Below are 72,089 nucleotides of genomic sequence, written 5' to 3' on the forward strand. Positions count from 1 at the left end.
TCACAAAGTTTCTGGCTTTCAAAATTGGCACAAAGACTTTATTTACCTCTTAATCTTTTGCCTTGGTTGTGTCATCTGTAGAAAGAAATGACTGAATGCAGAGGGAAAATCTGCAAATAGTACACACACACCCCGAAACAGTTGGTTAACCTCTAGTCAGCCACAATTTCATTTAAGGAGCACGAGTCACTGATCACATCTTCTTGCTTACAGTACTATGGCATTGTCCTCAGCCCACAATTCAAAGTGAAAAGATAAATGAAAACAGACAGGCAAACACAGCCCAGCCCATGGTTAGCACTTCTTCTGGTAACCACTCCCTTGCCAAAATACACTATAGCTCTAACAAAGGGAGGTGCAACAGTTTGTGGTGTTTTGAACTTTGCCTAATATGAACCTAACTTCTGGTCCCCTCTATAAGGAATAGCTCCGTCCCCAGTATGGACTTGGGCTCCAAACCACACAGCCTGAATTTCACCAGAACTATGGCATATATAGTACAAGAACTTAGAGGATGGGAATTGTAGGCCAAAAGATCTGGAGGGCCACAAGTTGCCCACTTCTGCTCTAGAAGCATGAGGGAGAGTACTCTGTCCCCAGCCTTCAGTCACTCAGCCAGAACAGGCATCATTCTGCTGAGCTGATGGTCCTGTGGGCCTCCAAGTAATGTGAAACAGAGGGGGATTCTCTAAGCCTGATGTGCTCATCTCCACAGGCCAGGGACTGATTTGGGGATCTTATGTAGAGAAAGCATACTCTAACATTGAGCTATGGCAATTCTCCTAATTTATTTTACTTGCGGAATATACAGTGATGGCTGGCAGATAGCCCTTCACTTTTGAATAATTAATTTAACTAGTGCAAGGCAGTCTTGGTCCCAATTCCAGGTCAGCAACCAGATTAAAAAGGATCCAGATAATCAATATTGTCCAAGAATTCCTGTAGTTGAGATACAACCACATGCCCTGACTTTTTCTCTGCTCCGAAGTAAATCAGCCGATGCTCAAGTATAGCTGCCTGGGACATCATGGGTAAAATCCAACATAAATCCTACTTAGAGTAGACCTATTGAAATCAGTGAGACAAGTTAGTCATGACTAACTTAAGTTCCATGCACTTCAATGGGTCTACTCTAAGTAGGACTTACAGTGGATTTTACCTCACGCTTAATGAGTGGTTAAGACTATTGTGCCTGTCCCTGGTCTGAAGGAAGGGTGTCATTGGCTGCTTGTGGGCAAACTGCAGTTTGGGCTATACAGTCACAACTACAGCCGGAGGCAACTGTGTTTGGCAGGCTGCCTCCCCCTTTTCTCCCTCTGTATTTAACCTGCAGTGAAAGAGTAGATTTGACATTAAAGGTAAAGGTGTCCCCAACCAGTCGTGTCGGACTCTAGGGTGTGGTGCTCATCTCCATTTCTAAGCCGAAGAGCCAGCGCTGTCAGAAGACACTTCCGTGGTCATGTGGCCAGCATGACTGAACACCGAGGTGCACGGAATGCTGTTACCTTTCCCGCCGAAGCGGTACCTATTTATCTACTTGCAATTTCTTGCTTTCAGACTGATAGGTTGGCAGAAGCTGGGACTGAAGACAGGAGCTCACTCCGTCACGCAGCACTCGGGTCTCGAACTGCTGTCCTGCCGACCTTCCAGTCTGCAGTTCAGCATCTTAACCACTAAGCCACTGCGGCTACCCAGATTTGACATTAGGTGGTCTCAGGTTATGGTTGCTCTTTGTATTCTTTACATTTATAGTATTAATTGATTGGGCGTTTTTTTCCTCCTAGCTTCTGCTGGCTCCAGGGTGGATTTGTCTGTTTTGTTGGTATATCCAAATAATTGAATATATTGGGGTATAAGTGTGTATTTTTGGTTAAAATATGGGTTGTATTTTATTAACCCCCTTTTTAATAATATATTTATTAATTTTGTCTTTATTTGCTGACTTGGTGTTTAGGTCTTGAATTGAAAGTTTGTTGACAAGTATATTGTAGTATTGTTTTATTTTTAGATGGTTTTTCATATTGTTGTCTTGAAATTTTATCTGACAGCATTGTATTTGTTTCTGTATGATATTGTTAGCCACTTTGGCCTTCCTTTTGGAGGGAGAAGTGGGGTACAAATAGATGGTGATGATGATAACATGCTAGAACATAAGAACATAAGAAGATTCATTCTGGATCAGACCAAGGGTCCATCTAGTCCAGCATTCTGTTCACACAGTGGCCAGCCAGCTGTCAACCAGGAACCAACAAGCAGGGCATGAGCGCAACAGCACCCTCCCACCCATGTTCCCCAGCAACTGGTCTACATAGTCTCACTGCCTTTGGTAGTGGAGGTAGCACATAGCCATCAGGACTAGTACCCACTGACAGCCTTTTCCTCCAGGAATTTGTCCAACCCCTTTTAAAGCTCGCTACCCTGCGGAATCCCCCCCGGGACGGAGCTTACCTGGGGCAGCTCTGGCAGCGGCGGTGGCTCTGGCGGCTCTGGCTGGCTGCTGCTGGGCTGCTGCGGCCCCAAATGACGGCCGTCGTAGTGGCCACTGTTTGCGTGCTTGTAGGCAGCCATGATAGGCTACATAAGTATTTACGTAGCCTATCACGGCAAAGAGCAGGGATGCAAATGGCATAGCAGCAAGTGATAGGCTATGTAAATACTTACGTAGCCTATCACAGCAAAGAGCAGGGGCGCAAATGGTGTAGCAGCCGCCATTTGCGTGGCTGCCTTTACCATGATAGGCTACGTAAATACTTACATAGCCTATCACAGCAAAGAGCAGGGGTGCAAATGGTGTAGCAGCCGCCATTTGCATCCCTGCTTTAGCCGTGATAGGCTACGTAAATATTTACATAGCCTATCATGGGCCACCGTAGGGACGCAAATGACGTTGCCTATGCAGGACGCCATTTGTGTCCACACCAGCCTGGCAGCGGCTGGAGGCCCCGCTGCGGATTGGCGCGGCCGGTGGCTCCACGGCACAGCCACGGATTGAAGCCAGCCGGGCAGGATTCTGGGAGGAAGGACCGGATCACCTCCCACCCATCAAGAATTCCGGGGGGAGGAACGGATCACCTCACACATACCCCAGCGGATGCCCCGACCAGAACCAGGTAAGGGATTCGTACATTCCTAATCTCCCACCATTCAGCTTCATAGGATGACCCCAAGTTCTAGTATTTTGGGAGAGGGAGAAAAATATCTCCCTATCTACATTCTCCACACCATGCATAATTTTGTAGACCTCTGTCATGTCTCCCCTTACCCTCCCTTTTTCCAAGCTGAACAATCCCAGCTGTTGTAACTTTCTTCCATAGGGGAAGTGCTCCAGCCCCTTGATCATTTTAGTTGCCCTTTTCTGCACCTTTTCCAGCTCTACAATAGCGTTTCTTAGGTGTGTTGACCAGAACTGTACACAGTATTCCAAGTGTGGCTGCACCATAGATTTGTATAGGGGCAGTATGGTGTTGGCAGTTTTAGTCTCAATTCCTTTTCTGATTATGCCTAACATGGAGTCTGCCTTTTTTACAGCAGCCGCACACTGGGTTGACATCTTCATTGAACTGTCCACCACAACCCCAAGATCTCTTTCCTGGTCAGTCACCGCTAGCTCAGACCCCATCAGGCTATACTTGAAATTGGGATGTTTTGCCCCAACATGCCCCACTTTACACTTGCTTACATTGAACCACATTTGCCATTTAGATGCCCATTCTTCCAGTTGGAAGAGATCCTTTTGGAGCTCTTCACAATCTCTTTTTGTTTTAACCACTCTAAATAATCTGGTGGCAAACTTGGTCACTTCATTGCTCACTCCTAATTCCAGATTCTTTATGAACAGGTTGAAAAGCATTGGTCCTAATACAGATCCCTGTGGGACCCCACTACGTACTTCCGCTCGCTGGGGAATTTACCATTTATTCCTACTCTCTGCTTTCTGTTCTTTAACCAGTTACTGATCCATAAGAGGACCTGTCCTCTGATTCCATGACTGCTAAGTTTGCTCAGGAGTCTTTGGTGAGGGACTTTGTCAAAAGCCTTTTGGAAGTCCAAGTAAACAATGTCTACTGGATCACCCATGTCTACATGTTTATTGACACTCTCAAAGAACTCTAAAAGGTTAGTGAGACAGGATTTACTTTTGCAGAAACCGTGCTTATTCTTTTTCAGCAGATCTTGCCCTTCTATATGCTTACTAATTTTATCTTTAATAATGCCTTCAACCAATTTACCCAGAACAGACGTTCAGCTAACTGGCCTGTAATTTCCTGGATCCCCCTGGATCCCTTTTTGAAAATTGGTGTTACATTGGCCATCTTCCAGTCCTTTGGTATAGAGGATGATCTTAGGGGCATGTTGCATATTTTGCTTAGAAGATCAGCAATTTCATATCTGAGTTATATTTACAGAATGTTTTATTGTTGGACTTGATGTTGTTAGCGATATGCTTTTCTTCAAAATGCTTTTTTTGCATTTCCTATTGTCTGCTCGCATTGCCTTTGTGCGAGCTTGTGCTGCCTTTTGCTTTCCTCTCTTGGGCAAGACTTCCATTTTCTGAAGGGTACTCTCTTTTCTCTAATAGCTCCCTTAATTGTTAATAGATAAATAAATTATATTTGGAGGGAAGATATCAAGTGAAGAATTAACTTCTCAAAACACCATTTGTGAATTTTCCTTTGTTAACTTGGTACTTGGTTACATTCCTGCTCTGTGGGCTCTAAATAGGATGCAAGGGGTTGGATTTGTCATGGAGACTTGCTGGCAGGGGCATGCTGGGAGTTGTAGGACTTTTTTTCTGTCTGAACATTCATAGGATTGGACCCTTAGTTGCTATGTGACTGATTTTATGTGGAAATGGGGCAAGGATTTGGATGCTTCAAACTGAGAACACCTCAGACTGCGTTGGACTTCCTGGGCAATTTTCCACTGAAATATATATTAAATATGATAGCACTGTGATCACTGTTTCCAATTGGTTCAACAACATTCACATCTTGTACTAGGTCCTTGGCGACACCACGTAGGATTAAATCCAAGGTCACCTCCCCTCTGGTCAGTTCAATGACCAACTGTTCTGGGGCACAATCGTTTAGGGCATCGAGAAATTTAACCTCTTTGTCATAGCTGGAACATGCATTTATCCAATCAATGTGGGGGTAATTGAAGTTGCCCATTATTATAACACTTCCTAGTTTGGAGGCCTCCCTGATTTCGTTTTCCATCTCAACGTCACTTTAAACATTCTGGTCTGGGGGGGCGATAGCATGTTCCTAGCACTAAATTAGTTTTGAAGCCTGGTATTGTCACCCACGTTGGTAGATGGCTGAGCCTACCAAAATGCTCCAAAATTATCCCCAAGGATGGACTGTTGAAAACAAGTTGGTAGTTAGTCAAATCAGTGGCATTAAGAGAGGGCTTTTTCAACCAAGGACAACTTACTACTATGTTATAGAATTTCCTAATCCAAGATTATGCCTAAAAAGGAACCATAGCTCAGTGGGAGAGCATATGCTTTGCATGCACAAGGTCCCAGGATCAAGGACAATTTTTCCATTTGCAATGACATTCTCTGTCTTTTTAATAGACTGCTTGTCCCTCACTGCAGTGTCATAATGGGCTGGGGGAGCCCCATATATATAGACATTATATTAATCAGTCATAAACACTCTTTGAGGGTACTTCAACTCCAAGCCACCACCAGTGCCAAATAGCAGCAGTTAAGTTTTGGCATTGTTATGAGCCTGCAGTCTGGAAATGAGTCCAACCAAATTCTGAACACTCTTTCCAATGTGTGTGATTCAGAAATGGATTCAGAACCCATTTGTACAACATCTTATTGTGGTCAATATTCTTTGCAAAGTTAATTCGATACAGGAAGCACCCTTAAAATTAAAAAAAAAAATGGTATCTTTTGCAGAAGATATTAAACATTACAGCTAAGCAACAACAAAGTGAATAATACTTTCCTTCCAAATTACATCACACTTCAAACTAACACATTTGTACAACGTATGCATGTTTTTCATTTATGCTTTTCTGGTAAATAAGGTTAGTAGCAGCATGCCAAAACATATTTTCTAGTAAAAATAAGCAGAAGCAAAGAGCTTTAGGCAAATGTGTTTTCCCACCCCTTCCATTTTTCCCCACAGTTGACAGTGCTGCTCACCAACTGGAAGAGAGGAAAAGAGGCTGTATTGATGCTGTCTCCCCATCCTGCACACAAATGATGGGCACCATTAGAGCAATAGTGACCATAGGAAGCTGCTTTATACCAAGTCAGACCATTGGTCCATCTAGCCCAGTATTGTTGACCCTAACTGGCAGCAGCTCTCCAGGGTTTCAGGCAGAATTCCTTCCTGGCCCTACCTGGAGATGCTGGGGATTGAACCTGGAACCTTCTGCATGCAAAACAGGTGCTCTACCCACTGGGGTTCAGCCCTCCAAGCAATGGTCCCTCCCTAGTTATGGTCCCTCCCAAGCCCTAGGCATACACAGGGATGCAAGTACAGGTTCCAGTTGGCAAGGGGGCAAGATTTACAACAAAGTTCAAAGGCCTGCTCCAAGATATATTCAAGATATCTGTGGAACTCCCTCCCTAGGGAACTCCGTCATGCCCCCTCTTTAATGAGCTTCCGTCGTGCATTAAAAACGTTGTTGTTCAGGCAGGCATTTGGGGTGGGTTAGGGTATTTTAGAAAATGTTTTTATTGTAGAATTTTATTGTTTTAAACTGTTTTTACTGTATGTTGTACATCGCCCAGAGTGGCTGGGTGACCAGCCAGATGGGCGATTAATAAATTTAATAATAAATAAAAAAATAAAAGATTAAAGCTAGAAAAGAAATATTTTTAAAGGGTATTTACTATGGTTACTTCTACCTAGTAGTGAACACACACTAATTTCAGTTAGTCTGAAACAGTGTGCTTGGGGGGTGGGGGGGGTGGATCTGTCCCACAAACTGAAGGCTTTCCCTATGCAAAAACATTTAAGGCATGAGTACCCAGTCCAGATGGTTGATCTGCACAGACATTTCTTCTTGTGTGCTGATTGCCTTTGCAGATTGGGGCATATTATTTGACCTGTAACAGACTTTTGCCATCTACTTAGTTGATAATGATTAAAAGCCTTCTCAATGCAACAACTCTGTAACAATATTCAATATCCTAGGACACCCTTCCCTACCCTGGTGCCTTCAAGATGTTCTGGACTATAGGTCCCATGCTGGTGAGCATGATGGAAGCTGTAGTCCAACATGTCTGGAGGGCACCAGGTTGGGGAAGGCTGTTCTAGGAGTTTAAGCCTGCCAAACTTCGTTGGTTATTACATTATTATTCAAATGCTGAAGGAAGCATTTCTCCACACTATAAAGATGACACCTGAATTCCTTTGCACTTGTCTGTCTACACCTGTGTAATTACCACAGTCTCTTAATAAAATGGTTACTGTACTTCACTCTGCCTGCAGGGTAAATTAACTTTTCAATGTACTGTGGTACCTGATTCAAAAAGAAACAATGACCAAAGCAACAGTCATTGTGAATATATTAAGCAGTCTATTAAAAAGTAATTATTTTGAGACAGTTCCAAGTATTGCACACAAAAAGAACTATCATATCAGCCATTGATCCTTGCCATTGATCTTTGTCTGTTGAGCACTGTTATCCATCCTCTTCAGAAAGAATTTGGGAGAAAAGAAATTGGCCTCTCTGAACTTTCCCTCACTTGTTTTTTCTCTCTCTTACTTTTTGCTGAAAATCTCCATGTGGTGGATCCTGTGTCATAAATGCTGGCATAAAAAGATGCTGTAAAAGGCAGCTGGGTGACTTTGAGAAAAACATCTGGCAAGAAAACTGATGGCTTTTATTTATTTATTTTTACAAAAGGGGAGGACTGGGATTTTCTTTGGAATCTGTTGTGTTATAGTGGATTGTATGTTGATGTTGGAGGGGAACCAGAGAGACTTGAGTTCAAATTCCTCCTCAGCCTTGCGTGACCTTGAACTCTTTGCCAACAGAAGAGCAAAACATAAAAAAGAAAAACAGCAGCCATCCCAGTGATGACCAACCCCTGTGGTGACTAGCAAATATTGTTTCATTATTTCTTTCCTGAACTAAGATAACCTTGAACTTAAACAGCCTTAACAATGTCTGATGGCCACTGCTCTCCCTCACGCCCAGCATTTCAGTTCACACTATTAGTGGGAAGGCTGTAGCCCTGTGGTAACTCAAGTTCAGTCCCGGGCATCTCCAAGTAGTGGGTGGGGGGCAGAGAGGGACGGTCTGAAACCCTGGAGAGGCACTACCAGTCAGTGTAGAAAATACTGAGCTGGATGGGCCAATGGTCTGAGACTGTATAAGGCCGCTTCCTATGTTTCTAGTGTCAGCTAGGAGGAAGAAGAGGCCAGGGAGGCCAACTGTCACCAAGCAGGACCTGGGCCCCTCCTCCCCTCACAGAGGCTGTTCCAGCCAATTGCCCTGTGAGCAGGAGAGGAAGAAGAACTGTCACCATCACCATCTCTTCAAATAGGCTTCTTTTAAAAACTGTTTAAACTATATGTATCCTCCCTGCCTCCCTCCCTATCCCTTACTCTTTGTGTGCCATGGCTTAAATTTAGACTGTAAGCCTGAGGGTAGGGACTGTCATGCTACGTATCTTTGTAAGCTGTTCTGGAAGCCTTTCAGGCTAAAGGGCAGGGTATAAAGGCTGCAAATGCATAAATTTAGGGTGCAATGCAATGTATGTTTAGACAGAAAAAAAGGCCTACAACTCCCATCATGCCCCAGCCGGCCATGCTGGCTGGGGCACGCTGGGAGTTGTAGGACCTTTTTCTGTCTAAACATGCATAGGACTGCACCCTAAATAAATAAACTCGGTGATAATAATTATTCTAATTTAAACAGGTTTTTTTTTTACTGAAGATCAGTGGAAAATCTGCCATATAGAGTGCAAGGTGGGATTTCCTTCTCCTGACCTGTTTTGGATTATTAGCAATGGTCTGTGGCTTCACCACACACACACACACACACACACACACACACACGAAGGCTTCATCTGGTATTTTTGTATGTCTGTTTATAAGTGGGCCAGAAGTTGTTGCTAAGGAAGCAGAAGTACACAAACATGGACATGGAGATTGTCACATGAAAGCAATAACAGCTCAATACAAGTGGCTCTGGGATCTGTCTACTTGTGGGCGTGACTGTCTGGTTCATCCCCAGGAGAGGTGAATTAGTCTATGTTAGGGTAACAATAATAAAAACAGCATTGCCAAGTGAATGCTAAATTAAGTACATTCATTAGGGCACTGATGAAAACTGGATATTTTGCCACTTAACAATTCCTGCCGCAAAATCAGCAGAAAGGGTCCACATTTCCCAAAGGGGAGATTGAAAACACATTCCTAGTAACAGGCATAACGAAGCTGATTTAAATAGTTATCCTTTTTATAAATACAACTACTTTGAACAATTGGAACAGTGTAGTGTCTTTGAAAAATGGGAATAAACTATAATATTTTTATAGATAGTGATTTGCCACAGTATGGATGACTTCTTTCTATACTGTGTATCAGAATTATAGTCAAATGGAAAAACAAATGTTTTAAATTTCCCTTCCTAGAAATCACAACCTCTTGCATTGGGAACCCTTTAACCTTCACCTCTGGTAGACCAGCAGGATTCTTGCAAATCTTCAGACAGCTTCCTGGGTAAAATAAGGGGGACCCAGTCAATACCCTCAGGCATTTGACTGACACAGTAGTTTCTGATGAGAGATCAGACATAAAGGAAGGAATTCCCTTGCTAGCATAAGCACTACCAAAGGAATCCCTGGGGTTTCTCTTGCTAGCAGCTAGCAAGGGAAACCCCAGGCTATGCTGCAAACACAGCAGATGCAAAGGGGTCTAATGGGTTGCTGGTATTGCGGCCCACAAGCCTCACATTTTGCACCCCAGCTATAGTGCTGGGATTCACATCCATGCCAGATTTTGGTACCTATTGTTCTAGGATGCTCAGACCAACTGAACAAAGTCAGTAAAAAAATATGGATCGGTATATGGAGATGTATGCATTGACTGGCATACAATGCAATATATGCATTGACTTACTCCCTGGCAGAATTTGCAATCTGAGGGGGGAAATGTTTAATGAGAGACAAAACAAAAGGGAAAAACTGAGGCACAGTTTTTGTCCAGCTTCCAACCTGATGTAAAATGACTGATAATGGGGCAGATTTCAGACAACTGGAAAACCCAGACAGTCTGAAAAAAAAAAAAAGGCAATCAGAGTGGAAAATCAGAGTCAGGGGTTACAAACTCTCATGTAGGTGGCTGGGTGTTTACTTTCTTTTCGAGATGAGTACTTTGTTCCTCTTCCACTTAAAAAACAAAGGTGAACGGTCACTGCAAGCAATAGTTCAGAGGAGAGTTCAGCAGCTGTGCTGCCATTCCTATGAAAATAAATAGGGCCAGTGCCCAATGGGAACTACACTATGATGAGATAGCATAGTTTCCATGGGGTATTTTTGCAGTGCTGGTTTGGCTTACAGATCCCTCATCACCTCAGAGAAATGTAACCCTATAAAAGTAAACTCTACCAAACTTTCACACTCCCCCCACCCCCAAATGTTCGGCCACCCCTCCCACTCTTCAGGAGGGTTTCTCATCACCATCACCAACACCCCTTCTGAAACCATCAAAAATCCACAGGGCTGAAAGTTTGGTTCAGGACTAAATAAAATACAGTCAGACCATAAAACTACATTAAACAGAGTGGGTGAAATCCAGTTGTGTCCATCTGTCAATGGAACTATATCCATCACTAGAGCAGATTTCCCCTCTCTCTGCAGTCCCCAGCCCCTCTGCTCTGGAGGGTTGGGGGACCCCTAGAGCAGGTTATGAGGGTATGGGAGGGGGGTGCTGAAGGGGGAAGGAAAGGAAAGGAAAATCACCATGTTATGTACCTTTTTCTGTTTGATTTACCTGTGGCCTTTCTACATAATGTTTACTTGCCATCACCAACTGATATATGGAAGAGAAAGAGATGGATCTGTATATGGAGATGTATGCAACCTATGTGGCTGTTTCTTTGAACATGATTGGTTTGTGGAAAGAGTTCGAAAGGGTTAAAGTGACGTCATCACATTTCCTCCTGAAAAGAAAGGGTTAAATCAACCAACTCAGTGCATGTGCAGAAATGCTGTGCTTTAGATGCATGCTCCCCTTCATGGATCACTGCCTTGTTGTGGCGAAGGGGCTTGCGTAACTCAGTGAAGCCATAAGCTATGCCGTGCAGGGCCACCCAAGACGGACAGGTCATGGCAGAGAGTTCTGACAAAATGTGGTCCACTGGAGAAGGAAATGGCAACCCACTCCAGTATTCTTGCCAAGAAAACCCCATGGAACGTATCACAAGGCTAGAAGATATGACGCCGGAAGATGAGCCCCTCAGGTCGGAAGGTGTCCAATATGCTACTGGGGAAGAGCAGAGGGTATTTCCAAGTAGCGCCAGAAAGAGTGAAGCGGCTGGGCCAAAGCCGAAAGGACACTCAGCTGTGGATGTGTCTGGTGGTGAAAAGAAAATCCGATGCTGTAAAGAACAATATTGTTTAGGAACCTGGAATGTCAGATCAATGAATCAAGGTAAGCTGGAGGTGGTCAAACATGAGATGGCAAGATTGAACATCGACATCTTGGGAATCAGCGAACTAAAATGGACAGGCATGGGCGAATTTAATTCAGGTGACCATCATATCTACTATTGTGGGCAAGAATCCCTTAGAAGAAATGGAGTAGCACTCATAGTCAACAAAAGGGTGGGAAAAGCAGTACTGGGGTACAATCTTAAAAATGATAGAATTATCTCAGTACGAATCCAAGGCAAACCATTCAACATCACAGTAATTCAAGTCTATGCCCCAACCACTGAGGCTGAAGAAGCTGAGGTTGATCGGTTCTATGAAGACCTACAACACCTTCTAGAACTAACACCAAAAAAAGACGTCCTCTTCATCATAGGGGATTGGAATGCTAAAGTAGGAAGTCAAGAAATCACCGAGATAACAGGCAGGCATGGCCTTGGTGTACAAAATGAAGCAGGACAAAAGCTAATAGAGTTTTGCCAAGAGAACATGCTGATCATAGCAAACACTCTTTTCCAACAGCACAAGAGGCGACTCTACACATGGACGTCACCAGATGGTCAATATCGAAATCAGATTGATTATGTCCTTTGCAGCCAAAGATGGAGAAGCTCCATACAGTCAGTAAAAACAAGACCTGGAGCTGACTGTGGCTCAGATCATGAGCTGCTTCTTGCAAAATTTCGGCTTAAATTGAAGAACATAGGGAAAACCACTAAACCGTTCAGGTATGACCTAAATCATATCCCTGATGAATATACAGTGGAAGTGAGGAATAGATTTCAGGGATTAGACCTGATAGACAGAGTGCCTGAGGAACTATGGACGGAGGTCCGTAACATTGTTCAGGAGGCAGCAACGAAATCCATCCCAAAGAAAAAGAAATGCAAGAAAGCAAAGTGGCTGTCTGATGAGGCTTTACAAGTAGCTCACGAAAGAAGGGAAGCGAAAAGCAAGGGAGAAAGGGGAAGATATACCCAACTGAATGCAGAGTTCCAGAGAATAGCAAGGAGAGACAAGAAGGCCTTCTTAAGTGAACAATGCAAAGAAATCGAGGAAAACAACAGAATGGGAAAGACTAGAGATCTCTTCAAGAAAATTGGAGATCTCGAGGGAAAGTTTTGTGCAAAGATGGGCATGATAAAGGACAAAGAAGGCAGGGACCTAACAGAAGCAGATGAGATTAAGAAGAGGTGGCAAGAATACACAGAAGAACTATACAGGAAAGATCTGAATGTCCCTGATAGCCATGATAGTGCGGTCACTGAACTTGAGCCGGACATCCTCGAGAGTGAAGTCAAGTGGGCCTTAGGAAGCATTAGTAACAATAAAGCTAGCGGAGATGACAGTATTCCAGCCGAGCTATTTAAAATCCTAAAAGATGATGCTGTTAAAGTGCTGCATTCAATATGCCAACAAATCTGGAACACTCAACAGTGGCCACAAGACTGGAAAAGGTCAGTTTACATTCCAATTCCAAAGAAGGGCAACGCCAAAGAGTGTTCAAACTACTGCACCATTGCACTCATTTCACATGCCAGCAAGGTGATGCTCAAAATCCTACAAGCTAGGCTTCAGCAGTATGCGAACCGAGAACTACCGGAAGTACAAGCTGGGTTTCGAAGAGGCAGAGGAACTAGAGATCAAATCGCCAACATTCGCTGCATCATGGAGAAAGCAAGAGAATTCCAGAAAAACGTCTATTTCTGCTTCATTGACTATGCTAAAGCCTTTGATTGTGTGGATCACAACAAACTGTGGCAAATTCTGAAAGTGATGGGAGTACCAGACCACCTTACCTGTCTCCTGAGTAACCTGTACGAGGGTCAAGAAGCAACAATAAGAACCAGACATGGAACAACCGATTGGTTCAAAATTGGGAAAGGAGTACGACAAGGCTGCATACTGTCACCCTGCTTATTTAACTTATATGCAGAGTACATCATGAGAAATGCCGGGTTGGATGAATCACAGGTCGGAATTAAGATTGCTGGGAGAATTATCAACAACCTCCGATATGCAGACGATACCACCCTAATGGCAGAAAGCGAAGAGGATCTCAAGAGCCTCTTGTTGAGGGTGAAAGAGGAGAGTGCAAAAGCTGGTTTGAAACTCAACATTAAAAAAATGAAGATCATGGCATCTGGCCCCATCACTTCCTGGCATATAGAAGGGGAAGAAATGGAAGCAGTGACAGATTTTACTTTCTTGGGCTCCAAGATCACCGCAGACGGTGACTGTAGCCATGAAATTAAAAGACGCTTGCTCCTTGGGAGGAAAGCTATGGCCAACCTAGACAGCATAGTAAGAAGCAGAGACATCACCTTGCCGACAAAGGTCCGTCTAATCAAAGCTATGGTTTTCCCAGTAGTAATGTATGGCTGTGAGAGCTGGACTATAAGGAAGGCTGAGCGCCGAAGAATTGATGCTTTCGAACTGTGGTGCTGGAGAAGACTCTTACGAGTCCCCTGGACTGCAAGGAGGTCAAATCAGTCCATCCTAAAGGAAATCAAGCCTGAGTGCTCATTGGAAGGACAGATAATGAAGCTGAAGCTCCAATATTTTGGCCACCTAATGCGAAGAGAAAACTCCCTGGAAAAGACCCTGATGCTGGGAAAGACTGAAGGCAAAAGGAGAAGGGGACGGCAGAGGATGAGATGGCTAGATAGCATCACGGATGCAATGAATATGAACTTGAGCACGCTCCGGGAGAGAGCGCAGGACAGGAAGGCCTGGCGTGCTATGGTCCATGGGGTCACGAAGAGTCGGACACGACTGAACGACTGAACAACAACAACAAAGATGCATGCTGCACTACAAAGGTGAGCATTACGAACGCACAAGTTTAGGCAACAATTCAACTAAGTACAAAATTCAGTGGCATCGCTAGTTATAACTGTAATAAATAAATGAAGTAGCCCTCCCCGCCAAGGTACTGAATGAGAAGGAGGATGGAGGAACTATGGCAGCCCAACATGTCAAGCTCTTTTCTTGAAGCACCACCTCCCTACCCTAAATTACATTGTCTCTTTTTGATCCACATCTGAGTTCACAAGTTTGCCAATTGAAAAAAGATAATTGTTTCAGGATGAACAAGTCTGAAGTACATCCACGGATGGAAAATACATTCAAGATCCACAGCCACAGATGTTCAAAGAAAAGTTGTACAGTGCAATAGGACTTTGTTCAGTAACAGCTCATAATAATGATGCAAAATGCAGTGCGAGTTAAATACTGAGAAGACTTTTTTCAGAACATACATTACTTTCCAGAAATGGAAGATACAGTCAGACTTATGAGAGGAAATTGATCTGAAATGGATGGGGTCTTATGTAGAAGAAGGCATTCCCTGATGATTTAGTACTCATGTTTCTTGGTACCTAGGCTTCTGAAAAATGTACCAAAAGTGAGATGGAGATCCTAAGATTCAGCATGAGAACCTGAAATGCCAGGGCTACTTACCACATGGCTAAAGCAGCACTGCTGATGGCCCAAGATGGTCTGTCTATCAGGCATTTATTTGTGCTCTAATTTCCCCAGTCATTTAAGTATTTCAAGTCATCTTTCATTACCTTCAGGGCTAGCAGGCTAATGTCAACACAAAGGGATTGCCATCAGAATTGCTGGGCTTGAGTATTCTTCATGGGACGTCCTGTTCCCTCGTCTTCAAGTTGTTTTGACATTAAAATAAGATCATCCCTTAAAATAAGTGAGATGATCGACGCCAAAGAATGCTAAAGCAATTTGTGTGTGTGTGTTTGTGGGGGGAAACAGCGATAAATATTCATTAAAGAGTTTTCCTTTTCAAATGATAGTTTTACCATCTTAACCTCACAATTGAGCAAAGGTTGTTGCCTTTTCTTGAATTTTCAACTAGAAATGTTTGTTCGAAGGTTCCAGTACATTTCATTTATGTATACATGTAATACAAAGGTTATGATTTCTGAGGTTTTAAAAAATCCCATCTGGCATTCCTCCCATGTTTTGAGGGAAAGACAAGATTGCCAGTATTTAGCGGTGGCAGCTCTAGCTGCATTAGGCATTTGTTAGGAAATCCAGGGGATCTGTTTCTGCCAAAGAAGGATCATGTGCTATAATAATTGTTAATCATTAGGTATTTGACTGCAACCTATTTAGGCACTTTTCTTTTTAATGCATTTTGGCAATTCTGGTAGCCGATTTGGATACGCTTCGTATTTTAAATACTGACTCACTGTCAACAAAATATCATTCAAGTTCAAACCGGACAGAAAGCTGATAACTATAGACAAGGTAAGCTTCAGGTTTACTCCACCTTGCATACTTGGGAGAATATAAGTAAGCATAAATCATCATTCCCTGTAGTAGCTAACTCAGGTGACTGAGTGACTGTCTGTCTAGAAGTAAAATGGGACCACCCAAAAATAAGAGTGGTTTCTACATACTCAGGGGATTTCCTAGGTAAGATGAACTGTTGTTGTTCAGTCCTTAAGTCGAGTACAAGTTTGTAAATTAACAGGAAAAATAAAATAAACATGGCCTGTGAGTTTCCAGGAGGAATGGAATGCTGATGGCAGTTGAGCCTATAGAGCAGGGGTGCACAACCTGTGCTGCATGCAGTCCCCCTAGGCATTAACTGCAACCCCACAGGTGTGCTGCCAAATGCCCCCCCTTCCAGTGATTTCCCACCAGTTTACTGGTTGGTGGGAAATTACTGGCAATTACTAGTTGCTGTCACCACCATTGCTTCTGTCCCAGCTGGTACTGTAGCTGAGAGGCATTCATGGGAAATGAAGACGTCAGCACCTGGAGACCCTCACTTTGCTTTGAAATGATCCCAGCTGCCGATAAGAAAATATATTGTTTAAAGAAAAAAAAAAGTGGGAGGGTTAGGGTACCTTGGAAGGCACCAAGAAAAGTGTCTGGGGGTGCACTGGTGCCCATGGACACCACATGCCTACCTGTGATATAAAGGATGCCTTCAAAGACAAGTGCTCTGACAGCCCTTCAAATAGAGGACTGTAAAGTAGGACACATGGCCACCCTAGATAGATATTGAAAATCTTGTTGAAGCAAAAGCGGACAGATCTGCCAGCAACTGCACCTTTCCACACAATTGTGTATTTTGCTAAATTCAACCTCAGGTTAGACATTCATCTTGTTGATAAATAAAATGCATCTAAAGGGGTTGACATTAGGTCTTTGCATGAGCTATCTGGATGACAACAGATCAATAGCATTGCTCTGCTGAGCAATAGGGGACTATTTAGGAATAATGTTACGCTGTGATCAGAGCTTTTCTCCAGTAATTACGATATATTTCTCAGATTTATGAGAAAGCAGCATCTCCTCTAAGAATGTGAGTTGGTCAACTCTACATTCTGCCTTACGTTAACATGGCTAAGTAGTCACAGGAACACTGGCTTTGTCTTGCTCTCTCTTTTAAAAACCACATTCACTTTACTTTCCCAATGCATAGACTTTAAATTAGGAGTGATATAAACTAGGGACTTTATGTCAATGTTGACATTAGCCAATATTTTCACAAGGCCAAAAAGTACTCTCCTGAGCAATTGCCTCTTAGCCAGGAATTGGTAGAGTAAAGGTGGCCCCTGCTGAGGAGCAAAATAACAGCCTTCCTCATCTTTGTGCCCTCCAGTCCAGACGTTGTCCTATCAGCCCTACCCAGCATGGTCAATGGTCAGGAATCCTAGGAGTTGTAGTCCAAAACAGCTGGAGGCCACTCAGGTGGTGAAGGCTGCTATAAAAGGTGGTTAAAGAAATAAGAAAGTACAGACTTTGGGCAGTGAAGCCATTGGGGTTGTAATATGCCCCAGAATTTAATGATTAGAGAAAAGATGTCCTGTCTAATGGCAGAATGCTGTTGGTCTGCACAGAGACATTTCCCTAGGCAAGTTTCAGAGGATGGGATTTTCTCAAAGAAATTCTTCATTCAAGCAGATTCTTTGGTGGTGACTCAGGGGTTATTTGTTTCTTTGCCTTTTTCTATAGCATCTTTTTTGGCTCGCATGCTTCAATAATCTGCAGTTTATCTGCTCTGCAAGCACGTCTCTGGAAGGCCACCCACTCTGTGACACACTGTGGTCTGCATTAATCAGTTTGCTAGTTCATAAAATAAAATAAAAAAAAAAACATTTCACCCAAAGGCTCTGAAGCATTACACATACAGGTAAAACAATTAAATCAAAATAATGATCCAATAATTTGTGAGAGGCTGACAGTGGCTGGACCACTTTTGTGAGGAGAGGAATGGGGGGGGTTGGAGAGGAGGTGAACTAGGTGGCCTTCTGGTTTCTGGCTTTCTTTCTTTCTAGGACCTGGTTTGCATGATCACTGCAGCCTACTGTGGTTTATTTCAGTGATAGTGAGTTGTGGCTAGAGATGTAAAATTTCCAGAAATGTTAAACCTATGGGGGAAAAATGGATTTTTTCCCAGTGGGTGGTGGGGGGTAGAAAAAATGGAATTTTGAAGGGAAATAGAAAAATAAGCAATACCTTTTTTTAGCACTCTTTGCAGATCTAAAGTAACTTTGTTGATTTAGGATGGCCTTCCCCATCCTGGTGCCCTCCAGATATTTTGGACTTCAGCTCCTATCAGCCTCAGGCAGAATGGCCACTGATCAGGAATGCTGCCCATTGTAGTCCAAAACATCTGTAGGGCACCAGATTGAGGAAGGCTGCTTTAGGAACGTAAAGCAACCTTTATGTTCCTAAAGTTATATTATGTATAACATGGTTTGCTCATAATTATCATTACATTTGAAAACTTTAAAAAACTGAACTCAGTAAATTTATAATGATTGTCTGAATAAACTATACTTTGAAAATTTAATATACCAAACATGGTATTTTTTATGAGCAAACCATGTTATACACAACATATTTTAGGTTCCTAGTTTATGTCTGACCAGAGGGAACTTCACCAAATAGTCCCTGAAACATCTGAATCATCCTAGAAGCCAGAAGAAGCAGGAAGACCTGGAGACAGAGGAAGACAAGTCCAGAAACACAGGACTCTGTAGAACAAAATCCAAGTGTCAAGAATGTACTATTTTCCATATTATAATATGGTGACTCTATTCACATGTTGGGAAATTGAGTATGACTTGGAGCATCCCAAAATGTTTATCAGTACAAGATACATTGGATCAATAATTTTAATCAGTGCTGAGAATCTTACAGACAAGATTAAAAAACATTTTTCCCCATGGCTTCATTTTATATTTTACATCTCTAGTCTTTCTATAAAAGTCTTCTTATTACATAGTTTTTAGACATCATTTGGGAGTAAAGGCTTGGTAACAATATATAAACACCTTGTCTTAAATTCTAAAATAAAATAATCCAAAGCTGTTCAATTTTGATCATGCAAACCAGTCCTATGAGTCTTATGTCATTCTCCCATCTGACTGACACATAAACTACTTTGCACCTCCAGGACTTGAAGCATTTTCTGCAAACATGTTATCAAATACCCAGTGATCCACCATGATGCTTTTTTTTTTTTTTTACTCTTATTTTATTTTCTACATATTGGGCAAGAGACACAGCAAATTTTCAATTATTTTGTGATTTTTAATGACTTCATAAAATTTCTTTGATATTTGTTTCCAAATGTATAACATTATTTTGGCAGTTATTCATATTGCCTTGGATTACACAGTCTTTCTCCTTCTCTGTCTGTATTTACTATTAACTGGATGAAAAATCCACTGGAAGGTTCTCTGCACTGTCCCACTGAAATGAAAGGGACTTTCATGATGATGAGATTGTGCCCATTGTTATGAAAGGAAAAAAATAGTCACTTCAACACACTAACCCCATTTCCCAGGAAAAACATGAACAAAGGCATGCTTTGCCTTCCTTTGAAGTCCTATACATTTCCAGGGATATCAAAGAAAGGACAAATGGATGGGGTTTTGCAGAATACATCATGGTGATTTTCTTCCATTATTGTATATTTCACTTTTTAGTATCAGGTTATTCACTTCATTGTTTCTACCCAAGTTTAACAACTTAACACTGTCTTTAGGAGTTAACTGGATAATGCCATGGGACAAAACAATTTGCTTGTTACGAAATTTCAGAATGCTTTAAAAAGAAAATGTACTAGATGGGAACCCTACATAATGCATATTTGGAGGAAGCAATCCTATGGGGATAGGCAGCTGCCTCCATAGGACTGTGCCCTTAGTTTCCATAATCTAACACTTCCTCCCACACCGTGTGTGTGTGTGTGTGTGTGTGTGTAAAGAAATTGCAGTCCATTCCTTTATGTTGACTCAACTGGATGGAATGGGTTGGGCATCTCTCCCTCTCTTAATTGGGGGTGGCTACAAACTGACAAGGCCAAGCTATAAAGAACCATTCAGCTACTTCCATGTGACCATGGTTGTGTGAGAATTCTGTATATTGGTTGAACAGACCCACACACATCCTTCTAATCTATGCTGCATAGCAAAAGACTTCTGACACTGAGGGAACTGCAAAGCATGGAATGATGCGACATGGGGTGGGGTGGGGGCGGTTAGTTACTCAAAGGAAAAAATAAATTTCTGAATCCCACTGGGTGAGCACAAGCCATATTGGGCTTGGGTAAAACATGTCATTGGATCCCAGCCATTGTTGCCTTATATAGAACTGTTACGATAACTAGATGACAAATACTACATAATTTGAGAATATATCAGTAGTTATTTTGGAAAGCTCTCATTTTAACTACCAAGAAGAATTTTCTATATTCTTTATATGTACCTTCCCATTCCCTTATGGCACATTTGCTCTTTTACAAGCAGTTTTCATGTTCAGCTAACTAGGCAATATGAAGTTTCTTATGAACAAATTCCATATTAGGCATAATTAGGAAAGGAATTGAGAATAAAACTGCCAATAACATACTCCTCTTATACAAATCTATGGTGCAGCCACACTTGGACCACACTGTGTCCAGTTCTGGTCACCACACCTGAAGAAAGATATTGTGGAGTTGGAAAAAGTGCAGAAAGGGGCAACTTAAGTGATCAAGGGGCTGGAGCAACTCCCCTATGGGGAAAGGTTACAACAGCTGGGATTGTTTAGCTTGAAGAAACGGTGAGTAAGGGTAGATGCACAATTATGCATGGTGTGGAAAAAGTCAATAGGAAGACATTTTCCTCCCTCTGTCATAATACTAGAACTCAGGGTCATCCCATGAAGCTGATTAATGGGAGATTTAGGACAGATAAAGGGAAGTCCTTCTTTACACAGCACATAAATAGCTATGGAATTTACTTCCACAACATGTGATGACCACCACTTTGGATGGCTTTAAAAGGGGATTGGACAAATTCATGAAGGATAAGGTTGTCAGTGGCTACTACTATCAGAGGCAGTATGCCTATGTACCTCAGTTGCTGGGGAACATGGGCAGGAGGGTGCTGTTGCACTCATGTCCTGCTTGTGGGTTTCCTGTGGGCAGCTGGTTGGCCACTGTGTGAACAGAATGCTGGACTAAAGGGACCCTTGGCCTGATCCAGCACGGCTCTTCTTGTGTTCTTATGTTCTAACATAAGAAGCACACCTTTGCCTCTGTTGGCAGGAGCACCCAGACAAAATATATAAATCAGAAGACTTCAGAGAAGGTTTTTATAGAAATGTATTTTACTTCTTAAAGAATCAAACAGAAGATTTACAGGATATGAGAGCATGACACAGACCAAAATCCAACAGTGGCAGTTGTACCGGGGGGGGGGGGGTATTAAAAAGGTTTCTAAGGATTCTTAAGGAGCTTGGCTTTATATCAGAAACTTTACCCAAATAGTGGTGTTTGTTCCCATGAAGAAGAAAAGTCAAGATGGATAAGACAAAGCCACCTCCTTCTGCTTTGTAGTTGAAAAGGGTAGGTAAGCAGTTCCATATGCTTTTGCAAAAGGATCTCTTCCCCCTTTCCCCAAATAACAGAAGAGAGAAAAAAATGTTTATAATATATTCCCCCATTTCAGCTTAATACTAATTCTAGATTTTGAGATAACTGCTCCACCTCAGGAAACTCTGACATATCAGAGAAGCAATCGTTAGCACAGCTGGGGCAGCCTCACCTCTTCTCTCAATATTCTGTGTGTTTTGCTCACGGAATAATTCAGGGGTGGGCAATTTCTAGTCCTCCAGAAATTTTGGCCTACAACTCCCATGATCCTTCACCATTGGCTATGCTGGCTATGGCTGGTGGAGGTTGCCCTATATGGAGAGGAATAGCCTGGCTTCAGTAGTCTATGCTCAGGTAACCTCTAAGTTAGATTACCACAATGTGCTCTACATGGGGCTGCCCTTGAAGATTGTTCAGAAGCTGCAGTTTGTGCAAAATGAGGCAGCCAGATTCATAACAGGGAACAGAAGGTCGGAGCATATTACACCAATTCTGCCTCCCTTGAATTGGCTGCCTGTATGTTTCCAAAACCAATTCAAGGTGCTGGTTTTAACGTATAAAGACTTACATGGTTCAGGACCACAATACCTAATGGAGCACCTATCCCAACCTATCTGGACACTACAAACAACATCAAAAGCTGTTCTCTGAGTGCCTCCTCTGAGGGAGGCTCAGAAGGTGGCATCAAGGGAGAGGGCCTTCTCAGCGGTGCCCCACCCCCCGAACTCTTCCCACTGAGGCCTGCCTGGTGCCAACATTGTCATCTTTTAGGTGCCAAATTAACACTGTCCTTTACTCACAGGCATATGACGGCATTTGATGGGGCATCTATGTCAGTTGTTTCTGTCAGGTCCAGTATCTTATTGAAAATGTTTTAGCTAGGGATGGTGTGGGAGACCAAAGAGGGGATCAAGTCAGATGGACTCCCCGGCCGGCCAGCCTCCCGGACCCTGCTTGCTGAGCCTGGGCATGCTGATGGACCCAGCTGCCAAGCGCCCTTGAGCCCAGCAAGCAGCTGACAGCGCCACAGCGTTCTCATGCTGGCCTCCTTGGGAGGAGGCCAGGGCGAGAGTGCTGGGGGCTGGCCGTGCTAGGACCCATCCTGCCTCCACAGGCTGTCAAGGAAGCCCTTGATCTCTGGCGTTGGGAGGAAGGGCCTCGGCTGCACCCCAGCACTCTTGCCCTGGCCTCCTCCCAAGGAGACCAGGGAGGGAGCACTGGGGGCTGGCCACACAGAGGACTCCAGCAGTCAAGCCCTTGTGCGCATAAAGCACAAGGGTTTGACTGCCAGAGTCCTTGGCGTGGAGGGGAGGGGTGGCTCGTGTGGCTCAGCAAGTGGGTGGGGCAAGCAGGAAGGCTCTCCCAGCACATCCAGGCCATGCGACCAGGGGGGCAGCTCGTCAAGGTCCCCTGCGCCCTGGACGGAGATGGGTCCATCCATCCCTAGTTTTAGCTGTTTAAATTGTTTTAAATTTTGCATGTTAGATATTTTATATTATGTTTTTGTTATCCTGATTGTGCTGTGTATTTTTTGTGAACCACCCAGAGATCTTCGGCTATTGGGCGGTATAGAAATGAAATAAATTAAACAAGCAAATAAAAATAAAATAAAAACATCTGGGGGCCACAAGTTGCCCACCCTTGAGTTGCTGTGCCCTCATTTTCTAACTGCCAGTCTGAAGAAAGTACAGACCTAGAGTATGCTGAGAGGTGATCCAGATTGCTAGCCCTAAAATGGCTTCTAAAAATAACTGAATGAAGCCTGCTTCCATGAAATTTATGACACACCTGGGAAATGCGAAATCTAGGAAGAGAAATATAAGGGAGGGAGATTATTTGAAGTGTCCTTTAAACCTCTATAAATGTAATCTGCTAGAGTGCCATCATCCTTTGCTGAGGCTACTATAATTTATCACAGTTGCACAAAGCCAGATACACAGCCTAAAACGGACAGAATATCAAAGGGGAGCTTTTTATGCTTTGTGTATCTCTGAAAATAAGCTAAAAATATTTACAAAATCTAGCATTACCAATGGTTTATAATAGTAGATGGTTCCCATGCACAGTCACTGGTATATATGGAATTTTTGTTGACATTATTTTATGATGAACAAGTTGAATTACTCATTTCTGGACAGAAAATACAAGTCTGTAAGCTTAAATTGCTCAGAAATAAACTCAAACTTTCCATGGGAATTCACTATATGTAATAGATTTACATTTAACATTCATTTATTGAATCCTGCATGCATAAAAATTGTTGTCTTATACTGTTCTTTTCAGTGTGGATTAATAGCTAATCTGTTCTTGTATAATTGGATTATTTGTTCAGAATAGTCAAGAAAAGAGATTAAAAATGAGAATCTTCATTTCATGAAACAAAAGCTGGAATCCTATACAGATTTTCCTAGGAGTAAGCCCCATTGAACTCAATGTGGCTTACTTTTGAGTAGACCTGTAAATTCACATAATTGGTATAGGCCAGGGGTGGGCAATAAGTGGCCCACAGGCCGCATGCAACATCCCAGACTTTTTTTGCATGCGCCCCCCCCCATACCCCAATGCCAAAAATTGGTGGTGCTGTGGCAAAAAAAGCAGCGGATTGCTGCTGAAATGTGGTGGCATGGCAGCAAAGTTTTTGCCCTTTTTTGTCATGGCTGCACTGCCAAATTAGGCAGCAGAATTTAGTGGCAATAATTTCAACAGTGGCAGGAGGGAGTGCACCCGGGGGAGGGGGGATTGACCCCCGGAACCATTGAATTTGCCTATCCCTGGTGTAGGCCATAGATAAAATACACTGACTTATAGGCTTCTACTTAGGCAAAGAATTGTCCAAATCAAATGGAGGAAGCTTGTCTAGAAATAGCATATTGAAATTAGAGATGGACAAACTCCCCCAAAGTCATCTCAGATTTAAATGAAAATAATCCAAGAACTTCTTTAAAAAAATCAGAGGATTTTGGATCATTTTTCTGAACCAGTTCAAGTTACTGAAAAATGAGCCACGTATTATATTGGGAAATTAAGAGGCTGCAGGGCAAAAACTGAGGGGCAGGAAGTTCCTCCTGCGCTTTCTTATGTGCAGGATGGACTTCCCCCCTTCTTTTTTCTCTTGCTCCCTCTTACTTTTCCGATGTACAATACAATGGAATTCTGTGGTCCCGTTGCTTTGCCTAGGGGACAGTGGTAATTCTTCTCCAGCTCAAATTTCAATCCGAGCTGGAAAAAATTTGGGGACTTGTAAAAATGGTCTCTCCTTTGAGGGGAACTTCAACAATTCTTCCCAAGTTCTTTTCAGAGCCTGGATCAGATGTATTTTGACTTGAACTGAAATACAGCATTTAGTGCAGAAATCTAGAATATATTTAGCTAGCAGAAATGTCTGGGCAGGACCCTCTTAAGCCAAAAGTAAGGAAACCTTAGGGAACCAATCATGCTGCACTTCTTAAAATGTAATCTTTAGGATCAGCTACAGCCCTTCAGGAAGTCTGAAAAAAACTTACTTATAGTTATCAGTGGGCCGCTGCTCTGTATTCATATGACCAAGAGCTGTGAAAGGTCTCTGAAAAGAAGGAATTGATCATGTCAGTTTATTTATTTTCACTAACTTTCCCAGCATATTGGACTGTTTTTCTTGGCTTTTATGCTCCTCCAAATCACAGTCAGAATTTGGCAGCTAATTAAAGAAACTGGCTAGCTCAAAATCCCATATTCCTAAATATTTTTAGTGTCTCTTCCCCCTAAACCTTAATCTTACAGCGATGCTTTGGCAACCCATTCCTTTATCGGTTTCATTTACATCTGTTGATTTCTGAGCAATGTGTTTGATGAGTGGTTCCAAATTTGCAAGTTGAAATAGGGTATCTGTGTTGGAAGACATAAGAACATAAGAAAAGCCATGTTGGATCAGACCAAGGGTCCATCTAGTCCAGCATTCGGTTCACACAGTGGACAACCAGCTGCCCACAGGAAACCCACAAGTAGGACATGAATAGGCATGCAAAATGTTTCAGGTTCATTTCTTAGTACCTCTGGTATAAAAGGGTCAATTATTAAACTGTCTGGAAAAAGTTCTGCCTGGGACCTTGAAGAGCCACTACAAGTCAGAGTAGAGCTGGGGTCCCCAACATGGTGCTCGTGGGCACCAATATACCCACCAACACCACACTTGGCACCTACCAGGCTCCTTTTCCCTCCTGATTTTTATTTTAAGATTATTATTATTTTAAAAACATTAACTGAAAGGCTGGCTTGCTGCAAAGCAAAGTGCTGCCCTCCAATGCCATCTTTATTTTGCTTCAATAGAATTGTTTAGTGTTTTGGAGCTCAGACCCCAAATCTGCTGTCGGGGCTGGTATCAAGGATAAGTATGGTTGGGCACCTGCTAGGGACCCACAAACTTGAAGGTGCCCCCTGTCAAGATCCCCTTGGAGTTATTTTCTTCATTGCAACCTGCTTATTCACCTGCCTCTGGCTCTGGCCTAGAGATGGTGAGAAGGAGGAGCAGTAGATGCTACTGCCTACTTGCTCACTGGCTCTCTGCCTGTCTAGCAAGCAAGTGGTACCAATGATGAGAAAGAGAGAGGATAGGGAGCAATAGCAGCTGGTGACAATGCTGGTGAGAAGGTAGACTCACTTAAGGAGGGGGACCATTGAGGGTGTCTTGCCCAAGGGCCCTCAAAAACCCAGAGCTGGCACTGTCTACCTTTAGTTAGGTTCTTGGGTTAGCTTACTTTTCTTTTAGTCTGACCAGTTTGCCTTCTGGGAATGAGCATTGTGTGAACAACCATGCCCACCATGGCAACCATTTTATGCATGGGCCAACCCCCCATGGCAGCCATTTTGTGAGAATGCCCACAACACTCTATCAAAATTTCAAATACACCCACAACAAAAAGGTGGGCAACTTCTGGACAAGAAAATACTGGGCTTGATGAACAACTAGTTCTGACCTGGTATTAAGCAGAATTATATTGTTATAAAACAAGTCCTGCCAGACAAATCTGATCTCATTTTTTGATCAAGTAACCTCCCTTGTAGACCGTGGGAATGCTGTAGACATCATATACCTCGACTTCAGCAAAGCTTTCGACAAAGTGCCCCATGATATCCTGATGAGCAAACTAGCTAAAAGTAGGGATGTCGGAGAATTTCTCCACGAATCTCTGGGAGGCCGAATGCCAATGCATTCGGCCCCCCGAAATTGGTGGAGAAATGGTCCGCCACCCCCCCCCCCGGGATGGGACTTACCTTTGTCGAATGTCCCTGGTGGCGGCGGCTCCCGGCAGCGGCGCAGCGGCAGTGCGGCGGCGGCAGCAGCCGGTCTTCTGACCGGCTGCCACCGCTGCCATTTCCAAATAAAACAACAACAACAACAACAAACGTGATAGGCTATGTAAAGATTTATGTAGCCTATCACGGCTAGATTTTCAAAAAACACCGTGATAGGCTACGTAAATGTTTACATAGCCTATCACGGCTGACTTTGGGGGGGGGGAAGCGCGTACGCAAATGGCGGCGCCCATGGGCGCCGCCATTTGCGTTCCTTATTTGGGCACGTGTAGTCTACGTAAACATTTACGTAGACTACGGCGAAAATAAGGGCAACGCTATTTGCGTTGCCCTTATTTTCACTGTAGTCTACGTAAATGTTTACGTAGACTACATGTGCCCAAATAAGGAACGCAAATGGTGGCGCCTATGGGCGCCGCCATTTGCGTACGCGCTTTTTTCCCCCCAAAGTCAGCCGTGATAGGCTACGTAAACATTTACGTAGCCTATCACAGCTGACTGCAGGGACGCAAACGGCAGCGGCTACGGCCACCGCCATTTGCGTCCCTGCAGGAGACGAGATTCGCGGCCGGAGGGACGGGGCGCCTCCCCCCCGGCCAGAATTTCAGCCGGAAGGACGGGGCACCTTCCCCCCGGCCAGAATTTCGGCGGGAAGGGATGGGGCACCTCCCACCCCGCCCAGAATTTGGGGGGGAGGGACGGAGCGCCTCCCCCCCACCGTGAAGCAAGCTGCGGGACCAGGTAAGGGACGTTCGTCCATCCCTAGCTCAAAGTGGGCTAGATGAAACAACGATCCGGTGGATCCACAGTTGGCTACAGAATCGGACTCAAAGAGTGCTTATCAATGGGACCTTCTCAAGCTGGGGAGAGGTAACGAGTGGGGTACCGCAGGGCTCAGTCCTGGGCCCAGTGCTCTTCAACATTTTTTTAATGACTTGGAGGAGGAGGTGCAGGGAATGCTGATCACATTTGCAGATGACACAAAATTGGGAGGGATAGCTAATGCTTTGGAAGACAGAAACAAAATTCAAAGTGATCTGGATAGACTGGAGCACTGGGCACAAAACAACAGAATGACATTTAATAGGGATAAATGCCAAGTTCTGCACCTAGGAAAAAGAAACCAAATGCACAGTTACAAGATGGGGGATACGTGGCTCAACCACACCACAAGCGAGAAGGATCTTGGAATTGTTGTTGATCACAAGCTGAATATGAGCCAACAATGTGATGTGGCTGCAAAAAAGGCAAATGCTCTTTTGGGCTGCATTAATAGAAGCATAGCTTCCAAATCTTGGGAAGTACTAGTTCCCCTCTACTCAGCACTGGTAAGGCCTCAGCTGGAGTACTGTGTCCAGTTCTGGGCACCACACTTGAAGAAGGATGCAGACAAACTGCAGAGGGTTCAGAGGAAGGCAACAAAGATGATCAGGGGACTGGAAACAAAGCCCTATGAAGAGAGACTGAAAGAACTGGGCATGTTTAGCCTTGAGAAGAGAAGACTGAGGGGAGATATGATAGCACTCTTCAAGTACTTGAAAGGTTGTCACAGAGAGGAAGGCCAGGATCTCTTCTTGATCATCCCAGAGTGCAGGACACGGAATAATGGGCTCATCATCAGTGGCCCTTCTCAGTGAGCCCCTGCCAAAGGAAGTGAGGCGGGTGGCTACTAGGAGGAGGGCTTTTTCTGTTGTGGCACCCCGGCTCTGGAATGAGCTCCCTAGTGAGGTTCGCCTGGCACCTACATTGTACTCCTTTCGGCGCCAGGTGAAGACCTTTTTATTTTCCCAGGCATTTTAGCATTTTAGCTTTCTAAATTTTTATCTTTGCTGTTTTAAATCTGTATTTTAAACTCCTGTACTGCTGCTAGGTTTTATTGTGGTTGTATTGTTATATTGTGGTTTTAATGTTCTATATATTTTAAATTGTTTTACTGTGTGTTGTTTGGTTTTAATTTTTGTGAACCGCCCAGAGAGCTTCAGCTATTGGGCGATATAGAAATGAAATAAATAAATAAAATAAAGTTACAGGAAGCCAGATTCCGGCTGAACATCAGGAAAAACGTCCTGACTGTAAGAGCAATATGACAATGGAACCAATTACCTGGGGAGGTGGTGGGCTCTCCCACACTGGAGGCCTTCAAGACGAGGCTGGACAGCCATTTGTCAGGGATGCTCTGACTTGGATTCCTGCATTGAGCAGGGGGTTGGACTCGATGGCCTTGTAGGCCCTTTCCAACCATACTATTCTATGATTCTATTATTCTATATGTTCCAATATACACTTAGTGCACCATTGTCTTGGGTCAGTGATAGAAGGAGGATGTCTCAGAAGAAAAGTGCCTGCTTCTCCCTGGGAAACTTCCTGCATTCAGGGGCTGCTTTACAAACAGGTTACTCCTATAAGTAATAAAGCATCACTGTTTTGCTATAAGCTACAAAAATAATTGCAACTGACTTTCCACATTATAGGAGATATATAGCGTGTAGTCCCCTTCATGGATCACTGCCTTGTTGAGGCGAAGGGGCTTGCGTAATTCAGTGAAGCCATAAGCTATGCTGTGCAGGGCCACCCAAGACGGACAGGTCATGGTGGAGAGTTCTGACAAAATGTGGTCCACTGGAGAAGGAAATGGCAACCCACTCCAGTATTCTTGCCCAGAGAACCCCATGGAACATATCACAAGGCTAAAAGATATGACGCTGGAAGATGAGCCCCTCAGGTCAGAAGGTATCCAATATACTACTGGGGAAGAGCAGAGGGAATTTCCAAGTAGCGCCAGAAAGAGTGAAGCGGCTGGGCCAAAGCTGAAAGGACACTCAGCTGTGGATGTGTCTGGTGGTGAAAAGACAATCCAATGCTGTAAAGAACAAAATTGTTTAGGAACCTGGAATGTCAGATCAATGAATCAAGGTAAGCTGCAGGTGGTCAAACATGAGATGGCAAGATTGAACATCAACATCTTGGGAATCAGCGAACTAAAATGGACAAGCATGGGCGAATTTAAGTCAAGTGACCATTATATCTACTACTGTGGGCAAGAATCCCTTAGAAGAAATGGAGTAGCACTCATAGTCAACAAAAGGGTGGGAAAGCAGTACTGGGGTACAATCTCAAAAACAATAGAATGATCTCAGTACGAATCCAAGGCAAACCATTCAACATCACAGTAATTCAAGTCTATGACCCAACCACTGAGGCCGAAGAAGCTGAGGCTGATCGGTTCTATGAAGTCCTACAACACTTTCTAGAACTAACACCAAAAAAAGATGTCCTTTTCATCATAGGGGATTGGAATGCTAAAGTAGGAAGTCAAGAAATCACCAGGATAACAGGCAAGCATGGCCTTGGTGTACAAAATGAAGCAGGACAAAGGCTAATAGAGTTTTGCCAAGAGAACACGCTGATCATAGCAAACACTCTTTTCCAACAGCACAAGAGGCGACTCTACACATGGACATCACCAGATGGTCAATATCGAAATCAGATTGATTATGTCCTTTGCAGCCAAAGATGGAGAAGCTCTATACAGTCAGTAAAAACAAGACCTGGAGATGACTGTGGCTCAGATCATGAGCTTCTTGTTGCAAAATTTCGGCTTAAATTGAAGAACGTAGGGAAAACCACTAAACCATTCAGGTATGACCTAATTCATATCCCTTATGAATATACAGTGGAGGTGATGAATGGGTTTAAGGGATTAGACCTGATAGACAGAGTGCCTGAGGAACTATGGACGGAGGTCCGTAACATTGTTCAAGAGGCAGCAACTCAATCCATCCCAAAGGAAAAGAAATGCAAGAAAGCAACCTGGCTGTCTGATGAGGCTTTACAAGTAGCTGAGGAAAGAAAAGCGAAAAGCAAGGGAGAAAGGGGAAGATATATCGAACTGAATGCAGAGTTCCAGAGAATAGCAAGATGAGACAAGAAGGCCTTCTTAAATGAACAGTGCAAAGAAATCGAGGAAAACAATAGAATGGGAAAGACTAGAGATCTTTTCAAGAAAATTGGAGATCTCAAGGGAACATTTTGTGCAAAGACGGGCATGATAAAGGACAAAGAAGGCAGGGACCTAACAGAAGCAGATGAGATTAAGAAGAGGTGGAAAGAATACACAGAAGAACTATACAGGAAAGATCTTAATGTCCTTGATAGCCATGATAGTGCGGTCACTGAACTTGCGCCGGACATCCTAGAGAGTGAAGTCAAGTGGGCCTTAGGAAGCATTACTAACAACAAAGCTAGTGGAGATGACAGTATTCCAGCTGAGCTGCTTAAAATCCTAAAAGATGATGCTGTTAAAGTGCTGCACTCAATATGCCAGCAAATTTGGAACAGTGGCCACAAGCCTGGAAAAGGTCAGTTTACATTCCAATTCTAAAGAAGGGCAATGCCAAAGAGTGTTCAAACTACTGTACAATTGCGCTCATTTCACATGCCAGCAAGGTGATGCTCAAAATCCTACAAGCTAGGCTTCAGCAGTATGTGAACCGAGAACTACCGGAAGTACAAGCGAGGTTTCAAAGAGGCAGAGGAACTAGAGATCAAATCGCCAACATTCGCTGCATCATGGAGAAAGCAAGAGAATTCCAGAAAAATGTCTATTTCTGCTTCATTGACTACGCTAAAGCCTTTGATTGTGTGGATCACAACGAACTCTGGCAAATTCTGAAAGAGATGGGAGTACCAGACCACCTTACCTGTCTCCTGAGAAACCTGTACAAGGGTCAAGAAGCAACAGCAAGAACCACACATGGAACAACCGATTGGTTCAAAATTGGGAAAGGAGTATGACAAGGCTGCATATTGTCGCCCTGCTTATTTAACTTATATGCAGAGTACATCATGAGAAACGCCAAGTTGGATGAATCACAGGTTGGAATTAAGGTTGCCGGGAGAATTATCAACAACCTCAGATACACAGACGATACCACCCTTATGGCAGAAAGCGAAGAGGATCTAAAGAGCCCCTTGTTGAGGGTGAAAGTGGAGAGTGCAAAAGCTGGTTTGAAACTCAACATTAAAAAAACAAAGATCATGGCATCTAGCCCCATCACTTCCTGGTTCATAGAAGGGGAAGAAATGGCAGCAGTGACAGATTTTATTTTCTTGGGCTCCAAGATCACTGCAGATGGTGACTGTAGCCATGAAATTAAAAGATGCTTGCTCCTTGGGAGGAAAGCTATGGCACACCTAGACAGCATAGTAAGAAGCAGAGACATCACCTTGCCGACAAATGTCCGTCTAATCAAAGCTATGGTTTTCCCAGTAGTAACGTATGGCTGTGAGAGCTAGACTATAAGGAAGGCTGAGCACCCAAGAATTGATGCTTTCGAACTGTGGTGCTGGAGAAGACTTTTACGAGTCCCCTGGACTGCAAGGAGGTCAAATCAGTCCATCCTAAAGGAAATCAACCCTGAGTGCTCATTGGAAGGACAGATACTGAAGCTGAAGCTCAATATTTTGGCCACCTAATGTGAAGAGAAAACTCACTGGAAAAGCCCTGATGCTGGGAAAGATTGAAGGCAAAAGGAGAAGGGGACGGCAGAGGATGAGATGGCTAGATAGCATCACCGATGCAATGAATATGAACTTGAGCACACTCCGGGAGAGAACAGAGGACAAGAAGGCCTGGAGTGCTATGGTCCATGGGGTCACGAAGAGTCAGACATGACTTAACGACTGAACAACAACAAATAGGGGGTAGTGCTCACTGTACTATGTCATCTACACAGGTGGGAATAACATAGCTGCAATTCACCTGAGAAGCCATTTTTAAAAACATTCAAGCACGCCTGATTTATTTAGCAACAATAAGCACTTATTCGTTTAAGTGTGATTGCCTAGTACTACTGTAAAATGTCAAAACACAAAGTGATTAATGTTTGTTTTAGATCAGAAATGTAAATTGGAAGTGTTTAATTAGGGGGAAAAGTTGCTTAAATGGCAGTGTCTGGAAAGGGCTTTTTCTTTGTTTTTATTTAGCAGTATAATGCTATAACACCCATTAAAGCAGTGTTTTCTTAATATTTTAATTTTTTTAAATAGCTGGAATAGCATCTTAGCAACAATTTAAGGATAGATTTTTGAAAATTAACAGGGTTATAAAGTGATGCCCACCACAAACGTTATATGTGCTGAGCTGCAGTAGGTTCACTTCCCTGATATATCAGTGCCCACATCAAAAACGCACCTCTTAAAAAACATGGAAGAGCAGCACTTAGGGATCTAAACCTGTAGAGATTGCGCTGCTCTTCTGTCCTTCTAAAAAAAGGGGGAGGTAGATCTTGTGGTAATGAGAAAGGTGAACGATGCACTGGGAAAACATGGGAGGTTTACAAACTGGTGATCACATCATAGAAATGTGAGTGCCAATGCCACACTAAATACCTAGAGCTGGAACCAGACTTAGTCAGTTAGACTAGGGATGTCACGAGAATTTTGCCACGAATCTCGGGGAAGCCGAATGCCAGTGCATTTGGCCCCCCGAAATTGGTGGCGAAACGGTCTGCCCCCCCCCGGGATGGGACTTACCTTGTGCGAATGTCCCTGGTGGCGGCGGCTCCGGTGGCGGTTTGGCGGCGGTTCAGTGGCGGCGGCGGCGGCGGCTGCGGCAGCCGGTCTTCCGACCGGCTGCCGCCACTGCCATTTCCAAGTTAAAAAAAAAAAGTGATAGGCTACGTAAACATTTACGTAGCCTATCACAGCTGACTGCAGGGACGCAAACGGCGGCAGCTACAGCCGCCGCCATTTGCATCCCGGCTGGCCAGGATTCGCGGCGGGAGGGACAGGGCACCTCCCCCCCGGCCAAAATTTGGGGGGGAGGGATGGGGCGCCTCCCCGCGGTCAGAATTTCAGGGGAGAGGGACGGGGCGCCTCCCCCCCAGCCAGAATTTCAGGGGGAGGGACGGAGCGCCTCCCCCCCACCGCGAATCAAGTTTTGTGAAAGGTAAGGGACTTTCGTACATCCCTAAGTTAGAGTAGACCGACTGAAATCAATGGGGTGTAAGTTAGAGGAGGTAGGACAGGGCCAAAAACATAGCGAGAACTATACCCCGGTAGAGAAGGAACTGATACCCCTTTAAGCTTTAAGGGAAAAGGAAAGACAGACCACCAACATATGGGATTGGATCCAGACTTAGACATGTGCAGAGAGCCGCTGAAGTCAATGGGACTTAAGTTAGTAATGGCAAACTTATGTTCCATTGATTGCAATGGGTTTACTCTAACTATGACTAAGTCTGGATCCATCCAACCCCTAGTGTGGAAGCACCCAATGTGGCATGGGAAGCTCTCTGGATGAGCCTACAAACTTTTCTAAATGTTCAACAAACACTAAGCTGATCCCAGTGGCTCATGAAAGGCAATTTTCAGAAGTTTCTCATGCAGATATTTCAGGACAAACTTTAGATGAATTTTGATTGACAACACTATCTATAAACACACTTGCCACCAACTGTATTACTCATTTCTTGAGAGTGAGGCCAAAGGTTCAATAAGCAGCAAAATAAAATCCCTTACATGACTAATTCAGAATATTTTGGGTACATTTTGTTCAGTTCCATATCTTAAAACAAGCAGAAGCCTTCATTAAGGCAAGAGCAAAGGTATGCCATGAATTTTCCATTAAAATTTAACTATCTTCCCACATACAGATTAAGGAGCTTGTCCTTTAGAAGCATAACACAGTAGATAAACATTTGGATTTTAAGTTGCATTGCTTAGTTCACAAGCCAAACAGCAGCGGAAGGTTATTGAAATTGTAAGACATGAGGGAAAATACATGAATCTTGAAGTTTACTAACTTCTGTAGAGGAGCTGCACAATGTTTCAATGTTCACATTTATGTACATGAGCTTTGCATATGTGAATCTTCATGCAAGAGTTCTACTCATGTTATTCATATAGTTTGCATCTTTTAAATCATCCATGTCAATTAGGGATGTCGGAGAAATCTGCAATGGAACCAAATGAGTTCAGATTTTTATGAATCCGGCCAGCGGATTCCACAGGGGACCAGCTTTTCCTTGGTCGGGCAGATACTGCAGACTTGTGGACTGTTTTTCTAACCTTTGGAAATTTTGCACAAATTTCATTGTGGAAAAATACACAATTAAAAAAAAAAACTGGCCGAAAAAGCACATTTCCCCTCATAGGCTAAAGCGTGAAAATGTGCATTTAAGGGGGATTTGCACATTTTGTGGGGATTTACACATTTTTGCATGTGCAAATTTGTGCAAATTCAGAAACTTTAAAAAAACAATTCCATCAATGGGCAGACAATGGAACAAAGGTGCCTGACAACCTGCAAAAAGCAGACAGAACTGATTTTACATAATCTGTACATCCCTAATGTCAATACTAGAGATGTCACAGATATCCGAGGGTGGGGATGTGCAGGTGGACTCCAATGGATAGCCGGACTGCAGTAAGTCAGGGTACCCAACATGGTGCCTGTGGGTGCAATGGTGCCTGCAAAGACCTCCAATGGCACCTGCAAAGCTCTCTCCTCCCTGCCCCCTTCAAAAACAATTTTTTAATAAAAACCTTGGAAAATATTAAGGTAGACTTATTTCTCTCCCTTTCTAGCCTCTACCCTTGCTCTTTCTCTCCCCTGCTATGTCCCCTCCCTCCCAGCCTCTAGCATCACTCTTTCTCTTCTCCCAACCACTACCCCTTTGGCTCATTTTGACTAGCCAGGCCTCCATGGCAGCCATTATGTGACTTTTTAAGGCCTAGCAGCTGAGCCCTGCACTGTTGTTGTTGCTGTTGTTGTTGTTGTTTATAAACAGACTCTTCCACTAGTTAGTCCTGTACAGCGGCTCTTGTCAATACAGAGCTATGAATTGCTCTTTTTTACCTCTTTCTAAGCTTGGATTTAGTTTAAATGTATGGCTGAGGTTCTCTTCAGCCCCTCAGGAATCTCTGTTAAAGCAAGGCTGCAAGACCTATATGTTCTTGCTGGATTCCCCCCATGGAATTTAGCTCCCCACTGTAAATTTGTAAGAATTAGTCTTCTAGGATTTAGCTCCCTTCACTGTGCCCTTGGTTTGGCTTCAGCTGATAGCGTATGAGTTGTAAATGATTACCTGAGATAATTTAATAAATAATTAAGTAATTGCATTTACCTTCTCCTCACACAAGCGCTTAACTCACTTGTGTGCTGATGCATCAGAGGCTATTTACTAGAAACAAATTCTATTGAAGTTTTATACATAAATCTGAGGGGTTCTCTATCCTGCACAGTTAAACTGTGTATTTGTCACCCATTCTCTTCTGGGAATCCTGTTTACTGTCATTCAGAGGTGGTGGAAGGTAGGTATTTCTAACAGAATACTCAGCACTGTAATGCTTACTACCTATTCCTGTGCCTATGAAGTATCTTACAGGCATCCTCACCAAACTATAATTGTGAATATTCTTTTGGAAAAAGCCTGACAGTTAAAGTTATATAAAACCATTATAAGTGTGTCATGTAGATCTAAAATAGGAGGTTCTGGTTTGCTTTAGGTCACTATTTCCCAACTGGTAATACAGGCTGCATTCTACAGAAATGATGCAGAATCTTCGAAATCTACCCCATTGTCCTAAACCTATAATCATTATGCCTGTAACATCCCACCACACATAAGCTCATTCAGCTTTTCCTTTGAAAACTCCAGTTTAGACAAAACAACCCAAGGCAATTTGTTCTATCGCCCAAATGGCCTTACAGTGGGAAAGGTTTTTTCTGACCATTTAATTGGAACCTGCTTCCTGAAGCTTAATCCTATTGATCTTTGTTTTACCTCCAGTAAAAACAGAAAGAATTTAGAAGAAAGCCATGAAGACGATAAAGAGATGAGATGATGACATACAGAATTAAATAGCAGGAAGGTGAACTGCAGACAGTTATGGTTTATTCATATATAAAGAAAGCAATTATGATCTCCTTTGCCAAGTGTTGTTCATGAACTACTCCTCCTGCATTAGAACAAGGGCATGAGCAAATCCAGCCTGAGAGATCATAACTATATTACAGCAGAGTCTTCCAAATGAGGTTAACTTGGAGTTTGGGGCCATAAAAGAATGAGGGCTGCCATGCAGAAGCAGAACGACTTGCTAGAATTTACTTTTTATCCCTCTGAGAGTTTACTGAAACACTTTGCTACTTCATCGTCCAAATCATGCATCAACAATCTGGCTGAATCGCATAGATATTATGGCAGGCCAACTTAATCCGCAAGTCTTTTCTGTGATATTCAAGAAGATGACAGAATCCGATGAGAATGGAACCCACAAACTGTTGAGAAATAGCCTAGATGTTTTTTAGAAGGCAAAAGCAAATTACAGTCCCTATTATTTACAAAAACCAAAAGGTCAGGAGGTGTGGTGGTGAAGCTATAAGCATCTTAATGCATTTCATACCAGGAGGCTGCAATTAAAGCACAAAGTTAGGCCATCTAAATGAAGTGTGATGTCTGCTTGCTGTTATGGTCTGCATGCATGATGCCACCAAGAAGTCTAGCTAAATTCAGTTGTTTCTTACTAAGATAGTTTGACCGAAGAAAGGGGTTTTAGGAATATTACCTTCCTTCTTCTCTCCCCCTCCCCACCTCTTTGACACAGAAAATGTGGGTGGTAAGTTCCTTATGACAAGCTCATTTTCAAATCATTTAGGAAAGGCTGCGTGGCTCGGTGGCAGAGCACCTGCTTTGCATGCAGAAGGCCCCAGGTTCAATCTCTGGCATCTCCAGGTAGGACTGGAAAAACTCCTGCCTAAAGCTCTAGAGAGCCACTGCCAGTCAGTGTCGACAATACTGGACTAGATGGACCAATGGTCTGACTCACTATAAGGAAGCTTCCCATGTTCCTGTGAAGGTTTGAGGCCTACAGAGGTAAGGAAAAAGGTCAGGCCTAGAGGCCTGGAGTTTTTTGTGGGAAGAGGGTATCAAGAGGAGTAGTGCAATTTCCTTTCCATTTACTTTTAAGTCCTTTTGTGTCACTCATCTCTATTGTGTAAATAGTTGTGATTGCTTTGTTTAAATTTGCCAGTAAACTGTTGTGGTTAAACCTCAAATGTCTGGTGTGTCCATCACCCCACATCTACAGCTTAAACCCCACGTTATTAGGGATGTCGGAGAATTTCTCCACAAATCTCCGGTATTCGGCCCCCCAAAATTGGTGGAGAAATTCTCCGACACCCCCCCCCCGGGATGGGACTTACCTCGTGCGAATGTCCCTCGTGGTGGCAGATCCTGGCGGCGGTTTGGCGGCGGCAGCCGGTATTCCGACCGGCTGCCGCCGCCGCCATTTCCAAGTTAAAAAAAAAACTGTGATAGGCTACATAAAGATTTACGTAGCCTATCACGGCTAGATTTTCAAAAAACACCGTGATAGGCTACGTAAATGTTTACATAGCCTATCACGGCTGATTTTGAGAAAAAAAAAAAGCGCGTACGCAAAAGCGCGTACGTAAATCTACGTAGACTACCCGTGCCAAAATAAGGAACCCAAATGGTGGCGCCCATGGGCGCCACCATTTACGTACGCGCTTTTTGTTTTTTTTCCAAAGTCAGCCGTGATAGGCTACGTAAACATTTACGTAGCCTATCACGGTTTTTTTTTGAAAATCTAGCCGTGATAGGCTACGTAAATCTTTACGTAGCCTATCATGTTTTGTTTTGTTTTTTACCTTCCCGGCAGAAGAACTTTCGCGGCCGGAGAGGCGGGGCGCTCCCCCCTGGCCAGAATTTCGGCGGGGAGGGATGGGGCGCCTCCCCAGCCGCCAAGAATTTCGGGGGAGAAACAGAGCGCCTCCCCCCCACCGCGAAGCAAGCTGCGGGACCAGGTAAGGGACTTTCATCTATCCCTACACGTTATTGGGAAGGGGAAGTTTAAAAGAAGGAAGGTGGGACTCTTAAGGAGGCAAGAGTTCCTTAAGGAGTTGCTCAGGGGGTCCAGGTCATAGGTGGAACCCTGACAATTCCTAAATTCTGAGATAAATTAGACTGGACAGATGAATTTGCCTTGAGACTCAAGAGCTATGATAGTCTTCTGAAAAGTCACAGAACATCACAGGCAGCTGAACAGGACTTCTGTCATCCTTCCCATACTATTATAATGAAGCATCTTCGGTGGCTGCAACTGACAGCATGACATGCATCACAGTACACAGTCTATAGCTAATCCATGCTACTTTTGACTCTTTCAAATTCTGTAAATAAAAAAAAAATCAAAGAACCTTCCCTGCAAATAAAAACAAACTAATGCATCAGGAAGAGGGGTTCTAGCCTAGTCCTTTGCCTGCTGTAGTGGTTTTCTATTTGCAAGGAAGCATTAAAAAATGTGGTCATTTACCTGTATTCTGGAATTATTCAGTCCATTCTGCTAACTCAGCATTCTATGATTTCAGTGCACTGCATGTCCGGACCAAGCTTTCTTCTATACCTAGGGATGTTGCAGGAGACCGAGAGAGGGGTGGAGTCTTTTGGACTCCGTCCCCCACTTGACCTGCTGGACCCCAGTCCACAGACTGCCATGCTTACCAGACCCCGTTTGCCGAGCCACTGCATGGGCCACGAGCACCCAGTGGTCACCCGTTTTCTCAGCGCCCCAACATTTTGAGAAAAAAAACGGCAACTTGGGTTTTTCCGTAAATGTAATGTTAAATAAATGGCGGCCATAAAGGGGCCATTTATGCAACATTACAGGTGTAAATGGTCCATTCACACCTGTAATGTTGCATAAATGGCCCCTTTACAGTTGGCGTTTACGTAACATTACATTTATGGAAAAACCCAAGTCACCATTTTTTCACAAGTGGCAGGGGTCAGGTGGACCATGCAGTGGCTTGTCCAGGGAGCAGAACAGGGGCAGCCGGCAGGGGTTCAACAAGCACCTGGAGGCACGGACCAAGATGAGTCCATCCATCCCTGTCTATACTGATGGCAAAAGAAAAGTGCCCAGTATTATTGGAGAGTGACTGCCACTTTTACCTACCCCCCTTATTTATTTATTTATTTATTTATTTATAAGTACATGGAAGAGTATGAAGCTATTACTGTAATTGAATTGGTCGCTCTTCCAATTCTGCCTGTCAGTCACTGAAAATCAGTCATAAAGCCTCACTGTTAACAGATTGGCTGTACTGAGCTACTATTATTAATACCATAAATCAGGGGTGTTGAACCTCTTTCAGCTTGAGGGCAAAATTCCACTTTGGAGAAGCTCTTGTGGTGGTGGGTGGGGCCAAAAGGCAAAAGGGATGGGGCCAAAAACGCAAGCATATTTTAGCTTAAATCTCTTACTGCCAGTAACTAAGGCTGAATCTATACATAGCAGTTATATCATTATAATACTGTTATCATAACTCTTGGTACACATGACACCAATGGGCACCAATAGTTATGATAACGGTATGATAATGGTATAACTGCTATGTGTAGATTCAGCCTAAGCCTTAGGAGAGGCATTTCAACCTCTCCTAAGGCAATGGGGTAAAAACTACACAAAAGCCAGGAAAGCCAGGTCGGGGGGAAAGGGGTGGAGTAATAGGAAGGGGTGTGGCCATCTGCCAAAACTGATAGGGCCATATTGGAACTCCAGATTTGGCACCGAGGCCTGAGGTTCCTGCACCTCTCTTATAAATGGATGAGGCTGGGTTAGGCTTGAGTTTGCATAAGTGCACATACAAGCAGCTTCACGCATTTCATACATGTTATGTGGTGTGAATTAGAGCTCTGCAGCAAGGATGTTGAGACATTCAGTTTTTGCAAATTCTGGTATCTATCTAAAATTAGATCACAAAGCAGTTCTTCAGATTTCACACTTCTCTGAATTTTGTGATGCAGTTCTCAGTTAAAAAAAGAAAAGAACCAAAATACATATAAAATATGTATTTGGAGATAAATACTTTAGAAATGCATCTTCTGTGAGAAAATATTGGTTCAAAAACTTATTTCAATATGAATTTTTATTCAGGTATTTTTTTTAAATCACAGATTTATGGGGAAATGGGATAGAATGGACTTTGGTGTGAACACATGTGAAAATGACCCTGACCAGAAATAGACTGATCCATCCCTCCTCAATTGCACATCTCTGAAGAAGGTACATCTCAGTCAAGACTTGCAATTGTCACCAAGTAAGATGGAGGCCTTGCATAATAATAACTATTCGCAATTTTTATTGAAAAGCAAATTTCAGGTCTGCATCCTTATTTGTACCAATTTGCCGGGTTACATAAAGCAATCTTTATCTAAAGAGTAAGAAAAGAGAATTACATTGACATCATCTGGAATTGTTCTCATCACAGGAAAGCACTGGAAATAGAAATATTCTCATTATCTAATGAACTCTAACTCTCTCTGTTTATGAGAAGAAAATCTTTGTTTCCTTTTTGTGATACACTTCATATGATATGTCGATGGTTTTTTTCCCCATAAACCTGGAGCAATAAATTACACTGGAGGTATTTTTACCTTTAATTTATAGTGGGTTTGGCTTTACCAAAGTATGTGTGTGTGTGTGTGGGGGGGGGGTAGCAAAGCAGTATAACAAGAGCTTTAAAAAGTGAAATTAATTTTGAACAAGGAATACCAGTGTAAGGTTAGAATCCTTCATTTCCATTATTCATAGATTATCACAGTAAATATCCATAATAAAAAAGCAACAATATTCAAGAGCCAAGGACATAATCTATAGATTAGTTCTCCTGCATTACTCTCTCTGAAGTGAACTGGAGCTGAGCAGCTCCCATTTCCTTCAAGAGCACTCCCGATAGAAATCTTCCCAGTCGAATATGCTCACATTTTTTGTGCAGCATATAACAATAATGAGTTACAGTTACCCTTTTAGCTGGCTCTCTCTGCTCCAGCTCCAATAATTTCAGAGGAATGAAAATACTGCTGTCTTACAACTAGCTGCATTTCTCCTTTCATACGAAGAATGCTGGTTATACATAGCACAAGTTACCACTGGGATAAATCAGGGCTGGCCCAAGACAGTTTGCTGCCTGAGGCAAAGGACAAGATGGCACCCACCCTCCCCATTCATGTACAGAAGCCAACCATGCTGGCCTGGTAGCTGGATCTTCAACAGTGGAGATGAGACAACACAACATCCTCCACCACATCTGAGGACAGCAAATTAGCTTAGCAGCACAGGGCAGGCCACATGGCAGACACAGCTCGGTCCTCAACACCTTATTGCCACTCCCTGCCTCCCAGCATTTGCTGCCTGAAGTGGCTGCCTCACTCTGTCTAATAGTAGGGCCTACCCTGGGATGAATCAAAGTGGACTGTACCTTCAAGGAGTAAGCAACCTATTAAACACAATGGGTGTTCCTAAGGTTTGATACTAAGCAGGGCTCGCCCAAGATATTTTGCTGGATGATGAGGCCAAGCAGCAAATGGCATCCCCACAGCCACTCAAATACATAGTACCCAAAGCCAGCCAAGTTATTTTGGTACATGAGGCAGAAAAAAAAACTTAAACACCTCTCCCTTGCAGGAGAAAAATACAATAATAGCAAAGTAAGTAACTAGCCATATGCTCCCCTTTTATGACACCCAAAATCTGCAGCCTGACGTGACTGCCTCACTCTGTTTTGTGGTAGGGTCAGCCCTGATACTATGCATCTCATTCAGTGCTTTGGAAAGGGGCAATGGTGTAGCATCTGTGCAGAGCAGAGGACACCGCTCCTTCGTGTGCAGCAAGAAAAGGCCAAGCATGACTGGTTGAGAGGCATGGAGTAAGTTCTACACAGGAAGGCCATTTACACATCACCAAAAAAGAGGAAATACATAACCCCCCCCCAGAGGACAAAAGAGCTCACACGTTTGTGAAAAATTTGCTTATACTAATTTATACGTATTGAGGCAAACTTAAAAATAATGACTATAATTTAAATGAAAATACAATACATTGATCCCACTATAGCGATGGTGACCAGGTGCCCCGTGTGGGGTACCTCCTCAGTCTGTTGCCCAGGCGCTAACTGCTCTCCTTTCTTACGATTCTTTTATCTTTAAACCGGACTGGGAATGGACAGCTGTTCAAATAGAAGACTGTCCTCTGTAAAGTAGGGCACATGGCCACCCTAGGTAAGTTCAGGAAGATAGTTGCAGCTTTTCAAGTTTCTATTAAATGGATTTATTTATCAGACTTATTTTATTTAGATCTCTTTGATGGTCCTCTTGTTGCTCAGGGCAAATGAGAGTGCAAATCCTTCCAACAAACTCTGCGTTTCATACACTGAGAGAAAGTGTCTTGCCTTTGTGACTGGCCACTGGCCAACAGTTTGAATCTGGGCTTCCCATGTCTAACCTCAGTCCTGTCACTATATACTAACTGCTCAGTGATACTTTCCCTCCTTTTGCTGATCTTGCAAAATGTAGCAAACATCTCCCTAAGGAGATGCACTGAGAACTGACTCCCTTTTTTTTCTTTTGGGTTAATAATCTTTCCCATGCCCAGAATGTAAACCTACCCGCACTTCCTGTAGTCTGCCCCACTTTTTACATGTAGCAGAATGAGGTGACAGAAACCTGAAGAGGTAGAAAGAACTGTACCATTTCAGATTTTAGATGGATGATCACATTTTTTCAGTGCTCCCCTACCTAAAAATCTCCATGCAGACAGAAAACCAGCACAGCTGGTAAAGGTGTGGGCCACAGTCTTCCTCCCTCGTGTTTGATTTACAATGGCAAGGATTTTTTATGTGAGAGAGCACTGCGGGAAAATTACAATGGCAGAAGGATTCTCAGACCAAGGCACTGCTATCAAGTAAGCCCACAGCCACGGACTGAGCAGGCACTAATGTGGGCAGGGAATTAGGCCACCTATGACACTTTGCTGGGGGTCCCATTTATCCTGCAGCCAGCCCTGCCAGCCAGCCCCCCCCCCCCCCCGGTCACTCTTAAAATCAGCCAGCCAGCCCCACTTTTTACATATTATTGGGGCAGACCTGTGTTTGAAAGTGACTTCACAACTACTTTGGTTCTTGGATTTCTTCACCTTCTAAAGGTGCAATCCTGTGTTTAGACAGAAAAAGTCCTACAGCTCCCAGCATTTGCCAGCCATGCTGGCTGGGGTACGTTGGCAGTTGTAGGATTTTTTTTTTTCTAAACGTACATAGGATTGCACCCTAAATATATCAGTGATTACTTAAAGGGCTTGAAGATTCATCCACACCCTGTGCAAAATATATCACTATTTTGGACTTTTTAGACAATTCAATTTATCAGGTGATGGAAAAGGGAAAGAAAAAAAAAAGCATGTCTTTCCATAAATGTCTTTCCATAAGTACCATAAATTAGCTTTGTGATGTGCCAATTCCAAAAATGTTATTCTCCAATAGCAATAGGCAGCTAGAAAGAGCAACTCTTTTTATTATGCTTCTTTTAATATATCTTTCTGAAAATAAATTTATAGTAAGAAAATGGATTGAACTTCAATAAACTTTCCTAGATGCTACTTTTTTCACCTGGGCTGTACCAAGTCCCAATTCAGAAACTATTCAGAATAAAGCTTATATTTATTTTTCCTATTATTCTTTATGAGACTTGGCTTTGCAGAAACTGGACATTGTAAATTTAGATGACTTCATCTGATTTTTACATTATGTGAATATACACTGGAAAATACCCTTTTTTAAAAGAGCTCTATTTTTAGTCTAATTGTTTTAGACATTTACTGCCAGGTATACATAAATATAAACAAATATAAACTTTACTAAAAGATTCCAAACCTATTTTGCTATTCAGTGTGCCAAACCTGCATTGAGAGCCCATTTTGTAGACATACTGGTTGCAATCATGAGGAAACACTAATTCATAGTTTAATGCTACGTGAATAGGCCTCAGGTTTATCTACCTCCCTTCCTCCCCTCTTGTCCAGTGAGCCACAAGAAGGAGACTGGAAGCATTCACTTCTGTTTTAAACTAACTGGGGTTTGTCATTTCATTCAAATGGAACAAACTGTGATTAATTAAAAATATGGTTTGCCTGAACATGCCAAGATCAAACCATGGTTTTTGATCTTGGCTTGTTTGGATAAACCATAGTTAAAACTAACTGCAATTCATGGTTCAAATGAAATGACTTAAGCTCAGATATGAACAAGCCTTGCTCCCTTTGTGTGAGCTACAGTTAAACAAGGAAGCCGTTAATTAACCATAGTATCCCAGTTCATCTGAACCAGGAAACTATGGTTTATCAGCCTCAGAACAAGGCTGAGAAAAAGGTATCCTGCCGTTTTCTGGTAACCCTATTTTCCTGGTTTGGGTGAGATGGGAAACTGTAATTAAGTGAAGACATCCTGGTTGGTTGGTTTGCCTGCACTGTGAAGGGAGGAGCAAAGGTCTCCATACATGGGCAAAAGGGTCATTCATATCTTGGTTTATTAAGCCAAGATATGATCATCCAAATGCAGCCCCTCTCTGCTAACGCATGGACTCCCAGAAGGCTTACGTGATCCCCATACCACTTGAACAGAAGGCACTGGTTTGTTCCTCAAGGGGTTAGTAATTATGTGGATCAATTGAGTAAGTTGCCACTTTTCAATGATGGATTCTACAATATTACTATTAGAGATACACTTCCTTTGTCTAACTCAGACCAAAGCAAGCAATCCTTTGTGAGTTCAAATGTCCATCCTGGAATTTAGTTCTTAAGAAATGAGACAGAACCATAACAAGAAATGAAGCAATTACTTTGAAAAGAGTCAGAATGAAAAATGTCAAGTAAAAATAAATAAATTGACACTTACGCTGGTTTACCTTAAAGTGAGGGCATTTCGACCACAAGCACAAAGTCCAGGCTCCTTTTTAACTAGAAAAACATGACAGAACATCATCTGTATTTTGAGCACGGTATGTCCACTATGCAGGAAATTCCAGCTCACTAAGGCTGAGGCATTTGTTACTGCATCACTTGTGCTAAGTGATTTTCATGTGAAGAGAAGACCCTGTGTGTATCTATGATGTTATTCATATTTGTCTAACTCTTGTATGTTTTTTTCTGGGTACAATTTCCATAAGAAAGGCAGACAACCACATTTATCATCTGTCTAAGATCGGTGTCAAATCAGGATAAGGACTTGGTTCAAGTTGAAATATTTGGAATTAAGCATAAATAAATGCAAATAATACTGAATAACCATGGGTTAGATCAAATGGTGCCCTTCCGTTCACAGAGGAAACTTCAGACCACCGAATTCTTCTATGAACTGAAGTGGCAGTGAGGCAGTTTTTCCTCAGCAATCCCCAGGCCACCTCCAACCCTGTTTTGTGCCTTCTCCCCTTTCCACTCATGAAAGCATCCACTGGTTCCAAGCCCCTCTCTTGAATGGAGGGCCACCACTGAATTCTTACATTCTCAGTTAACAAACATGTTGCAGTGTCTTTCTTTACCAGTTTATTTAAATGTATTTAAATATTTATAAGTCACCTTTCTGGGTCAAGTCTACCCAAGGCAATGAACAAAATACAAGTATAAAAATAAAAATACATTATAATAAAACTTTAAATTTCTTAAAAGTACAAACACAATAATACACGAAGGGACCAATCCTATGGCCGCTAGACAGCAGCTAGATGGCCATAGGATATGCTGTTTTCCAGGAACCAACCTCCCCCCACTTCCGTGCTGCCTTGGAGGCAGCAGGGAACAGCCCCATCCTCCGTGCTCACAAGAGAAGCATGGAGTGGCCGGAAAGGGGCATGGCTGGGGGCATTCCAGGGTGGGTGGTCCCATGGCTAGATAGCCACAATCAGCTGTCTAGCCGAAAAAGCAGGGCAGGAAAAGCACGGAGGGAACGATCCCCTCCATGCTTCTCCTGCCCTGCTTTGGATAGGCGGTCGCCTCCAAGTTTGGAGGTGACTGCCTATCTAGATAGGATTGTGCCCTAATATATATTTCAGCCAGTATAAAAATATTTCCAGAATCACAGCAATAAAACAGCAGCATAATCAATAAGCACATAAATTAAACACCATTCGAAACTAGTAATGGGTGAACTTACCCCAGGTGAATTCATTATTTCCTCGGAAAGTAACAAATTCACCCATGTTAGCACAGATAAGAGTTCTCCTTCAATACGAACTCTCATTCCATGTATACACATTTTTGCACATGCACAATATCAAAGTACATCTTCGGAGCAAAAATTAAAACACAACATTGTGTTAAAAATTAAAAACGCAACAATAAATGTCAACATTTTAATGCACATTCAGGTACACATTCAAGCCAGCCAGATAAAGAATAGAAAGCTAAAACCTCAGTAACGGAAGATTAGAAGTCTCCTTAGCCAAAAGTGGCCTAAATTTAAAAAAATAAAAAACCTTTAGGGCTCTCTTGAAAATTAACAGGGAAGGGACCAAACATATATAATGGGGGAGGGAATTCTACAAATGAGGGGCCACCGCTGAGAAAGCCCTATCCCTCATGACTGCCCATGTAATTACTGGAAATGGTGGGCAAGCAAGCAGGGCTCCTCCAGCAGATATTAAAGTGCAGGCAAATCCACACTGGTGCAAGCAATTCTTCAAGTAACTCGGTCTCAAACTGTTTAGGGCCTTAAAGGCCAAATAAGCCTTTAAAGCCCTAATTCAGCACTTTGAATTGAGTCTGGAAACTAACAGGCAGGCAGCACAGTTGGCACAAAGTAGGCAAACAATCCCCTTCATGGATCACTGCCTTGTTGTGGTGAAGGGGCTTGCGTAACAAAGTGAAGCCATAAGCTATGTCGTGCAGGGCCATCCAAGACGGACAGGTCATGGCAGAGAGTTCTGACAAAATGTGGTCCACTGGAGAAGGAAATGGCAACCCACTCCAGTATTCTTGCCAAGAAAACCCCATGGAACGTATCACAAGGCTAGTAGGTGACCATCATTCAGGTGACCATCATATCTACATCATATCATCATATCATATCATAATCATATCTATTCAGGTGACCATCATATCTACTATTGTGGGCAAGAATCCCTTAGAAGAAATGGAGTAGCACTCATAGTCAACAAAAGGGTGGGAAAAGCAGTACTGGGGTACAATCTTAAAAATGATAGAATGATCTCAGTACGAATCCAAGGCAAACCATTCAACATCACAGTAATTCAAGTCTATGACCCAACCACTGAGGCCGAAGAAGCTGAGGTTGATCGGTTCTATGAAGACCTACAACACCTTCTAGAACTAACACCAAAAAAAGATGTCCTCTTCATCATAGGGGATTGGAATGCTAAAGTAGGAAGTCAAGAAATCACCGGGATAACAGGCAGGCATGGCCTTGGTGTACAAAATGAAGCAGGACAAAAGCTAATAGAGTTTTGCCAAGAGAACACGCTGATCATAGCAAACACTCTTTTCCAACAGCACAAGAGGCGACTCTACACATGGACATCACCAGATGGTCAATATAGAAATCAGACTGATTATGTCCTTTGCAGCCAAAGATGGAGAAGCTCCATACAGTCAGTAAAAACAAGACCTGGAGCTGACTGTGGCTCAGATCATGAGCTGCTTCTTGCAAAATTTCGGCTTAAATTGAAGAACGTCGGGAAAACCACTAAACCGTTCAGGTATGACCTAAATCATATCCCTGATGAATATACAGTGGAGGTGAGGAATAGATTTCAGGGATTAGACCTGATAGACAGAGTGCCTGAGGAACTATGGACGGAGGTCCGTAACATTGTTCAGGAGGCAGCAACGAAATCCATCCCAAAGAAAAAGAAATGCAAGAAAGCAAAGTGGCTATCTGATGAGGCTTTACAAGTAGCTCACGAAAGAAGGGAAGCGAAAAGCAAGGGAGAAAGGGGAAGATATACCCAACTGAATGCAGAGTTCCAGAGAATAGCAAGGAGAGACAAGAAGGCCTTCTTAAATGAACAATGCAAAGAAATCGAGGAAAACAATAGAATGGGAAAGACTAGAGATCTGTTCAAGAAAATTGGAGATCTCAAGGGAACGTTTTGTGCAAAGACGGGCATGATAAAGGACAAAGAAGGCAGGGACCTAACAGAAGCAGATGAGATTAAGAAGAGGTGGCAAGAATACACAGAAGAACTATACAGGAAAGATCTGAATGTCCCTGATAGCCATGATAGTGCGGTCACTGAACTTGAGCCGGACATCCTAGAGAGTGAAGTCAAGTGGGCCTTAGGAAGCATTAGTAACAACAAAGCTAGCGGAGATGACAGTATTCCAGCCGAGCTATTTAAAATCCTAAAAGATGATGCTGTTAAAGTGCTGCACTCACTATGCCAACAAATCTGGAACACTCAACAGTGGCCACAAGACTGGAAAAGGTCAGTTTACATTCCAATTCCAAAGAAGGGCAACGCCAAAGAGTGTTCAAACTACCGCACCATTGCGCTCATTTCACATGCCAGCAAGGTGATGCTCAAAATCCTACAAGCTAGGCTTCAGCAGTATGCGAACCGAGTACTACCGGAAGTACAAGCTGGGTTTCGAAGAGGCAGAGGAACTAGAGATCAAATCGCCAACATTCGCTGCATCATGGAGAAAGCAAGAGAATTCCAGAAAAACGTCTATTTCTGCTTCATTGACTACGCTAAAGCCTTTGATTGTGTGGATCACAACAAACTGTGGCAAATTCTGAAAGTGATGGGAGTACCAGACCACCTTACCTGTCTCCTGAGAAACCTGTACGAGGGTCAAGAAGCAACAGTAAGAACCAGACATGGAACAACCGATTGGTTCAAAATTGGGAAAGGAGTACGACAAGGCTGCATATTGTCACCCTGCTTATTTAACTTATATGCAGAGTACATCATGAGAAATGCCGGGTTGGATGAATTAGAGGTCGGAATTAAGATTGCTGGGAGAATTATCAACAACCTCCGATATGCAGACGATACCACCCTAATGGCAGAAAGCGAAGAGGATCTCAAGAGCCTCTTGTTGAGGGTAAAAGAGGAGAGTGCAAAAGCTGGTTTGAAACTCAACATTAAAAAAACGAAGATCATGGCATCTGGCCCCATCACTTCCTGGCATATAGAAGGGGAAGAAATGGAAGCAGTGACAGATTTTACTTTCTTGGGCTCCAAGATCACCGCAGACGGTGACTGTAGCCATGAAATTAAAAGACGCTTGCTCCTTGGGAGGAAAGCTATGGCCAACCTAGACAGCATAGTTGGAATCAGAGACATCACCTTGCCGACAAAGGTCCGTCTAATCAAAGCTATGGTTTTCCCAGTAGTAATGTATGGCTGTGAGAGCTGGACTATAAGGAAGGCTGAGCGCCGAAGAATTGATGCTTTCGAACTGTGGTGCTGGAGAAGACTCTTACGAGTCCCCTGGACTGCAAGGAGGTCAAATCAGTCCATCCTAAAGAAAATCAAGCCTGAGTGCTCATTGGAAGGACAGATAATGAAGCTGAAGCTCCAATATTTTGGCCACCTAATGCGAAGAGAAAACTCCCTGGAAAAGACCCTGATGCTGGGAAAGACTGAAGGCAAAAGGAGAAGGGGACGGCAGAGGATGAGATGGCTAGATAGCATCACGGATGCAATGAATATGAACTTGAGCACGCTCCGGGAGAGAGCGCAGGACAGGAAGGCCTGGCGTGCTATGGTCCATGGGGTCACGAAGAGTCGGACACGACTGAACGACAGAACAACAACAACAATAACCTAAATCATATCCCTGATGAATATACAGTGGAGGTGAGGAATAGATTTCAGGGATTAGACCTGATAGACAGAGTGCCCGAGGAACTATGGACGGAGGTCCGTAACATTGTTCAGGAGGCAGCAACGAAATCCATCCCAAAGAAAAAGAAATGCAAGAAAGCCAAGTGGCTGTCTGATGAGGCTTTACAAGTAGCTCACGAAAGAAGGGAAGCGAAAAGCAAGGGAGAAAGGGGAAGATATACCCAACTGAATGCAGAGTTCCAGAGAATAGCAAGGAGAGACAAGAAGGCCTTCTTAAATGAACAATGCAAAGAAATCGAGGAAAACAACAGAATGGGAAAGACTAGAGATCTCTTCAAGAAAATTGGAGATCTCAAGGGAACGTTTTCTGCAAAGACGGGCATGATAAAGGACAAAGAAGGCAGGGACCTAATAGAAGCAGATGAGATTAAGAAGAGGTGGCAAGAATACACAGAAGAACTATACAGGAAAGATCTGAATGTCCTTGATAGCCATGATAGTGCGGTCACTGAACTTGAGCCGGACATCCTAGAGAGTGAAGTCAAGTGGGCCTTAGGAAGCATTACTAACAACAAAGCTAGCGGAGATGACAGTATTCCAGCTGAGCTATTTAAAATCCTAAAAGATGATGCTGTTAAAGTGCTGCATTCAATATGCCAACAAATCTGGAACACTCAACAGTGGCCACAAGACTGGAAAAGGTCAGTTTACATTCCAATTCCAAAGAAGGGCAACGCCAAAGAGTGTTCAAACTACCGCACAATTGCACTCATTTCACATGCCAGCAAGGTGATGCTCAAAATCCTACAAGCTAGGCTTCAGCAGTATGCGAACCGAGAACTACCGGAAGTACAAGCTGGGTTTAGAAGAGGCAGAGGAACTAGAGATCAAATCGCCAACATTCGCTGGATCATGGAGAAAGCACGAGAATTCCAGAAAAACGTCTATTTCTGCTTCATTGACTACGCTAAAGCCTTTGATTGTGTGGATCACAACAAACTGTGGCAAATTCTGAAAGTGATGGGAGTACCAGACCACCTTACCTGTCTCCTGAGAAACCTGTACGAGGGTCAAGAAGCAACAGTAAGAACCAGACATGGAAAAACCGATTGGTTCAAAATTGGGAAAGGAGTACGACAAGGCTGCATATTGTCACCCTGCTTATTTAACTTATATGCAGAGTACATCATGAGAAATGCCGGGTTGGATGAATCAGAGGTCGGAATTAAGATTGCTGGGAGAATTATCAACAACCTCCGATATGCAGACGATACCACCCTAATGGCAGAAAGCGAAGAGGATCTCAAGAGCCTCTTGTTGAGGGTGAAAGAGGAGATTGCAAAAGCTGGTTTGAAACTCAACATTAAAAAAACGAAGATCATGGCATCTGGCCCCATCACTTCCTGGCATATAGAAGGGGAAGAAATGGAAGCAGTGACAGATTTTACTTTCTTGGGCTCCAAGATCACCGCAGACGGTGACTGTAGCCATGAAATTAAAAGACGCTTGCTCCTTGGGAGGAAAGCTATGGCCAACCTAGACAGCATAGTAAGAAGCAGAGACATCACCTTGCCGACAAAGGTCCGTCTAATCAAAGCTATGGTTTTCCCAGTAGTAATGTATGGCTGTGAGAGCTGGACTATAAGGAAGGCTGAGCGCCGAAGAATTGATGCTTTCGAACTGTGGTGCTGGAGAAGACTCTTACGAGTCCCCTGGACTGCAAGGAGGTCAAATCAGTCCATCCTAAAGGAAATCAAGCCTGAGTGCTCATTGGAAGGACAGATAATGAAGCTGAAGCTCCAATATTTTGGCCACCTAATGCGAAGAGAAAACTCCCTGGAAAAGACCCTGATGCTGGGAAAGACTGAAGGCAAAAGGAGAAGGGGACGGCAGAGGATGAGATGGCTAGATAGCATCACGGATGCAATGAATATGAACTTGAGCACGCTCCGGGAGAGAGCGCAGGACAGGAAGGCCTGGCATGCTATGGTCCATGGGGTCACGAAGAGTCGGACACGACTGAACGACTGAACAACAACAACAAGGCAAACAATGCTCCAAATGCTTTGGCCCCACCAGCATCCAGGCCACCATATTCTGAACTAGCTGAAGCTTCCGAGTTCCACAAGGTACAGGTCCAATTGAGCATGAGTATGACAACCTTGAGCCCTAGCACCTCTAATTTAGAAACTAAGCCTTAGCAAATGGCATATATTCTTGAATTCATGCACTTTTAGAAGAGCAAACACATGCTGCCTCACTGCCAAAAACCAAAACAACAAATACATCAAAGCTTTTAAAATGTCAGGGGAACACTTGCTTTTTGTTGCAAGCAGGCTTTCTCCCACTCAGTGAGTCAGTAATCTTTTCAGGCCATAAGTCATAACAACTATAAAATCAAATCAAAATACAATTCAATAAATCATAGCATCATACATCACAAAAAGACTTGTTCAATTACTTGTTCTACTTCTCATTTTTTATATAGCTTGGCTGTTCTGTAAGCAAAAGAAGCAACATTCTATCCAATGGCCATACTTTTCTTAGAAATTTAACAATTCAGTCCTTTTAAGAATCCTTTCCTAAAAAGTAAACTACAGAGATATTTTGTTCTTATGTCATTATAAATAGAATATGACAACAAATAATGTGGCAACTCTTCTACTGCCCTTTCAGCACAAACTACAAAATCTTAAATTGAATGGGGCTTCCCAAGAGTGACCAGTTAAAAGTAAAGAGAGCATCAGTTGGCAATACAAAAGCAAATACACTCTCCTGCGAGAATACCAAGGAAAATCTGATACATAATCTTCACACACATGCAAGAATTTAACCATATAATGCCACAGGGCAGCTTTTATATTAGTGAGCTTAGCTAAATCCAGTTGGACAAAAGTATTGTTATGAGAGTGAGGGATGGACAAGAGAGGACCCTGAAACTTGTGGGACACATCTGGTCCAGCACATCATTCTTGAGGCAAATATAGGTCATATATTGCCATGGGAACTAGTTGTTAGACCATAGTTGGAGACACTTCTGGAAAAGGAGAGCCTTTAGGAAACAGGGCTTAACTCCTGCTTTCTCTTGGCTGGGGATGATGTCTTCAAGTTGTCTGTGTGTGAAAAGAAGAGAAGACTGCAGTTTTGATGCACACTAAGAACAGAAAAGAGAGTGGAGCCTTAGAAGCACCTTAGGGTGCTGGCTGTCTTTTCAGAGATCTACTGAGCAGCAGTAGGCATAGTCTGTCTGTTGGAGTGTTTAAGCTCAGCCTCCACCTATGCTCAAACCTGTATATTTGTAAATAAACACAAATATTACAAGATACCAAGAAGCCTCCATTGACCTCCTTCCAAAGGAAACCAAACCCACAGAGGCGCTGCGCTCCTGGAACCTCTCACTGCTCAGAGAACATAACAGTATCACCAAATGTATTTTTATACTGACCTTTTCCACCACGATGGAAGTAACACCAGCAAAATAAGCATACCAGAAAACATGAGATTCAATCAGCTATTTGGTTCTCCTGATACCATAAAACATGCAATTTTTCCAAAAGCCCCATTCAGTGACTCAGCCCCTAGAACTGAAAGAACCCATTTTTTTCAGCCAGTTGGAGACAGAAAAGCATTTCATTTAGAAAAGGGTTTCACACAGACCCTAGAACTGAATTTCAATATCATGTCTCAGACCTAAGAATGTGAGGTAATAATCTATGGCCATATACAGAGTACCTCTTATCAGTAAATAATGGCAACTGGCCTTTATACATCTGGGATTAGGGAGAGCGTCTTACAGCTTGGGAAGGGGGGATAGAGTGTCCATCAGCATGCTGCATGACATCTAGTCAGGACTTTTCTGTTTAGAAATTCAGTGGCGAAAAGTCCTTTGAACAGACCTACAAGAAAGTCAGGCAATAAGCATGTGACACCATCAGGGCCTTATTTCCTGCGAGAAGCCAGGAGGTGGTTTGTTGCCCACCATAGAGGAGGTACCTCATCAGTACCCAACTTGTTCACAAACAGTGCAAAACACTATTCCCACCATCCACAAAAGGTGAAACTCAGTGCAAGCTAATATCGCCCTCCATGGTCCAAGGCCCATCCAAACAGCAGAGGAGGATGGAGACAGCAGCAAACAGGTCCAGCATCACTGCCTACGCCAGCTTGCACTGTTTTCTCTTTGCTTCAGCGGCAACTACTATGTTTGCCTTTGCAGGGGCAGAAGAGGACGAGCTATGAAGGAGCCAAATGGCAGCCAGGGGTCTTGATACAAAGCATGGACTGGGATAAAACAGACTCCCTCTGAATAAGGCAGAGCCAGGCTGCATCAAAGGCCCGGCGTGGCTCTCTGCAGAGTCCACCGAGCCCAAATGCCTCACTCCGAGGCCACGCACTGTCTGCCTCAGCACAGGCAGTCTTCAGGGCCAGCTCCCCACCAATGCCTCACTCTGAAAAAGGACCCTACAGAGCAGTGGAGGCTGATGGCTCTGATGTCAGTGGGGTGGTGAATCCGCTCCATGTTTCAGTCAGAACCTGTCAGAACTCTAAAGAAGCTATCCAAGGTGCCCACTCCTTTAGAGTTCTGACTGGTTTTGACTGAAACCGGGAGTGGATTCACTGCCCCGCTGACATTGGAGCCAACAGCCTCCACTGCCTCAGAGCGAGATATTGAGAGGAAGGCAGGTTTGGGGGCTCGCACTTCTCCCCACCCTGGCAGCAGCACACAGCTTACACTCCCCCTCCCCAACAGCAGCAGTGGCAGGATGTCCACCTGCCTCAGGCAGCAGAAGTTCTTGAGTCGGCCCTGAATAAAAGGGATACTCCTTTCCCTCAGCATGCAATAATTAAAGATTGCAATCTCACAGAAAATGATGTTCCTTCATGTAATCTTGATTCCTTAAAAAAACAACAACAACGAGGGAAGCAGTTATCAATTACACAGCCTTGGGCAGCAACTCCCTGCCCATGTTTATTATTAGTTTCTGACCTGTCCTGACGCTATGCAAGAAATTGTAACTATTCACTTAGGAAAATGTCAGCATTCCATAGACCCACTGGGCTGCTTTGCCAAGGAAATGTGGAAATTTGTGAAAATGCACAAATATTTAATAAAATCTATCACTAGATATTACTTAAAACTCATTTCCCATTTTCAAGGATTTGTAATAAAAAAATTACAAAAATGTATTCTGTAGTGACCTTTGCTTTCAAAGACAACCTCATCATTGACACATTGCAGAGAAAGCCAATGGTGAAATGGGACAGGAATCTTTTATGCTTTCAACCATGCTTCTATTAGTCATTCTTTGAAGCTAGCAAGACAAATGAAGTGACTTTCTGCGACGGACAAAGACATCCTGAAATGATTATATTTCCTTTTACAATCTGAATGTTTCATCTGAATGTTTCATCCTGTTCCACTCTTTCATAACAAGAATATGTTCTCACTTAATACAGATGTGAAGATGAGTGGTTAATTACGGCAATGCTAATAATGCTAATAAATCACACAACTGGAAAATGATGTATATCACAAAAAGTGAGTTTATAATTAGGAGACACTCAAAAGAAACAAAACACAAATGACTGAACTAATACATAACAACCATAACTAATGATATTGTATACAAAAATATAAATGTAGTGAACACGCCTGCCTAATCAACTCACCGCCACCAGAGCGAGTAAATTAGCTGCTTGTGGTTTGAGCCTTATCTAGTTTTGGAGGCACAATATGGTTTGTGGTGAGAGGTAATGCAGTACATTCAGAGAATACTTTCTATCCTTATCATTGCTCCCACAGCATGTGTTGTCTTTGAGGCATTTTTCAGTTTAATTTCCAAAGAAGCAATCACTGAGAAACAGGATTATAGTGGGATCCTGTAAAGAGCAAGATCTATATTTATAGTTTAACAAGATTCACAAATTATTGTTCCATCAAGTTTGGTTTTTATATCTTTGTATTCCACATTTATATTTTTGTATCCAGTACCGTTATTTATAGTTGCTATGAATTCGTTCAGTAATTTTTTTGTTTCTTCTGAGTGTCCACTAATTAGAAACTCGCTTTTTATGTGATTTAGATCATTTTCCATCTGTGTGCTTCATTAGCATTGCTGTTTGGGGTTTTTGTATAGTTGGTGCCTTATTGCGTTGTGGATAATTATGGCGACATTTATTTATAATCTAAGGATGCTTCCAGACAGAGGGCTCCTAGTGCTACCAGCCAAAAGACATTGTGCAGCTATTCCATCTTTTCCTCCTTAACAGATTATTTTGTGGAAAGAAAAGAGGAGGAGGAAGTGGTGGGAAAACATGACGGTTTATGAGTGGAAGGTGACAATGTCTGGGCCCCCATAAAATTCCATGAATGAGACAGGGTGATGGCTTGATAAAAGCCTCATTTAGGAACTGATGGGTCATACAGTCAGGGCCAGAAATATTGGAGCAAGGATAACTGTTTTGGCAGTTGGCCTCTGTACACCACCACATTGAAGTTGAAAGGAAACACACCCAGATGGGGGCGAAGTTAGGACTTTCAGCTGTAATTCAAGGAGTTTGACAAAAGTGGGGCACTAACCATTCAGGAAGTACAGCCAGTGGCATACACACACACCCATCGCTGGTGGTTCATAAGTAATAGAACAAACCAACATAATTTCAAACTTAAGGATCGCCTTTAATACCTGGATGAAAATCCTTTGCAGTCAATGACTGCCTGAAGTCTGGAACCCATGGACATTTATTTATTTTTATTATTATTAAATTTATTAATCGCCCATCTGGCTGGTCACCCAGCCACTCTGGGCGATGTACAACGTACCATAAAACAATTTAAAACAATAAAATTCTACCATAATTTTTTTTTTTAAATACCCTAACCCACCCCAAATGCCTGCCTGAACAACCACGTTTTTAATGCACGACGGAAGCTCATTAAAGAGGGGGCATGACGGAGTTCCCTAGGGAGGGAGTTCCACAGAGTGGGGGCCACCACAGAAAAGGCCCTCTCCCTCGTCCCCACCAGTCTAGCTGTCCTGGCTGATGGGACAGAGAGAAGGCCATCCGAGGCTGATCTTGTTAAGCGGCCTGTCTGGTGCTGCTGGAGGCGCTCCTTAAGATAGGCTGGGCCGGAACCATATAGGGTTTTAAAGGTCAAAACCAACACCTTGAATTTGGCCCGGAAAACAACTGGTAACCAGTGCAACTCCTTCAGCACTGGAGTGATGTGATCTCGCCGGCGGCTGCCTTTAATCAGGCGAGCCGCTGCGTTCTGTACCAGCTGCAGCTTCCGAACCGTCTTCAAGGGTAACCCCACGTAGAGCGCATTACAGTAGTCTAAACGAGAGGAGACCAGGGCATGTACTACCGATGGGAGCAGATGGTCGGGAAGGAAGGGGCGCAGCCACCGTATCAGATGGAGTTGATACAGCGCTGTCCGGCTCACAGCTGACACCTGAGCCTCCATGGACAGCTGGTAGTCCAAAATGACCCCCAGGCTGCGGACCTGGTCTTTCAAGGGTAGCCGTACCCCATTCAACACCAGGTCAACATCCCCCAGCCTCCTCTTGTCTCCCACCAAAAGTACCTCGGTCTTGTCAGAGTTCAGCTTCAGCTTATTCCTCCCCATCCAGCCACTCACCGTCTCCAGACATTTGGACAGGGATTCTACGGCCAACCTTGGTGAAGATTTGAATGAGAGGTAGAGCTGCATGTCATCCGCATACTGATGACACTGCACCCCAAACCTCCTGATGATAGCCCCCAACGGCTTCACATAGATGTTAAATAGCATCGGGGAGAGGATGGAACCCTGTGGCACCCCACAAGTAAGTGGCCACGGGTCTGAAACCTCCTCTCCCAGTGCTACCCTCTGGTACCTGCCGGAGAGGAAGGACCGGAGCCACCGCAATACAGTGTCTCCAATGCCCAACCCCTCCAGGCGGTCCAGGAGGATACCGTGGTCAACGGTATCAAAAGCCGCTGAGAGGTCGAGGAGAACAAGGAAGGAGCATTCACCCCTATCCAGAGCCCTCCTCGTATCATCCACCAAGGCGACCAAGGCCGTTTCTGTCCCATGCCCAGGCCTGAAGCCCGATTGAAATGGGTCTAAATAATCAGTTTCTTCCAAGTGTGCCTTCAACTGCACCGCCACCACCCGCTCAATCACCTTGCCCAAAAATGGCAGATTTGAGACTGGGCGAAAGTTGTTCAGAACTTGAGGATCCAAGGAGGGCTTCTTTAAGAGCGGTCTTATCACTGCCTCCTTGAGGGCTGATGGCATCACTCCCTCCTCAAGGGAGGCGTTCACCACCGCCCTGATCCCCTCACCCAGTCTCTCTCTGCAGCTCGTAATGAGCCAAGATGGGCAAGGATCAAGTAAGCAGGTGGTCAGCCTTACAGATGAAAGCACCTGGTCCACTTCATCAGGAGGAAGAAGCTGGAACGATCCCACAAAACCGGTTTGCCACAGGCCGCCTCTTGCTCACTAACTGTATCCACAGCGTGCAGAGTAACACACCTAATCTGATCAATTTTATCTGCAAAGTGCCTTGCCAAAGCCTCACAGGAGGCCTTAAAATGCTCCAGTGGTTCCGGAGCCACAGGACCGACCAGGCTCCGGACCACTTGGAACAGCCTCCTGGGACAGCACTCTGCAGACGCAATGGAGGCAGCATAATATTCCTTTTTTGCTGCCTTCACCGCCACGTGATAGGCTGAAGATACAGCTCTAGCCCGTGTCTGATCGTCTTTGGAGCGAGACTTCCGCCACCGGTGCTCTAGCCATCTCACCTCCTGTTTCAGAGCTCGTAACCGCGGATTGAACCATGGTGCAGTCCGAGCCCTGTTCAGGGGGAGAGGGCGTTTCGGAGCCACCCGATCTAATGCCCCAGTGATTGCGGCATTCCAGCCACCCACCAGGGTCTCGACCGAGTGGCCGTTGGCATGCCCCAGAGAATCCCCAAGCGCGTTCAGGAATCCATTTGGATCCATGAGACGCCTGGGGCGGACCATTTTAATGGGTCCTCCACCCCTGCGGAGGGGTTGTGGAACCGAGAAGTCCAACGTCACCAGATAGTGATCTGACCATGACAAGGGGGTGGTGGATATACCCTCGACTTCCAGATCACTCCCCGCTTCTCCAGAAACAAACACAAGGTCTAGTGCATGACCGAATGCTGAGTTTCCTCCCTCGAGATGCTTTGCCAGGCCTTTACTGCAGCTGCCTTCAGCTGCTGCTTGTTTGTGGGTCTTTCTGCCTTCAGTCTTGTCTTCAGTAAGTGAAAAGCGTGCTCTATTGGGTGGAGATCAGGTGACTGACTTGGCCATTGAAGAACATCCCACTTCTTTGCCTTGAGAAACTCTTGGGTAGCTTTTGCTGAAGGTTTGGGTCATTATCCATCTGCAATATGAAGCGGCATCCTATCAGTTTGGCAGCATTCGGCTGAATCTGAGCAGAAAGTATAGCCCTCTACACTTCAGAATTCATCCTGCTGCTTTTATCAGCAGTCAGGTCATCAATAAACACCAGTGACCCGGTTCCATTGGCAGCCATACATGCCCATGCCATAACACTGCCTCCACCATGTTTGACAGATGATGTGGTATGCTTTGGAACATGAGCTGTTCCTTTCCTTCTCCATACTTTTCTCTTCCCATCATTCTGGTACAAGTTAATCTTGGTTTCATCAGTCCAAAGGCTGATATTCCAGAACTGGGCAGGCTTTTTTAGGTGTTTTCTGGCAAAGGTTAATCTGGCCTCTCTGTTCGTGAGCATTACCAGTGGTTTGAACCTTGTTGTGAAGCCTCTGTATTTACACTCATAAAGCTGTCTCTTGACTGTAGATGCTGACAATGACATGCCTACCTCCTCAAGAGCGTTCTTGACCTGGCTAGATGTTGTGAAAGGGTTCCTCTTCACCATGAGCGGAATTCTGCAGTCATCCACTTTAGTTGTCTTCTGTGGTCTTCCAGGCCTTTTGCTGTTGCTGAGCTTGCCAGTTAATTCCTTCTTTTTCAGGATGTTCCAAACTGTTGTATTGGCCACTCCCACTGTTTTTGCTATCTCTCTGATGGGTTTATTTTGTTCCCTCAGCCTAATGATGGCCTCCTTCACTTGCATGGACACTTCTTTGGACCTCATGTTGGGGGTTCCAGTGAACAGCTACCAAATGCAAATGTAACACTCAGAACCACCTCCAGGCCCTTTATCTGCTTGATTGGTCATGGGGTACCCAGGAAACAGGCCACACCTGGCCATGCACCTGCTTGTCAGCCATTCATTCCATTACTTATGAGCCACCAATGATGGGTGTGTGTGTATGCCACTGGTTGTACTTCCTGAATGGTTAGTGCCCCACTTTTGTCAAACCCCTTGAATTACAGCTGAAAGTCCTGACTTCGCCCCCATCTGGGTGTGTTTCCTTTCAACTTCAATGTGGTGGCATACAGAGGCCAACTGCCAAAACAGTTATCCTTGCTCCAATATTTCTGGCCCTGACTGTATGTATTGTATATCTGATTTGGGGGCCTTATTTATTTACTACATTTCTACCCCACCTTTCTTCCATCATGGAACTCAAGGTAGCTACATGGGATTCCCAGGTGGTTTCCCCTCCAAGCACTAACCAGACCCAGACCTGCTTAGCTTCAGCAAGGTGCTGCCTAATGTGCCTTCAGATGACACACTGGGACCTAATGTGTTTAAAACAAAAGTAGAAGGATGATTATTTGTTTTCTGTTTTAAAAATAAACATAAAGGGTTCTCTGTCCCAATTCAGCATTGAAAGCCACTAGATATTATCAGATCTTGGAGTGGGCTTCCTAGTGCTGCAACAAAGAAGTCAAGACCTTCACTGTACATCCCTACTTAAGAGGCATGTTGTCAACATATAACTGTCACTTCCTGTTCCTTTAATGTGATGAGGGTGGTCAGTTGCAAATTGTGAAAAAAGAGGTCATACGTTGCAAAAAAAGTGAACAAAGGGAGACACAGAGCTGCACACAAATTGCACATGCTAATTTATATGTACAGATGCAAATTTAGAAAGAATTACCGGCCTGCCCCGTTCCAGAAAGCAGCATTTCCACTAATTTTGGGAAGTGGTAAATGGCCATTGCACAAGCGGTGGGGGCTGCCTGCACAATGGAATCGGCAGAACTGGCTATACTGGCCTAGGTGCTAGCTGTTGGTGGGCAACTTCAAGGCCTCTGCTGTCCCTTCTTGCAATTCCTTATGGTTCTTTATCTTTAAACCTGACTTGGTCTGAACAGCCCGTCAAAGAGAGGACACCCTCAAATGGAGGACTGTGCTCTGGCAGACCTTTAAACAGACCACTGTCCTCTGTAAAGTAGGGCACCTGGCCACCCTATGTTAGCTTCCCTGAGGCTGGATTCCTAAGCATACCTACCTTTCAGTGGAAATCCTGCTGAAAACAAGAGACTGCCACCGAACACACATGCCAGCCCCGATGTCTTCAGCGAACACATGAGGGGGAGACAGGACTACAGACACTGTTCGTTTGTTTTTCTTTTAAGACCCATACAAAGAGCTTGCAGAGGGAAGGCAAGGGTTCAACCCATTTCTGCAAAAACATCAGCATTCCTTCTGTATGCCTTGCCTTCCCTCTGTCTTTGTGCTTCTCTTTCACTAGAATAAATACATGTCCAAATGGGCATGGCTCCCTTAAGCAGCTCTGTTCACCAGTCCAGGGTTCTTGGATGTTACAGGCTTTATTTAAAATGACAGCTTACTGCTTTCCAAAGTCCACCTATAACCATTCAGGAATTATAATTGCATGATGGGATCTAAAGAGCAACTAAAGTTGCAATGCCATACACACTTTCCTAGATGAAGTCTCATTGAGCTCAGTGGCCTTACTTTTGAGTAGACATGCATAGGATTGCACTGTAAGGGTCAAACTACACATTGTGCTAATTACGTGGCATGCAGCTGACCCCTCTCCTCCTTTCTTACTTGAGAGTAAATAATGATTCAGACTGAGACCAGCATGTCCCAGGAAGGGAGGATGAAATCTTGTTTCTCAAGGTCAAGACCCCCATCCATACATGGGGATTAAAAAAGAAAAAAGGCTCAATTGTCATCAATGGAGGCTTTTATTTTCTTAATCCCCCCACAGAGGGTGGGGAGTTCAGGAAACAAACAGGTAGAGAAGCCTTAATCATCCCCTCCTGCTGGTCCAGATCCAAATTGTGTGTGTGTGTGTGCGTGCACGCGCACGCACTTACTCTTGAGTAAGAAAGCAAGAGAGGGGTCAGCTACATACTATGTAATTAATGTAATGTGTAGTTTGACTATAAAACTGCAATCCTATGCACAGTTACTTAGGAGTAAGTCCCACTGAACTCACTGAGTAAGTGAAGTAAGCTTCTGAGTAAACATGAATCAAATTGCATTGCATGGCTGTGCCTGGGTGTAAGTCGCATTGAACTCAGTGGGACTTATGTCTGAGTAGATATGCAATGGATTGCACTGCCAGTCTCATGCACAGGGATTACATTAGCCTAGTGGGTTTTTTACAGCTTTTTTCTATGAACAGCAGACTCCCATCCCATATCAAATCTGCTTTGTAAACTCAAAAGCAGTTTGAAATGTATCATCGGAGGCTGCTATTTGGAAAAAGCAAGTCTAGGGCCACCCTGAATTCATGGAACTATTCAGAATCAGAATAGAAACATCTCCAGAGATTGCCTTACAGATGAAAAGGCTCATGAAAAGATAATGGTTAGACAGATTTGCAATTTCTCTTTTCCTGTTAGCCATCAACAGTCACGTTGTTGATGAAAACAACCAGAATAAACGTCAGGTTTCAATTTGGAAAGTTTTTACGAACCACCTCTGTACTTTTCTGGTGACACATTTTATCTTACTTTAATAATCAGTGTTTAAGTCTTTTAAATATCATTTGCGGAATATCTAAGAGGCGATTTCCAGTAATACTGTGAAGAGTTTGTCATGTTCTCCCCATATGTGCCCTGTTGCAACATCCTTTGGCACGAAGTATGAAAGAAATGAACCTTCTTTGGGGCCCAGATAGTTTTCTCATCCATTCTTCCAGTGGTTAGAAGAGGAATAGAAAGGGAAAGAAAAATGCTCCAGGTGAGTGACTGGCTACGAAGGTGGTACCGGCATGAGAGATTTTGATTCTGGGACCATGGGCTCTACTTCCTGGAAGATGGGCTGTTGGCAAGGGACAGGTTGCACTTCACAAAGGCTGGGAAGAATGTGTTTGGCCACAGCATGAAGAACTTCATCAGAAGGGCTTTAAACAGAATCCTACGGGGAAGGAAGATGTAAAGTTGGGGGTAACAATGGACAAAGGCTCATGCACCGCAACAGAGAGAACAGCTCTAATTGCACCCAATAGAGGTCTTCAGAAACATGTAGGAAGAAAGCCAGACTATGAAGCACATGGTCTTCAATGTCTAATGCCCAGAGTATGGGAAACAAACAGAACGAACTTGAACTCTTAATACAAGAGGGAAATTATGACTTGATAGGTGTAACTGAGACTTGGTGGGATGACTCTCATGACTGGAATACAGCAATTGAAGGATATAACTTGTTCAAAAAGAACAGGAGGAACAGAAAGGGAGGTAGGGTTGCACTAAAAGTGAAAAGTACGTATCTCTGCACAGAAATACAGGAGGATGAGCTTGGCAGCCCCATCGAGAGCATCTGGATCAAAATAAATGGAACAAAGAAAAAAAGGAACATGGTGGTCGGAGTCTACTACCGGCCACCCAATCAAGGAGAAGACGAAGATGAAACTTTTGAAAAGCAAATTGCCAATGTTTCAAGGAAGCATGATGTAGTAGTAATGGGGGACTTCAATTTCCCCGATATTTGTTGGGAGACAAATTCTGCAAAACATGGCCCCTCCAGGAAATTCCTGACTTGTGTGGAGGATAACTTCCTCCTACAGAAAGTAGAGGAAGGAACTAGAGGATCAGCTATCCTTGACTTGATCCTAACCAATAGAGATGACTTAGTGGATAAAGTAGCAGTTACAGGAACTCTGGGGGAAAGCGACCATGTTGTACTTGAGTTCTTGGTTGTAAGGGAAGCAAAAGCTGAGTGTAGTCAAACGCGTACCCTAGATTTTAGGAAAGCTGATTTTCATAAACTCAGAACAATGATCAGTAAGGTCCCATGGCAAGCGATGCTAACGAGAAAAGGAGTCCAAGATGGGTGGGAGCTTTTAAAAAAGGAAATTCTCAAGGCACAATTACAAACGATTCCAACAAGAAGAAAAGGTGGAAGACAACAGAAGAAGCCCATGTGGCTTCACAAAAAGCTTAGAGATGACCTGAAAACAAAAAAGGACACATATAGGAAGTGGAAAGAAGGCCAAGCAACAAAGGAAAAGTACAGACAGGAAGCACAGAATTGCAGGTATGGTGTCAGGAAAGCTAAAACTGAGAACGAGCTGAGGTTAGCAAGGGATGCTAAAAGCAACAAAAAGGCTTTCTTCAGCTACGTGCATAGTAAAAGACACAGGAAAGAAATAGTGGTTCAGCTATTAAATAAGGATGGTAAAATGATAACAGATGACAAAGAAAAGGCAGAGGTGCTCAATTCCTACTTTGGCTCAGTCTTCTCCCAAAAGAGGGTTTATTCACCCCTGGCAAAGGTGAAGTACAGGCTGAAGGGGCAGGATTGCAGCTTGAGATCGATAGGCATATGGTCAAGGAACACCTAATTACTTTGAATGAGTTCAAATGTCCAGGGCCAGATGAACTGCATCCTAGAGAAATAAAGGAACTGACAGAAGAACTCTCAGAACCACTGTCTGTTCTCTTTGAGAAATCATGGAGGGCAGGTGAAGTGCCAGATGACTGGAGGAGGGCTAATGTTGTCCCTATCTTCAAAAAAGGGTAAAAAGGAAGAACCTGGGTAGTACAGACCAGTCAGTCTGACATCAATCCCTGGGAAAATTCTGGAGATTATAAAGCAATCCATCTGTAAGCACCTTGAAAACAATGCAGTGCTTACTCAAAGCCAACATGGATTTGTCAAGAACAAATCCTGCCAGACAAATCTGATCTCATTTTTTGATCAGATAAGTGGACTGTGGGAATGCTGTACACCTAATATACCTTGACTTCAGCAAAGTTTTGACAAAGTGCCCCATGATATCCTGATGAGCAAACTAGCTCAAAGTGGGCTAGATGAGACAACGATCCGGTGGATCCACAGTTGGCTACAGAATCGGACTCAAAGAGTGCTTATCAATGGGATCTTCTCAAACTGGGGAGAGGTAACGAGTGGGGTACCGCAGGGCTCAGTCCTGGGCCCAGTGCTCTTCAACATTTTTATTAATGACTTGGAGGAGGAGGTGCAGGGAATGCTGGTCACATTTGCAGATAACACAAAATTGGGAGGGATAGCTAATACTTTGGAAGATAGAAACAGCATTCAAAGTGACCTGGATAGACTGGAGCGCTGGGCACAAAACAACAAAATGAAATTTAATAGGGATAAATGCCAAGTTCTGCACCTAGAAAAAAGAAACCAGATGCACAGTTACAAGATGGGGGATACGTGGCTCAACAACACTACAAGCGAGAAGGATCTTGGAATTGTGGTAGATCACAAGCTGAATATGAGCCAACAACGTGATATGGCTGCAAAAAAGGCAAATGCTGTTATGGGCTGCATTAACACATGTATAGCTTCCAAATCACGTGAAGTACTAGTTCCCCTCTAATCAGCAGTGGTTGGACCTCATCGTGAGTACTGTGTCCAGTTCTGGGCACCACACTTGAAGAAGGATGCAGACAAACTGGAGAGGTTCAGAAGAGGGCAACGAAGATAATCAAGGGACTGGGAACAAAGCCCCATGAAGAGAGACTGAAAGAACTGAGCATGTTTAGCCTTGGGAAGACTGAGAGATATGATAGTGCTCTTCAAGTACTTGAAACTTGTTACAGAGAGGAAGGGCAGAATCTCTTCTCAATCATCGTCCCAGAGTGCAAGACATGGAATAATGGGTTCAAGTTACAGGAAGCCAGATTCCGGCTGAACATCAGGAAAAACTTCCTGACTGTTAGAGCAATATGACAATGGAGCCAATTACGTAGGGAGGTGGTGGGCTCTCCCACAATGGAGGCATTCAAGACAAGGCTGGACAGCCATCTGTCAGAGATGCTCTGATTTGGATTCCTGCATTGACCAGGGGGTTGGACTTGATGGTCTTATAGGCCCCTTCCAACCCTACTATTCTATGATTTTATGATTATAAACTAAATCTCTGAGTGGGAGTTGGATGGACATACATGTGACTGCACACACATGAACATGTAATTGCCATGTAGTGCACAGCCTGTCATTTCACATCCTGGCTTATTTTAAACTGTAGAACAATTATGGTTCTTTTTCCTAGCATACTTAAGTGCTGGTATTAACCTTTAAAGTCCTACATGGCTCAGGACTCAGGCTTAAGGATCTTTGAACTGCATGTCAAGGTGCATAGTACCTAAAGGCAAGTCGTTTTGGCATATGGAGCAGAAAATCCCACAAGTGCATCTCCCTATGCCTTGCCGTAAAAATACAATAATAATAAATTAAGTAACTATTTGCTGCCCTTTCACAAACTCTAAATCTGTTGTCCAAGCCATCCACCTTACTCCGGCTAATGGTAGGGCTGGCTTTTCAGTCTACCCACCTACTGAGATTGTCATCTGAGGCCTTTCTCCGGGCTGAACTGCACCAAGTGTGGGTGATTGGACAGCCTTCTCACTGATGGCTCCTCGCCTTTGGAATGCCCTCCACACTTTGGTGCCAGGCAAAAATATTTGATTTCCATTCTCTTAAGAACTGCTATTTTTTGCATTTTTAACTCAACAGTTTTGATTTTACTGTCTGACAGGACACTTGCTGTTTTAGTTTATTGTGTTAATTTGTAAGCTTTCTTTTATTTTCTATTTTTAAAGTTGGACTTTTATTGTTTTTTTACTACTTTGGTAGTGGCCCCAGGAAACATACATTTATGTTGTAGGTGCAGGGTATACGTTATATAAGTACATAAGTAAATTAAAAAAAAATTAACCAAAAGAACACAGCTCTTCTTGGTATAAGAATAGTGGTGTTACAAGCATGTCCCTATTTTCATTTGTGACTATCAGGAGTACGGTATGGGCCTGTACCAACTAGTGACAGGCCAAGTCAACAAAGATCACGCTGCCAAATCTAGAGGTCCACCATGATCTTGGTAATTTTCCTGTTGTTGCTGCCTGCTTGGGATTATAAAAACAAGGTTAAACTTCTAGTAGGGCATAATATATGGTCTAGTCAATTTGTTTTGGGTCTGGTGGGTCAGAGGTTGTCAGGGATTCTACTTTATATAGTCCTCTATCTTGGAGAGTTGGCAGAGGGCAGTCCTTTTCTTCCCGCCTCCCAGCTGAACAGAGCAGAGCAGAGCAGAGCAGAGCAAGCTGCTCCAGCTGGTCCAGAGACTACCAAAGCAAGCAAGCTCCCAGAGAGCGAGGAACCAGAGCGAGCGAACAGGGGGAGCAAACAGGAGTTGGCCAGGGGAGTTGCAGTGGTAGAAGAGTCAAAGGAGACAGAGGCTAAGAGGTAAGTGGGCTGCAGGAAGCCCAGGGGGCTGCCCTTTATCCTTCTGAGTGGCTGTGAGCTCACCAGGTGCTTCTGAGAGCTCCAACTGAATTGGGGATGTGTGGCCTGAGTACTCCCAGCAGCTAAGTGGGCGGGAAGCTTCAGTCTGTTTCCCGTAGGGATGGCAGAGAATTCCGCCACAGTTCTTGGTGAGGCCGAATGCCAGTGCATTTGGCCCCCCGAAATCTGTGGCGGAACGGCCTGCCACCCCCCCACCCCCCCGCGGATCCCCCCCGGGACGAGACTTACCCGGGGCGGATCTTCCGGGCGGCAGCAGCTCCGGTGGCAGCTGCGGCGGCTGGTCTTCCGACCGGCTGCCACCACCACCATTTCCACTCTTGGTAAAAAAAAAAAAAAGACGTGATAGGCTACATAAAGATTTCGCTTTTTGATTCGCTGTTTTGATTTTGCTACCCAGCGGCCAGATGTCCGGCTGCTGGCGGAGCCGGCTGGCGGCTCCGCAGAATCCCCACAGAGCAGAGCCAGCCGGGCAGGACTCCAAGGGGAGGGACGGAGTGCCTCCCCCACACCGCAAAGTAGATCCACAAAACGGTAAGTAACTTTTGTACATCCCTACCCACAAGGGGTTAGCTTGTCATGTGGGGGAGTTTTTCACGGAGTCCACTACCCACCTTCATTACCCACCCCCTGCAGAGTGGGTATGGGAAGCCCCAGGGTGGCTTACCGTGTCGTCTGTCGGGCTCCCTGCAAATAAATCCACGCAACCATAGGAATGGCTGCCTAGAGCAGCCGGAAGTGCTGGTGATGCTCTAGCCTGCATGCTTGATCTCTATGGTCGTGATGATCTAGCAAAGCTGGCACAGCTGGAGCAACCCCATTCCCGCTGCGGTGGCTGCTGGGGTGCACAGCTGCAGCAGCAGGAGGACAACGGCGGGACTGTGGGCGGAGGTAGACCAAAGTGACATTTATCCCACAGAATAAGAGAGAGCAAGTCAGCCCATAGCTGCATTTAATTCAAGCAGCATTTCTTTTCCTGGAAGCAACTTTTTGAGCCACACAATATTTTTCTTGATCAGGATGTTCAGGGAAAATTATGCCTGGCTATGCATTCCTGTCCAAGCTTCCAGCTTGGTACATATGTGGTAAGACAGCACTGTCAAAATGGGGATGCAGTTTTCCCCCCTATTGATAACAGAGGTGGGTGAGCTCAACCTCACTCTTCTCCCACTGTTTTGGGAACAATCTAATTTTTTCTTGCACCCCATCCCAGAAGTTGGAAGTAACTCCGATCATTTTCCAAGCTAATTTAATAAATCAGACAGACAGCCTTCCAAACCCCTCCTTCCTACCCATCAGCACAACTTACCTGTCTGGAACAGCGCGGTGGTGCTGTTCAACAGGGAACAAGGGAAATCTGAACAGACATTACCATCAGGAGGAATAAAAATCCTTGGGGCCCTTGGAGAATCCTTCCATGGACCATTGGAGCTTTACCTCCAAGTACTCATCATAAGCACACCAGAGAACAGAGGGAAGTGGCGGGGGTAGAGATCACATCTCCCCCATTTCCTCTTATCACATCTGGAACACCACTACCACTGCTGCCACAGATAGGTAAGTTGTGTTGTAAGGGGAGGAAGCTTGGATCAATCAGGGGTTGGTTGGATAGATAAGAAAGAGAGATTTGGGATCTAGGCTGATTTCAATCTGAGCTGGTGAAGAACAGGGGGCTCATAAAGCTCACCCTTCTTGTTTGAAGTGGGCTTTTACAAGTCTTTGAAGAGCAGAGGATTTCATGGCATTCCTAACTGATATTCTGGGAAAGTGTTTTCCCAGTGTTGATCCCTGTCTGACTAGCAATGACCAATGCAAATGACCAATGCTGCTAGGTTAACTTGAACCCTGACATTATGTCTTCGGCATGAGTTCGCTGCACTCCAGCCATTAAACCATTATTGGCAGTTAATCCTGAGGGTTTCCCGACTACATTGGCAAAGTACATTTCACAAAGTGTATGTGTTGCGATGTGTCATTGAAAACAATGTGGACGCTCTCCAGCAGACAAAAGCTTTTGTTCAGGAAAAACCCTAGTAAAACGTGCACAGAAACCCATATTGGAATTGGAATGTCTGAATCACTAGCATAGTAGGGAGCAGATGGAGGATAAAAATGCATTAAATCTGTCATCACATCTACTGTGTCATTCCAAAGTCATAACTGGAAGAGGAGGGAGGAAATACGTCGGAAGCGTTAGTTTGATTGCACAATAGTTTGGGCAGCCAAGCCGTGCTATCTAAATATTCCAAAAGTCAAATGTAGCCGTGGCTATTTTCAGATGAACACTGCTCAGTCCGCAGTCTCCCCCAAATTTCTGAAGCCGATCATTATAAACAATCTGCAGAACTGTCCTGCTTTAGGTGCCTGTGGTGATGGATGTCTGCTCATGGCAAATGGGCCATCTGACTTACTCATTCAGAACTGCCTGGCTGCAGCTTGTGACAAGGCTGAATGCATGTATACATTCCCACCCAGCAGCCACATCTGATGGATTAACAGGAGCTTGATACACTTTCTTGCATTGCTATTTGTCTGGGATCACAAAAACTGCTAGGAGAGTGGAGATGTCAAACATCCAGCAGGCTAGAATAGAGAACAATTCAGGGAAAGGGAACAGCAGGCACCACAAAGAGTAAATGATGAGGAAAGAGAGATACCTGATGATATCTGAAAGTGCTGTGATGTTTTACAGACTGAGAACTCCCACTGTGAAAGGTTCCATCTGACACAATGTACCTGGAGGTCAATTTCTCAGGCCTAGGAGGAACCGTAGTCTGGAGGAACTTTTCCATTGTTAAGCAAGAGATTTTGCCAGGTCCTAAAATCAGAAGAGTTATTCTAGAAGAGTTATCACCAGGGTGTATGACAGAGCCAACAGTATAGAGCAGGGGTGGGCAGCTTGTGGCCCTCCAGAGGTTTTGACCTATAACCCCCATGATTCATCAGAATTGGCTATGCTGGCTAAGGCTGATGGGAGTTGAAGGCCACAGATTATCCACCACTGGTATAGAGAGAACATATTGGGTTGTATTCAGACTTAGTCATACTTAGACCCATTAAAATCAATGGGACTTTAGTCATGGCAAATGTAAGTTCCATTGATTTCAATGGGTCTACTCCAAGTATGACTAGATCGGTTCCAACCCAATGTCATGAGTGTGGATTTTCATCCAGAGGCACCAGTACATCCCTGATAACAAATAAGAATGTTCAAGATCACCTATTCTTGTATCCTGCAAAACCCAAATATTAAAGTTAATTATCATTATTTTCTCCCTGATAAATTTTCATTATCATATAGAAATGTATGTTGTTTCTCTATTGTAGCAAATGTTACTAGTTGTGTATATGAGTTCTAGAAATTGTTTACTAATAGTGCAATCCTATGTATGACTACTCAGAAGTAAGTGCATTGAGTGCAATATAATTTACTCCAAAGTAAACATGTATAGGATGGCTGCCTTAAACACCTTTTGGTGACTCCTTTCAGAAGGCTTTTGTTGTTATTACGTTATATTATTAAAATGCCTACATCTTCAGAATTAGAAAGTTTAAAGAATACATTATAGAGTTTTACTCATTGTTACACATAGTGATTCTTGTGACACCTCTAATCAAATAAGGTTTTTCTTACTGTCCTACTGTCCTTCCTGTCTCTGGTGAGTGGTAGATACAGACTTCCTTATCATCATATTCTCACATATAACTAGAGGTACCTAAACCTTTTGAAATTTAGACCTATAGCAGCCTTCCATTCCAGATGTTTTGGACTACAACTCCCATCAGCACCAGCCGTCACATAACAACTTTTGTTATTATGGATATCTACTAATTCATTGATCATTAGTATATGGAAGTTCACGAATAGGTCTTACATCAAAAGTGGTATTACAAAAACAGCATCCTGTCAGACTGGGCAAAAATGATTTTACAAATTGATAA

General features: G+C 43.7%; 1 long non-coding RNA gene across 1 annotated transcript; it reads left to right on the forward strand.

Annotated features, from left to right (window-relative positions):
- The first annotated feature begins 15,767 nt into the window (after positions 1-15,767).
- Positions 15,768-41,466, forward strand: LOC146357313 (uncharacterized). The gene is made up of 3 exons (XR_014789287.1): positions 15,768-15,904; positions 38,514-38,658; positions 40,811-41,466. It is a non-coding gene; the product is annotated as an uncharacterized LOC146357313 (long non-coding RNA).
- Positions 41,467-72,089: the final 30,623 nt, after the last annotated feature.

The sequence above is a fragment of the Heloderma suspectum genome, chromosome 1 (genome assembly GCF_057233095.1).
Source record: "Heloderma suspectum isolate Gila_16-S chromosome 1, 16-S_ref, whole genome shotgun sequence".
Classification (NCBI taxonomy): Eukaryota; Metazoa; Chordata; class Lepidosauria; order Squamata; family Helodermatidae; genus Heloderma; species Heloderma suspectum.